Here is a 60,988-nt window from a genome sequence, read left to right as displayed (position 1 = left end):
GGGCACATGCCTGGATTGTGGGACAGCTCCCCAGTAGGAGATGTTGGAGAGGCAACCACACATTGATGCTTCTCTCCCTCTCTTCCCCTCTCCCTTCTCCTCTGTGTAAAAATAAATAAAATGTTAAAAAAATAATGATAAAGAGTATATATAGTAAATACATAACCCAGTAACATAGCCATTTATTTTCTATGCAAACAGATGGGTCAGACACAGCCCAAGGGGCCATTTGCGAAGTGGTTTACTAATTCAGGCTCCTTGACGGTTCTTTATTTTCCCCCAAAAGTTTTATTATGAATTATTTTAAACCAACAGGAAAGTTGAAAGACTATTATAGGACACACCTATATGCTCTACACCTAGACTCCACCGTTAACATTCTGTCATCCTTGTTTATCATGGAATCTAACCATCCCTCTCCCAGGTCATAAATTCTCTCCATAATTAAGGGGGAGGGGTTAGCAAGCTCCAGGCAGCTTACCAGTGGTGATTCCAAAGGATGCCACTTGCACACATCTTAAACCTCAGCATTCCAGGCAAACTGGGGTGTTTTCTCCCTAGTCTGATTTTAGGGACACGGGAGGCGGAATCCGGGCTCCGGAGCGCCGGCGCCCCCCGGCGGCTGCACCGCTTGCCGCAGCCTAGCTGGCCGACGGTCCGCCTCTTCTCCCGCGGGCGGGCAGGAGGGCGGGGCGCGGCGGGCGACAAGAAGCCGCACCTGGGCTGGGCGGTGCGGTGGCCGCAGCCCAGAGAGCGGAAGCCGGTGGCCAGGCGGAGAGCCCCGAGCGCGGGCGCGGGACCGCTACGTGCGTGGGGAGCGCGGGGCTGCGCTCGGGTGCGCTCCTGGGTGCTCGCCACCGCCGCTGCTGCGCCTTTGAGTCAGCAAACTCGGCTGCCCGCGGGCCCTCGCCTGCCTCCCTGCCCGGAGCTGCCGCGCGTAAGTGACAGCAGAGGTGCCGGCCGGGCCTCCCCGCGCCGCAGGGTGGGGACCACAGCCGGGGGGCGAGTCGCCTGTCCTTGCCTTTCCAGAGGCGTGGGGCTCTTCCCGGTGCGCCCAGGTGCTGCTCGCCGCGGTCTGGGAAGAGGTTTGGGTCCTCTGGGTTAGGAGCGGGGGAAGTGTCTCCTCTCCATCTGAGGTGTGCAGGGGAGGAAGACATGGTCGTTTGCCAGGGGAGGGCACGGAACGCATTGATCCAGGGCTTCGCGGCTAAAAAGAGGAGAGGATGGGATTGAAGTGGAATCCTGGATGCCAGAAAAAGTGCTGTGGCACCTTACACCAGGCCGGGTTTGGGTGTTTGTTTGTTGTTTCAGATTCATGAAAGGGTAGCTTTGGGTTTAGACACTGGGAGGGGTAGCAGGGTATTTTTTCGTGGAATTGTGGGATTGAGAGAAAATCCACGTTGACCGAGAACCAGGTTTGGTGCCAGCGGAGAGCAACAGCCTGTTTTTCAGTTCTGATGCATCATGCTTGGGTTAAGATTATCCACGGGTAATTGAGGGGAATGGTCACGGGACTCAGAGCAACATGTCCTGCTTGCAAGGGTGAAAAAAATTCAACTGAGTACATTTTAAAGATCTTATTGACTTTACTCACCGATTCATGAATGAGGCAGCATTCCATATAGCAGATAGGAGGGAGCTCCCAGGGGCTGTACAAAATGGAAGACTTTTGGAGGCAGAAGGGAGCGGACGTGGAAGTTATAGTTGCAAAAATCGGATTGGTTGTGAGAAGGTCACCTTCCTTAGGGGAAGGGAAGGGTCTGTCAAGCAGATTTCCTCACTAGTACTGACCAGGTAATTCCAGACGGACTGATTTAAGATTCTACTCCTGGTAGCGGCTGAAACTATAATTACATTTGGTGTTGTCGCCCTGGCCAGTGGCTCACTTGGTTGGAGTGTCAACTCAGACACCAAAAGGTTTTGGGTTTGATCCCTGTTCAGGGCACATATCTAGGTTGTGGGCCTGATATCTGGCCGGGTATGGGAGGCAATGGGTCGATGTTTCTTACATCAGTTTCCCCCTCCTCCCCCGCCTCTCTCTCTAAAATCAATAAAAACATATCCTTGGGTGAGGATTACAAAAATAAAAACGTAAATTAGGTGTGGTCTTAGTTTGGTGATGTGGGGATTAGTATAAGTGACCCCATTTTGGGCCTGTTCTCTCTTTTTAAACACAATGAAAGGCTTTTATTTCGGCAAGACACGTTTACATGTAAGAATAATGGAATTAGACATTTAGAGCAGGTAGGAGGCTTTCATGTGATCTCATTCAAACCATTCATTTTGGGGACGGGGTAATTAAGGCCCCGGCTGGGGAGTCCTGCAGCCAGATGGGGGTAGAAATAGGCCTAGATTCCTGTGGGCTGCCGACTCCTGTTTTGGGGTTCTCCACACGTTTTGGGGGTGTGAGGTGGGTGTAGGCCTGGGAGGTACAAACTCCCTTTATTCCCCTGGGCCAGAGGGGGTGATGTGGAAGCCACTAGGGACAACTGACTTCACCCATTGACTGAGCTTAGCCGGGGCGTCTCAGTCCGGGAATAAGAGGTGAGGTGAGGTGCTCCCACTGCTTCTGCCACTGCTTCCAAGGACGCCTATTCCTGTGGCTTTTTTAAATTTTTTAAGGCATGGGGCTGCTTTGAATAAAGATATAAAAATAAAGTATATCCAGAAGTAAATATATGATGATATGAAGTAACATAGTTAGCATTGACTTGTCTTCAGGGGGATCATGCTGTTTCTTCTGCCCTTCTATTTCATGTTCGTTTCTGAGCTTAGTGTTTCCCTGAGGTGAGGAAACTGGTGTCGGAAGAGTGGGGACCCGTCCAGGGGACGTGCTCCCCATCAGGGCTCTCTCTCTCTTTCGCTTTTTATTGAATTTATTGGGGTGGTCACCAGGGCTTCCTTGACCAGCACACCCCGCTTATCTCCCCACTGCGCCGGGCTGTGGTGTGGACTCCTCTTGTTTTACTTATGCGAAGTCGTCCTGGACCTTGGTATCCAAAGAATAGAGTTAGAAATAAACACCGTTCTTTTTCGAATAAAAGCGTATGAATTAAGACTAATGTTTGTGGTCTAAAGCAGCAGTTGGACATGATTTTGGAGCACTCTTGATATCTCTCCTCAGCCTTCACTTATTTCTACTTTCATTTTGAAGGGTTCACTTGGTTAGTTAGGTAAGCCGTTTTGGGAAGTGGCTTGTTTTTCTCATTTGCGCTGTGGTTTAACAACCCCTCGTGAAGGGCAAGGTCCGGCCTGTGCAGTCTTTCATCTCTAAGAGTGGCCAAATAAGTGAAAATGCCAATTAAGGGCAATGCCCTTTGGCGTTGGGCCCAAGTCATGGTTGGCCGCCCTGGAGAATGCTCCGGAGTTCCCACTGTTTTCACCGACCTCTTTGTTCCTCTGAGTCACCCAGTAGGTGATACTCACCTTTTTCTCGAAGCCCTGTTCAAATGGGCCTTTGTGTTGGTCGTGGTTACAACTTCTGGTTTCAGACTCAGCAGGGCTGAAATATTGGCACAGTCAGTTGCTAGCTGAGGGGCTATCAGCAGGGCACTTAACCTAAGTCTGATTTATCTCTTATCCAGAAATAACTTTAGGTCACGATAATCCTCGTCCCCCAGGACAGTTAATAACAATAGCTGCAATGTATTGAACACTTGTGGTACGCTAGGCATTGTGAAGAGTTTTTAAGTGGCAGGCTCATTGACCCTCACAAGAAACTTACGAAGCAGCTCCTGTTTAAACTGGGGAAACTAAGGCATCATGACGTTTGACTCCCCTCAACTCTTCAGCTCACAGTTTTAACCACCCAGCAAATGTGTTCCAGATTTCTCTAAAAGCTCATACTTACTTAGGGCTTCATGTGTGCCTGGCCCCGTTTCAATTACCCTATGTATATTAACAATACTTGAGATAAGTACTATTTTTAGCCTGCCTGCCTTTATTTTACAGGTGAAAAAACTGAGGCACAGAGCCTAAGTCAGACAAGCAGTAAATGACGGAGCCAAGGTTGAAACTGGGCAGTCTGGTCTTGGAGAGGGTACCCTCGGCCATTGCCCCATGAATATCGGCAAGGGGCTCAGCCCAGCCTCAGTCAAGGGCAACTCTTAATTGGCATTTTCACTTATTTTTCCTTAGTCACCGGTCCCTCCTCCCAGTCTCTGCAGAAAAGATGCTTTTAGTTCTGTAAATGATTCAACTTTGTGTATGAACATGTGATTCTGTATACATTTCTGCTGTATTCTCTGTTATGTTAAAAACCTTGTGGTAGGCCCTGTTGATCTTCACTCTGGAAATACAGAGACAGGCTTTAGGGAGTCTGTGAACCCCCTGAAAGATGTACGTTTTCACTACCCATGCGTAAAGGAGCATTATTCTGGGGTAGAGAAGCCACAGCTTACTCTAGATTCTTAAGGGGTCACCCATGGTAGAAAGAAAGGTTAGTAATGGCTATTCCATTCTAATAACCTCATTTTTTAAGTGAGGCAACTGAGGCGTAATAGAGAGGCAGAATAACTTAATCTGAACTATGCAGCCAGTTAGAAATCGAACAGGGACTACAACTCAGGTCGCTGGCCCTCCGGGGTCTCATGTTCTTTCCATCACACCCCAATACTTCCCTTGGGGATAAGGGGTGCCAGGTGAATCAATTAGGAAATGCCAGAAGACTCCTGGTCCTCTCGCTGGGCCGCCGCACTGTGTGAGAGACCAGTACAGAGGAGGCGCCCATCCAAGTACAACATCCTTTGGCATGGCATCCGGTTGGCGGAACCACTCTACTATGACTTAGGACGAGAATCCACAGCTCTGAAGGATACAAGCAGGGAGGTTAAAAATTGTCTGGGCAGAAGATGGGGAACATGCATTGGTTGGGGCACAAGGAGGCCCTTCAGGCCTCTTGGTAGAATTGTGGTGTTTGGGAAGTTTTTGGCGAGACATTTTTTAATTCAAACGAAATACTTTTTGGTTAGACTAATAACATCCGGTGTTGGTGAGGGTGTGGGAAAATAGATTGTCACCGTATATTTTGTGTGGAGTGTACGTTGGTACAGCATTTTTAAAAGGCACTTTGGCAGTGTTTAGAACACTAAAAATTGTGCATCCTCTCTGAGGCATCGTTCCCATTCCTAGGACTTTATTGCTCAGAAATACTTACCTACCTGAATAAAGTAGGAAGTTGCTATAAATGAGCTGAGATGGAGAATGCCCATTATATATTGAACTAATGAAAGCAACTTGCAGAACAGTAACTATAGTATGATCTAATTTTAAAAAATAAATAATAGATGCCAATTTTTAAAAAACATATTTAAAAATTTACTTACTTTTAGGGAGAGGGGAAAGGAGGGAGAAAGAGTGGGAGAGAAACATCAATTCATTGCCTCTCACATTCCCCCAACTGGGGACCTGGCCCGCAACCCAGGTTTGTGCCCTCACCAGGACTCAAACCAGCAACCTGTTGGTGCTTAGGCCTCCGCTCAGTTCACTGAGCCACACCAGCCAGGATGATAGATGCCTATTTCTTCAAACTTTTCAATTTTGAAATAAATGTAAACTTATAGAAAAGCTACCAAAATAACAAACCTCTTATTTTAAAGAATAGTGGGTATGTAGTTCTAGAAAATGCAATACTTAAGGATACCTGTGATAAAAAAATGACCTAAATGACTTACAACGACAAAATGCCTGGATGGGGGTGTCTCTCCTGTGTGGAAGACCCGGTCCTCCAGGTTTCCAGGTGGGTAGTCCCAGCTGCCTTTCCTGCTGCATTTTCCCCAAGATTTGCCCCAGCCTCCACGCCTGCAGGCAGGAGTGTGATATAGCAAGGAAATTGCTCAATCCAGAGGTCAATTTACTCTAGATTATGTGGTTGTTAAGGGTTTCAAAAATTAGCATTCACTTCTCCCAATTTAGTTTTATTTTCTCCATGCAGTGCAAAACTAGTTCTGCTACCCTTCCACTGGTGTTTTCTCAGCATTTTCCCTCCCTCCAGTAAATGTCTAACCTGGGCTTTCTGACTTTGACAGTGAAGATCTTATATAATCTACCCGTGCTGTTAGAAACATACACTATAGCCCTGGCCAGTGTGGCTCAGTTGGTTGGGTGTTATCCTGCAAACTGAAAGGTTGCCAGTTCAATTCCCTGTCAGGGCACCTGCTGGGATTACAGGTTCAGTCCCCCAGTGCGGTGCAGGAGGCAACCGATTGATGTTTCTCTCTTACATTGATGTTTCTCACACTCTTTCTCTCTCCCTTCCCCCCCTCTCTAGAATCAATACAAGAAAAACAAGTTAAAAAAACATATATTCTCTTGCACTAAAAAAATATGGCTCAGTCACCTTCCCTTTCCCCTGTCCCTTCCCCCAGGGCTGTCCCTTTGCCTTCCTCTCTCCTCAGCTCCAAGGGACCTTCTTCTGCCTCTGTAACTTGTTTGCAGAGCCTACACAGCTCAGCTGGCTTGCTCCTACCACTTCTGTAACTTTCTAAATAAGCTTTCTCTTAAAATTTGAAGAACAAATACATCTCATTACTAGCAGAACTCACAATGAACTACGTTAGTAGATGTCCTTGATTTTTTTTTTTCCTCCCCAGGCAGCCTGGATACTTTAGGACAGTAAGAAAGGGGAGTCTGGAACCCCTTTCCGATTAAGAGTGGTCCCCTCCATTAGGGTGCCCTGGGTTCCCGGAGGTGGAAGAACAGAAAAGGGGTGAGGGAGATGAAGGGGGACACCCAAGGACAAGACCGACTGCACCCAGGACCAGTCCTGAGTCCAGGTGTGTGATGAAGCTTCCCAACTCGTTTCCGGGAACGTCTTATACGTTTGGCACAACGGCATGTTTTGGGAAAGAGATGGGGACCGACACCTCTGCAGGACTCCCCACGCACGGCACGCTGCCCTGGGCGCTTGGACTGACACCATGTCATTGGATCCTGCGAAACAGGAATCAGTGCAGCCATTTCTGCTGTCTAGACATAGTTCACGATGTGAACCCGCACTTTTTTCCCCAGGGCCTTGTTTTAAGATACTCACCACTGTGTTAGCTTTTAGAGCCAAGATGGTGTTCTCTCTGATAAAATGCTTAAGGGGAAAAGTTTTAAGTCATGTTAAGTACCTTATTAACTCTAGGATTCTGAGGGCCCCACTTCTGAGCCTCAAACCTATGCCATGAGGATTATAATGGCTGTAAATGTGGGGTTGGGTTATCATAAATTTGTTCACTTACATGACAGGCAACCAGGGCTTTTCCCTGGTTACTTACAAAAAACCATGCGGTAGGTGGGAAACTTCAGAGAATTTTAGCTCTGAGATCAGTGGCACAAAGTTATTTTCTTTTTCTGTGTCCCAACCCCCTTGCCCATTTCCCAGCTCGGGAGTGCCTTTTCCTCCTTTGTGCCTCTTTCTGCTTCCCTGGTTCCACTAAGGCCCCCGCAGCGTTTGGCCAAAGTTCCCCGGGGCATCAGAGAAAATGTGGGAAGTCACAAGTCAGGCCTCGTGGGGCTAGAACTCTGGACAGCTGTCGTCAGTGTGACGTGGCCTGGAGAGCCACCTCCTTTGCGTGCAGGAGACAGGTCCTGCCTGTGCCGGCTCCCGCAGGGACAGTGCGAGCTGCTTCTTCGACAGCTCCCCCGAGGGGAGCCCCACGTTAGCACCACCCTTTGCATTCAGATGGCCTCCCTGTCTCACGTTGCCTCTGCAGGCAGCCTCCGTGTCACAGCCTGGCACAGCTTCTCTCTGAAGCACAGCACAACTCCAGTTCATCGGTCCACGCAGTCCAGCGGGGCCCTCGTGGGATCGCTTACTCATCTTGCTGTGGGCATGCCCTTACCCTTGTTTTCACCAGCACGTCCAGAGGACACCTGGGCTTCCGGGGCTCCCTGCTCCCCAGTTCCCGTGGCCACTTTTGCTGCACGCCCACAAAGCTAGGCCCGGAGCCCTGAGCCCCTCAAGCCCAGTGTTGCCATCTCTGGGCAGAATCTGTTTCTGATAGTCTCAGAAATGAGACAGATGGAGAGAGAGAGAGCTAGAACCCTAAAGGAAGGGGGATGGGAGTAACATTTTGATTTGGATTCTCCTCAGCTAAAATCAGCTACTGGGAGTTCAAATGCATTGTTGGTGGCGGGCTGCTAAGGACTTTGAGAAGGTTTATTGCTTTTGTTCCCCCCTCCCCCCAAGATTTACAGTGTTCTTGCCAACGCATCCCTTTGTGCTTTGGCTGTTGCTGGTTACCAGGAAGAGAGACCCCTCTAAAGTTAGCACTGACAATGGGGGCCTGTTGTAAGGATGACACAGCCACCCCAGAGGCTACAGTGTGGACTGCAGAGCCCGAAGTTGCCCTCCCCCTCCTCTCCCAGGGGCAGCAAGGTCTCTAGGCCCCTCCTCTGTGCCTCCGTGGGATTTCTCAGGGTTTTTCCCCCCGAGAGGGAATTCCTCTCTATGTAGGCGTATGTTTGGTGTGTTTGGGGAAGGGACTGAGTTCAGGGTCTTCCTATACTGACACCTTGGGCCTGCATTTGGCTCAAAATGGCTTGCCTGGCCCCGATGCCATTCAAGTGCTCACCCAACTGCGCTGATCCAGTCTGTCAGGGCTCCCCTCCTCCCGACACCGGACTCCTCGGCTTTCCTCCGCTTCTCTGGCTGCCTCGCTCTGTCCCTTCCCCAGCCTCTGCCTCCCCTCTCCTCCACCCACTCCAATCGACAGCTCCTCGGGTCCGGTCCGCGGTCCTCTTGCATTTCTCTACACTGTCTAACTAGATCTGTAGTTTTCAAACATTTTTTTTTATCTTCCACTTTTTTTTTGCATTTTGGGGTTTTATTTTTTTTTAAAGATTTCATTTATTTATTTTTAGAGAGGGAAGGGAGGGAGAAAGAGAGAGAGAGAGAAACATCAATGTGCAGTTGCTGGGGGCTGTGGCCTGCAACCCAGGCATGTGCCCTGACTGGAAATCGAACCTGCACTGCTTTGGTTCGCAGCCTGCGCTCAATCCACTGAGCTACACCAGCCAGGGTGTTTTCAAACATTTTTGTGCATAAGAACTCTTGGGGCATCTTGTTAAAGCAGATTACTGGACCTCACTTCCTAGATACTCTGACAGGTCTAGGATGAGACCTGGGAACCTGCATCTTAATTACCAGGTGATCCAGATGCAGTAACCAACACTGGACTTGCTGGTGTTCTTCGTTTCTCTGACTTTAAACACTAATTTCTTGCTGCAGATGTCCGGTTGTTTCATGAGCCCCAGGTTTATACATTTCACATTGAATTTGACCTTGGCTCCTTGAATGTGTCACAGATGGCTTACATTTACGGGCCCAACACTGTTGATCATCTCCTATCTGGTTTTGTGGGGTAACACTTGGACAATTTGAGGTCCTCTTGGAGAAAAAAACCCACAGCATTGTGAATGCAAAATGAGGTACAGGACCACTGAGGCAGTCCATGCACATGCAGGCTCAGAAACTTGAACTTCTGTAGCTTCTTGGTGAGTCCTCCGCTGCTCTCCACTCCCAACACAGTCTCCTCCGACCTTCCCCATCAGAATAAATTCTTACTGCCATCCGCTCATTTGTCCAGGCCGGGAACATAGGCACCATTTCTCATCTTCACCCCACACGTGAGCCATCTCAAGGTCCTGGCTGATTGCCCCGGTCTGTCTATCCACCCCCTCATGTCCGTAGCTCAAGCTGCTGTCACGTGCTTTCACATTAGCTTCTGATCCAGTCTCTCTCATTCCATCTTGTTCCCTCCCCTCCAATCCAATTACCCGAAGGCAGCCGGAGTAATCTTTTAAAGCTCACAGGCTGTTTCTGTTTCATCTTGGTGTCAGCCCTGACACACTGATGGAAAAATGTACCCTGCCGCATGCTTTGCTGGTTCAGCAGAGTTTCCTAAGTTAGTGGAGATGTCATCTTGTGGGGCTCTTGACCTTCTACTGTGTCTCGTGAGTCTTCTGGGTCCCTCTCTCTGCCTCTCAATCTCCCCCACTCCCCTCCTCACTTTCCCATGAGCTCCAGTCTTCCCTCCAGGGCTATGGCTATTCCCAGTTCCCCTCTCAAACTTACAGACCCAGGAGGGTTCAAAGTGCAGAGCAGAACAAGGGCCTTTGTATGTAGGAAACTTATACTCCTTAGAAATTACTATAAATACAAACACATGCAAAAGAGTTTGCTATTACGTGATGATTACCTTCTCCTTTCTTACTGACATAGCAGCCCTTCTTACTGTAGAGCGGCGTTCGGAAGGCCTTGGAGAAGGTGGTTGTGCCTGCAGCACCCCGGGTCCCGGCCTGGGTTGGAGGGTGGTGTCACCATAGCGCTGGGCTCTGGTGTCTCGGAGCAGGAGACTGGAGCCTTTCCATCAGCTGTCTGTGATGCTCAGGCCCTGAGACCTGGGCTCCTTCTGCTCAAATGCCCGTGGAAATGCAGGAAATTGATTTAATGATTTACAAGGAAGTGTAGACCGGATGCTGGCTTTTCCTATCAGCTCATTTTCCTGATGGTTGGGCAACACTGAGAAACCGTGACCTCCATCTGGAGAATTTTGCTAAACTGAGTCTGTACATAACATATGTCAAATGCCCTTGGATTACAGTCAGTACTTCAGGCAAGTAGTTTAAGGAATAATCCTGTTGGCATTTACCTCCTTTTAAAAGGACTTTCCTAATGTCTTACCTTAGCCTTTTTGGGTCAAGGCCAGGCAGTGAACACCCTTGGGTAAATGATTTACTGCAGGGGAAAGGCCAAGGCGTGTGCCTCCCATGTGTGGGCTGAGTTTCAGAGCATCAAGATTCAAGACATTCTGCTCCTGCAAGTATTACAGTCCTGTCTGACAAAACAGATACTTGAAGAGAAAAAAAAAAAAATATTTAAAAAGGAGTAAGTGCTCTGTGATCCCGAGGAAGAGCCTTCAGCAGTTTCCCCCTCGGGGCTCTTGGGAAAGTCTAGAACAGATAAGGGATAGTGACCTCAGTGACAGTGAGCTCCAGGCACACGCCTCCATATTCGCTCATTTGATCATTGCAGCAGATCCATGGAGTAGGCAGTTATACTCTTTTTACCGATGGGGACACTGAGGCACAGAGCCTCAGTTAAGTAATTTCCCTTGGTGAAGGGCAGAATAAAAATTCAATTTAGGCTGTTCAGCAAGAAAAAACTGTACTGTTTTTCCCATTCACTGCGTTCCTCCTGCTCATTCTAAAAACTGAAAATGATACTCAAAACGGAAATCTCTCTTCTCCCTTGACCCCCAGGTCACTTGCCAGTTCTCCCGTATCTGGACTGATGTCACTGCGGGCAGATTTCACTTGACCAGTGGGTCACCATTCCTGGTGTTGGCTGTTCTTACAAGCAACTGAAATCACCTCCCCAGCAGCAGCTCTTGCACGACCGAGGCCACGAGCTTCGTGGGAGGCTGTTCTTTCCAGTGTGTTGCAATGCCCTTCTTTTTTGAAAGAGCGTTTATCACTCAGTTTCAAAGAGGAACATTTCATGCTGACTCTGGCTTCTGATTTGCATGCCTGTACCCTTTTCTCACCTCAGCCTCACACTGTTCTCCAGATGCCTGCAGACCAGGTCCGGGTCCGCGTGGATGTCTGACCCCATCCCAGCTTGTTCGCATTCTTTCCCTCCTACCTCTAAAAACTGACCCTTTCCGACTTCTTCCTTCCGCAGTGACTCCAGTCTCCTGCCAGCCACCCGCCCGTGCGTCATCCTGGACTTCCTTTTCACCCCTGTGTTCTGCGCCCATGTTTTTCTACATATATATTTAATTTTTTAAAGATTTTTTTTATAGGATAGCAACAACTTTTCTTTTTTAAAAAAGATTTCATTTAAGCCCTGGCTGGCATAGCTCAGTGGATTGAGCGTGGGCTGCGAACCAAAGTGTCACAGGTTCGATTCCCAGTCAGGGTACATACCTGGGTTGCAGGCCATGACCCCCAGCAACCGCACATTGATGTTTCTCTCTCTCTCTCTCTATCTCCCTCCCTTCCCTCTCTAAAAATAAATGAGTAAAATTTAAAAAAAGATATTTAAAAAAAGATTTCATTTATTTATTTTTGGACAGAGGGGAAGGGAGGGAGAAAGAGAGGAGAGAAACATCGATGTGCCAGAGAAACATCAATTGGTTGCCTCTTATAAGTCCCTAACTGAGGACCTAGCCCATAACCCAGGCATGTGCCCTGACAGGGAATCGAACAGGCAACCTTTCGGTTTGTAGGCCGGCTCTCAGTCCACTGAGCCACACCAGCCAGGGCTATATTTGTTGTTTTTTAGAGCAGTTTTAGGTTCACAGCAAAATTGAGGGAAAGTACAGGGAGGGAAGATCTTTTTTTTAAAAAAAAGTTTTTGTATATAGAAAACTGCCTGGATGCATTTTGTAAACTTTTAGATTACATTTATGGGGGTGACATTGGTTAATAAAATTATGTAGATTTCAGGTGTACAGTTCTATAATACATCATCTGTGTATTGTATTGTGTGTTCACCCAAGTCAAGCCTCCTTCTGTCACCATGTGTCCCCCTTCTGCCCTCTTCTGTTCCCCTCACCGGGGGGAGATCTTATGTACCGCCTGCCTCCCCTCCCCCGTCCTTGCCATCGGAGTGGCACATATGTCATTACACCTGGTGAACTTACATCGACACATCATTATCACCCAAAGCCCACACTTTCCGTCACGGTTCACTCGTTGGGTTGTACACTCCACGTCTTGACAAGTGTATGACACGCGCCCACCACTGTAATGCCAGTCAGGATAGTTTCGCTGTCCCCCCAGTCCTCTGTGCTCTGTTTCTTGTTATTTCCCAGTGCGCCTTTCCATCCCCCTCCCCCCTTGAGTCCGTGATCTCTTCTGCTGGCTGGTGCATTCCAGCAGCTCCCTGACGGGGCCTGTGGCCTGTGATTTCTGTCACTTCATCCTCCCCCCGTGACTCCACCAGAGGAGTCATTGCTGTCGCGTCAGGCGTCCACTTACTGTGGCCCTGCCTTCCAACAGGACAGAAGCTCGAGTTCCTCCTCTCTCCCTCAGGGACTTCCCCATCCTGCAGTGCCCACCAGAGTCCTTTACCTCCTCGTCATACTCTGCCAACACAGGCCCTCTACTCCCGGGGGCTTGGACCCCTCAGTCTCCTAAAAGTGGCAATGCCTCTCAGTCACCCCAGGCTGGTCCTCTTTTCTTTGCTTGTCCTAACACGTGCTTCAAGGCCTCATCAAGCCGCCTCCCCTTCCGTGAAGCCCTTCCCTTGCCATTCTCCTTCCTCCTGGAGCCCTGGTATCGGTGGTGTTTCCTTCGACTCATCCAGTCAGCTTTGTGTTACAAGTGACTGTGTCGTATCTTCGTCTGGACATCTTTAGGTCTTAGAACTCAGAGAGTGTTACAGTGAAAAAATACCCCTCTGCAAACAGAATGATCGGTCAGACAGTAGGTGCTCAGTGATTACTCACTGAACTGACTTGTTGTCCTCGTCTAATTACCCACTAGTTACCCTTTATAGCTAAAGACCATAAAGAGGCCTGTCACGTGAGCGAATGCACTACGCTCCTCCTGGTATCACCTGCGTTCCGAGCACGAGAAAGTCATTTCCTGATCTTTGACTCTTGGTCCCCAAGTTCATACACAGGTGGAACTCTGCCCCCACTCCCATCCCAGAGACATTCGAGATATCAGTAACTCAATTCATTGGCTGGTGTTCTCCACTAGTTGCTATCTTGCAAGCATACGTTTCAAAGGAGGCAGCTTGGATGCCGTGTTAGATGTGTGGTTGTTAAGAGCGAGGGCTTTCTCCAGTTGAGCCGCCTGGGCTCAGATTATGGCTCACATACCAGCTGCGTGACCTTGGGCGCTGTTTCCGTGTTTGTACAATTGGGGTAATAGCACTTGGCTTGGGGGGTTCTTTTGAGGAGTAGGTGAGCTCATTGATATTATAGGCTTTTCACCATGTCTGGCAGGTAGTTAACAATCAGTTCTTTTTAGTCTGATTGCTATTTTCAATTATTAAAGGCATAAGTTTAACACTATTCCTCAATCTCATCCTCCGCAGTGCAGTGGAGCTAGGTCAGGAGGAAGGATAGAAACAATAGAGAAAGACATGCAGCCTTCAAGACATTCCATTCTGGGTTCTTACTGGCTACACGCTTTCTTCTTTCACAGGAAGGTGGTTAACCATGAGTGGGAGGTGGCGGGCCGACAGGGCAGGCAGGCGCTGGCTGTGTGCCCATCCTCCCAGCCCACGTGGCTGGGCTGCTTAGGTACTTATTTTTAGAGAGAGGGGAAGGGAGAAAGAGAGGGAGAGAAACATCAGTGTGTGGTTGCCTCTCACATGACCCCTACTGGGGACCTGGTTGGCAACCCAGGCGTGTGTCCTGACTGGGAATCCAACCAGCAACCCTTTGTTTCGCAGGCTGGTGCTCAATCCACTGAGCCACACCAGCCAGGGCTGGGCTGCTTAGATACTTGATGGTGATGCAGAAGTGGAGAAAATTAACCGGGACAAATTCAATCAAATTTAATCAACCCAGTATGTACCGAGCACCTACTGTATGCCAGGCACTCTGCAAAGCGCTATGGTTATAAAGTATGAATGATTTGGACAAGGCCCCTGCCCTCATGGGACTTTGAGAGGACAACAAGAAAATAGATTAGCAAATGAAATACTACAAACTGTGATTAATTCTAAAGAGAAAATAAGAGGGTAGGTAGAGTTTTATTGGGAGAATTTGCTTTAGTGGGTGGTCAGCGAAGGCCTCTCTAAGGAGGTGGCATTTAAACCAAGACCTGGCTCTGGCCAGGTGACTTAGTTGGAACGTTGTCCCATACACCAAAGGTCGTGGGTTCGATTCTCAGTCAGGGCACATACCTAGGTGGCCATTTCGATCCCCAGTTGGGCATGCACTGAAGGCACCCGATGCATGTTTCTCTCTCACATCAATGTTTCTCTGCATCTCTCTCTCTCTCAAATCAATAAACAGATAAACATGCCCTGGGGTGAGGATTAAAACACAACAAGTATAAGCCTAGACCTGCAGGACGGGAAGGAGCCCCCTTGGTGGGCTGGGTGGCGAAGGTGGGAGGAAGGCCAGAGGGAACAAGAGGCACGACAGGCGCGAGGTGGGAGTTCCGGCACGAACCCGGGCAGGGCGGCTGGACGCTGTGAGTGTGCGGGAGAGTAGGGACAGAGGAGTGTGCAAACACGGGCCCTGGAACAGTGGCTTCCAAAACCTTTCCTAGCATCAGCAATCTTGAGGGGGCATGCGACAGGTTCCCACAGCGGGACTGCTGGGGGGCGGGGGCCGGTGAAGGCCGGGCTGCGTGTGGTAGTTTGGAAACAGCCCTCCTGATGTGGCTCTCCCTCGCCCTCCCCGCCCCACAGTGAGGAGCACTGCTGCTCGGGGCGCATCTATTCAGAAGCCCCGAGATCTGGGGACATCACATCTCTACTTATTTCATCTTTCAGTTACAGTTCACCTCCGATGCCATTTGTACTTGCTGCAGGTGTACAGCAGAGTGGCCAGACAGTCATCCCCTTTACAAAGTCATCCCCCCAATATGCCAAGTGCTCGGCTGGCACTGTACGCGGTTATTGCAACATTATTGACTCTCTTCCCGGTGCTGCGCTTTGTACATCTCTTTTCAATCCCATTCTGCCAGGTGAAACGGGCACACCGGCGGAACACGGAGTGCTGCCCGGGGCTGAGAACGCTGGCATGGCGTTGAGGATGAGTCACTGCGCAATGGGACCACTGTGTGACCCACTTAAGTAAATACTGTTTTTCTTGAATAAGAGTTATTATTCATATTCTTTTGAAGTTACTTACAAATGACTTTGGAGGTGTCCTTTAACATTTTAACGCATGTGGATGTCATCCTTTTGTTCTGAGAGGCAGCGTGGGGAGAGGAGAGAACAACTTTTGGCATGTGGGCGTCCTCGGTGTGAGTCTGGACTGCGCCGTGTGGCTTTGGGTGGTCACTTAGCCCCTCTGGGGGTTGGCGTCCTGTTCTGTAACGTAAAGCGAGTAAGTCCTGCCCTGCCTGCCGCACACACTGTCGTGAGGCAGTGCTTGATTAACTGCCAAGCACCAGAAGGTGAGCGTTTACTTAAAGAATTAGATTTTGTTTGCATACATTACGGCCCATGTGCATATTATGGCCGGGATGTAATTCACGGCCATAGAAGAGAACGGTTCACTGCTCGTAGATGCTTGGCCTCTAAAATAATCCACAGGAAAATATTTTTATAACTTTGCAGTAGGAAGGGGTGCAAAGGTTTTGCTCAGTATGGTGCAAAACCTAGAAGCCGTAAGGAAAAGATTGATAAAATTTGTTACCTAAAAACCTTTGTCATAGCAAAAGTCCTGAAAGTAAAACAAAAGAGAAACTACGAACTGGAAAAATGTATTTGCACTTCGAGTTCTATATTAAGGATGAATTTCCCTAATACACAAAGAGCTACAAGTCAATAAGGAAAAGAATATAACTCTACAGGAAAATGGTCGAAGGCTATGAACACACTAGCCACATGAAATAAATTCATGAAACACATGAAAAATGCTGGGCTGCACCCATTTTTAAAATATCAAGTAAATCACACTGAAATATGCCACGTCTCACCTACCTGGGAGTGGCAAAGAGAAGAGCTTTTGAACACCTTCCGTGTGAGGAAGGATGTGGGCAAACAGAACTCACACGCGCCTGCGTGGTGGATGTGTGTTAGTTCCCTGCAGAGGGCACCTTGCCAGTATCTGTCGGAGCTAATAATTCACATGGTCTTGCTTGACTCGGAAATACCACTTAGAGAAGTTTATCTTCGGACAAATTCACAGGCACCCACTGAGCACTGTTTATGATAGCGAGGGGGTGTCTGTCAGTGGGGGCTGGTGGAATTCTGCTTCTCTGCGCAGTGGAATAGTACGTACCCACAAGAAGAGAGCAAGAACACTGCGGGTGGCTGGGGAGCAGGCTCTGCTGGTAAGAAGGAGGCATGGAAAGGACTGGGTGGGATGCTCTTATTTACAGAAAAGGAGGGAGCAAATAATAAGCAGGTCTTGTGCTTGCATGTGCATGGAGTATCTCTGGAAGGATAAAAATGACTAGGAGGCAGGGGAAAGAGGGAGTTTTATTTTATACCCTTTTGTACTATTTTACTTTGAAATAGGTGTTACATTTTAAAAATTAATAAAAATAAAATACAAAGTGAATTTTGTTTGATCCCCAGATTATCAGACATCTTTTTTTTAAGATTTGATTTATTTTGTAGAGAGAGGGGAAGGGAGGGAAAAGAAGAGAGAGATAAACATTGCTGTGCAAGAGAAGCATCCATTGGTTGCCTCTTGCACACCCCCAGCCAGGGACCTCTCCCACAACCCAGGCATATGTCCTGACTGGGAATCGAACCGGTGACCTTTCAGTTTGCGGTCCAGCACTCAACCCACTGAGTCACACCAGTTAGGGCTAGACATCTTTATGTGTCCACCATACAGTATCATTGTCACAATGCGGGACTATTAACAGGGGAGATAGTCTCCTTCAAGCCCTGGGTCAGTTTGGAGACACAAGACTAATGTACATGACAGTCAGAGGCCAGGGGAGGGAACGTGTAATCAAGTATTCAGGGGCTGGTGTAGCTGAACTATGATGTGGATTCAGTCCCATACTTGCCAGGGGCCCACCGTGTTCAAGGCTTATGTACAAAGATTGTGGCAGGTAGAATAATGGCCCCCAAAGGTGTCCACATGCCGATCCCTGAACCTGTGGATGTATTTTGTTACACGGCAAAAGGGACTTTGCAGATGTGGTTCAGCGCCTTGAGATGGAGAGGTTATCTTGGGAGAGATTATCCTAACCCTAGCCCTAATCTAATCACACGGGTTGTTAAAAGCAGAGAACCTTTCCTGGCTGCGGTCAGAGGCAGATGTGACCACAGAAGAAGGGTCGGAGAGAGGATAGGTTGCTGGCTCTGAAGATGGAGAAGGAGATTGATGCATTCCTCAAGCCAAGGAACGCAGGCAGCCTCTGGGACCCGGATGAGGCCAGGGGGCATTCCTCCCTGAGAGCCTGCAGAAGGGACCCAGCCCTGCAGGTGCCGTGGTCGTGGCCTAGAGAGATCTGTGTTGGATTTCTGACCTCCAGACCTGTAAGATACTAAATCTGTGTTGTTTTAAGCCACTAAATGGATGGCAATTTGTGACAGCAGCCGCAGGAGATGAATACAAAGATGATGTGGGAGTAACGTCGAAGCCTTGTTCTCAGGGGCTTTCTAGTCTAGGAGGGGAAGGACCACGAGAACCCAGCCAGTCCTCACGCCACACGGATGTGGGAAATGGCACGGACGTTTGCAAGGAGCTGTCCACAAGGGGGTCCGGGCAGGCTTGGGGCGGAGGCGGCAGTCCGGGTTGTGCTGGGAGGAGGACGCTGGAGCTGACGGTGGGCTTGAGTCTTGGCGCAGCCTTTTACTACACAGGGGGCCTTGAGAAGGTCACTTGATCTCTGGGTGCCTCGGTCTGGGATCTGTAATGTGGGGTTACTAATAACGCCTCCTCGGCGGCTCTCGTGCAGAGTAAAGGGGTTGCTGTGTGTAAGGTACTGGGAGTAGCGTGTGGCCGTACTAAGGGCTGTGGAAGCATTTGTGGTTGATATTTTGCCCTAAAGAATGGGTAAGGCAGAGGTAGGCAGAGAGAGGTGGAGCATCTGGGGACAGCAGGGCCGCGGCTGGGGACAGGAAGAGGAGAGCTGCCGGTCACTTGAGGTGAGGGAAGGCTGGGACAGAAAGTAATGCTGTGTGGGAGCGTGGAGGCAGACGAGGTGGCCTTGGAAGCTGGACTGGGGTGTGTCCTCTCAGTGCCCTAGCGGGATGACAGTGAGGCTGGCTGGTACGGGCGCGGGTCGGGTTTCCCTAAGCGGGGAGGCAGGTTCAGTTTCTGAGCCTGACTCCAGAATCTTCTTCCCACTCACCTTGTCTGCTCTATCTCCTCACCCTGAACGACTCACCTCTAACCCAGGTGATCCCTCCCCACGCCCCCTCTGTGTTCCTCACGCGGCTCTGCAGGTGGATTTAGGGGCCACCTCCTAGAACCTTCTCGGTACTGGGTCACCAGGCCTCGGTGTCCCTAGAGAGAGAACTCTAGTGCCTACAGTGGGCTCCCATGTGTGCACACTCATAACTACCTGCTCCTTCAAAGCCAGCTTTCTGCCTCTTCTGTGTCCCTGTAGAATGAGGAGCAGAAACCTCAATTGTGCGGCCTGGTAGGTCCCCACCGGCTGATGGCCAGGCCCGGGGCTGAGCCTGGCTTAGCCCTGTGGTCTTTCGGAAGCCAGCTTCCTCCTGGCCTGGCCGTTTGTGGTTTGCAGCCTCCCAGCCCATAGAGCTGGTTCCTGAGTGAAGGAGCCGCCAGCATCTTCAGGGTTCTTGGAGGCAATGGTCCTGAGATGAGGGCTCTTGAAGCAGAAATGGGGATCTGGGTTGTCCAACCAACGGCCTCTTCCTTGTGTGTTTTCCTCTGCCTTTTGGAAACCCCTCTTCCCTCACAGCTGCTCAGACTCCTCCTGCTGACGCTGTGGTACCCGGGACCTCTCAGGGGTCTGTCCCTGAAACTGGGGACCCTCAGCCAGGACGTCTTCCTCCTTTAGTAGCTTTGTGCTCCTGGCTCGTTACATTTTCCTGCCCCTCCCCTTACTTCTGCTTTTACCCCCTAAAACCTTAGACGATAGAGTGTCAGTCTGCCAGGGCCTCTTTAATGCTGCATTGTGGACTAAGTGGGATGGTGCAAAGGGACAGGAAGGTGATAACAAGTGGCTTTATTGTTGTCCGGAGAGGAAGTGCCCTGGACTGTTTGTGTCCGGGCAGGTCATCACATCACATCACTGTCCCTTCTTAACTGGGAAACAGAGACCGTAATCCTTTGCCCCCCTCAGAGAGTGTTGTGAATAGGGTATCTTTCAGTCATTCACCCATCCGTCCATTATAATTCATTGAGTACCTACGTAGAGGCAGGTACTGTGTCAAGCAACCAATCAAAATTAGTGATAAAACAGGCTGTGCCTGCCCTGCCCTTGTGGAGACAGTTAACAAACAGGACACGAAAGCCTATGTGATGACATCTTATGGGGACAAGGTCATGCCTGTGATAGGGCCAAGTTGTGATTTTAAGTTCACCAGGACAGAGGCCACCCCATGACCAGCGGCCTGGGCTCGGAGTCCCCTTGGTTCTGGGCGGTGGGTGGGGAAACTTCTGAGATCACTTTGTTTTTCCTTCTTCCCCTTTGTCTCGTCGGGGAGGTCCTCTTTCCTCTTCCAGAGCTCACACAGCTGGCATCCGGGTGGCTCCTGCACATGTGCCCCGTCTTTTCCATCAGTGCCTTCTTGGAACGAGATCAGGGGGAGTCACCGTCCAGACAGGTGAGCGTGGCGGTGCCCAGGTGTGCTCCCTGGACACGGGGCTGCTTCCCAGGGCTGTGCTCAGGAGCGGGGAGAGGAACTGGGCTTCTGCAGCAGATGACAGAAGCTTTGGTCTCTGTCAACTTCAATGTCATTGTCGGGAGGAGTAGCTGGACGTGTGGGACCATTGTGATGAAGCAGTTTGAATTGCTTAATGGGATTTCCAAGGAAACTCAAAATGCCAGCAGTCATACGTCGATCTGGCTATGGACTTACTTCATTCAAAGTGTTGGCCACACATAATTCTTAACTTTTTCATGTTAGACTCGTGCAGGGGCCCTGAGATCATGATGGCAGCTTAATGCCCCTTCCTCTCCCTTTGCCGTTTGATAGCCAAGGACACAGACACTCGGCAAAGCCCTACCCTTGGGTGGTAGGTGCGTTGGGAGCAGGGCTCTATTTTCTCCCTGTATATGCCATGCGGCACCTCTCAGGGAAGGGCCAGGCATTTACATTAAAAAACATACACGTGGGGGGAGGATGAAGAGGATAAAGGGGGTCAAATAAGTGGAGAGAGAAGGAGACTAGACTTTGGGTGGTGAGCACACAATGCAAATATACAGGTGATGTGTTAATAGAACTGTACACTTGCAAAACTTATTTAATGCTATTAACCAATGTGACCGCAATACAGTTAATTACAACAAGATACAGGAAGCACACATAGGAACCAGAATGTAGAAGTTAAGCGGTAAAAGGAGGAAGGGCTGTGTGTGTGTGTGTGTGTGTGTGTGTGGAAGAGGCATGCAGGGGTGTCTAGGTTTGCAGCATTTTAGGGATCCTAGAGTTTCTCTCTTAGTCCTTTTTGTAGAGCTAACTTGGGAACCACTGAACAGACACCCGGCCATTTAAAAAATTATTTTATTGTAGTAGAACAATTAGCATGAGACCTGTCTGTCCTCTTAACCACTTTCTAAGTGTGCAGCGCAGTGGGAACTCTAGGACCAGTGGTGTACGGCAGACCTCTAGAATTTATTCATCAGGTAGATACTTGATCTGGTAGAACCTGTAAACCGAATTCTTGCCTCCCCATGGCTGTTGTTTCGCTCACCCAGGGCACGTCTCTGTGGTTAAGAGGCTGCCTCACCGGGCTTTTCCCAATTGCTTTGCCAGCCAGGGAGGACCTGCTGTGTTCGTTCTCTCTGAAAACAATAGTCAAAGGAATCATTTACCTGTAAAGGCTGCATGTTAAAAAGGGTTAAATAGTTTAGGCCTTACATAGTTTAGGGCTCAGCCAGTCCAGTGTGCCTGTTCGTTTTGCTCCTGAATATTCGTGTAGCAAAACCCCTCCTCCAGCTCTTTTCCACCGTCTCTCTCCTCCTCAAGCTCACTGCTCGCTTGTGGCTCGAAAATAAAAAGTATTGTGAAATCGAATTTGCCGTCAGACTGACAGTCAACTCCTGAGCCCTTGAGAACCGGAATTGTTGACAGGTGGCAAATGTAATTTTCTTTTTTAAAGAAGTTATTCTTTTTTTTTTTGTCTTGTTGGTTTTCTTGGTTTTCTCCTGGTCTTGAGACAGGGGAGTGCGGATGAAATGAGCTGCTTTGACCTGGAAGAGTTACATGGAAGGGCAGGGCGGAGAAGCCAGGGCCCCATGAACATGGATGCTAATGTGGGGCATTTGCTGGCCCTGGGCTGAGTGTCCCTGAGGCACAGTGGGAGGAAGCGTTAGAAAAGGAGACGTCAGAGGAAGGCTGGGTCAGGGCCCCACAGGGGCCGGAGAGCCCCAGGGGATGGATGGTGCCTGCGGGGCCTTCAGCTTGGCAGACAGTGTGGTTTGCAGGATGAGGGACCCTCGGGCCGTGAATGGAACAGGTCACCTTCAGGGTTTCAGGTAGTACTTCTTAAAAACACTTTTATTGAGATATCTACTTATTGTAGAGTGTACCCAATTAAAGTGTCCAGTATATTCACAGATATGTGCAGCCATCACCGCAGTCAGTTTTAGGATCTTTTCATGACCTCATTTCATTGCCCTTTAGCTGTCACTCTGCTATACCCCTAACCTCTACCCCTCCTCCCACCCCACCCAAGCCCAAGCATCTACTTTCTGTCTTCACAATAGAGTTCCCTATTCTGGACTTTCATGTGAATGGAGCTTTACAATACATGGACTAAGTTGTAGCATGCATCAGTACTTTATTTCCTCTTATTGTCGAATAATATTCCACTGTATGGATATCCCACGTTTTATCCATTCATTCGTTGATGGACATTTGGGTGAGTTCCACCTTTTGGCTGCTATGAATAATGCCGATATTTACATACTAGTTTCTGTGTGGACACACGTTTTCATTTCTCTTGGGTGTATACCTACGAGTGGAGTTTCTGGGTCAAATGATAAATCTATGTTTAATTGTTGGAGAAACTGCCGGACTGTTTTCTAAAGGGGCTGCACCATTTTATATTTCCACCCGCAGTGTTTGGGTTCCAGTTTCTCCGTATCCTTGCCAACACTTGTTACTATCTGACTGTTTGATTCTAGCCAGCCTAGTGGGTATGAAATGGTACCTCACTGTGGTTTGGATTTGCTTTCCTCTGATGACTAGCGATGTTGAACATGTTTTCATGTGCCATTTATAAATTTTCCTTGGAGAAATGTCTATTCAGGATCCCATTTTTGAATTGAGTTAGTAGTCTTTTTATTATTATCATCATCATTATTATTATCATCTTTCTAGCTTGATTGAGGTATTATGGACAAAATGTACAGCGTGATGATTTGATATATGCATACATTGTAAAAGGATTCCCCCATCAAATTAACACATCCATTACCTCACTTATTTCCATTTTTCTTTGTTTTTGGTGAGAACATTTAAGTTCTACTTGCTTAGAAAATTTCAATTTATAGTACAGTGTTATTAACTATAGTTACCATGTTATACATTAGATCACAGCTGGCAAACACAAGGCCTGAGGGCCAAATCTGGCCCTCCACCTGGTTTTATCTGGCCCGGCACCTTGTTGCTACCCAGTGGCTCCTTGCCCTTAGTTAAGGAGTAATTACATTTATACAGTCCTAAAATTACATTCAGCCCTTTGAAGGCAATTGCGAGGCTGATGTGGCCCCCAGTAAAAATGAGTTTGACACCCCTGCATTAGAGCCTTAACTCTTTATTATTGAGTTATAAGAGTTTTTAAATTTATTATTATTTTTTAAAGATTACTTATTTATTTTTAGAGAGGGGAAAGGAGAGAGAAAGAAAGGGAGAGAAACGTCAGTGTGTGGTTGCTTCTCACGTGCCCCTCTATGGGGACTGGCTCCACAACCCAGACACACGCCCAGACTGTTAATCGAATCAGTGACCCTTTGATTCGCAGGCTGGTAGTCAATCCACTGAGCCACACTAGCCAGGACCCAGTTTTTTATACATTCCTGATACAAGTTCCTTATCAGATATATGATTTCCAGTCATCTTCTCCCTTCTGTGCATTAACTTCTCGCATTCTTGATGGTGTTCTTCGAAACATAAAAGCTTTTAATTTTCATAAAGTCTAATTTATCTGTTTTTCTTTTCTTGCTTATGCTTTTGGTATTATGTCTAAGAATTGCGTGCTAAATACAAGGTCATGGAGATTTACCTGTGTTTTCCTCTAAGAGCTCCACAGTTTCTGTTCTCATGGTTAGGTGCTTGATCTACTTGAGTTAATTTTTATATAGGGCACAAGGTAGGGGTCCAACTTCATTCTTTTGCGTGTGGCTACCCACTCATCCCAGCACCACTTGTTGAAAAGACTGCTCTTTTCCCATTGGGTGGTTCTGGCACCCGCGCTGAAAATCAGTCGGCCACGGAGGTGCGCGTTTACTCCTGGACTCTCAATTCTGTTCCTTCGATCTACGTGTTCCCTCGTGCCAGTCCCACGCTGTTCTGAGTATCGCTGCTTTGTAGAAAGCTTTGAAATCAAGAAGTGGGAGTCCCACTTTGTTCTTCTTTTTCAGAATTGGTTTGGCTCTTTTGGCTTGCTTGCAGGAAGATACCAACTTTAGAATTAGCGTGCCAATCCGTACAAAGCAGTCAGCTGGAAATCCTGACAGGGGTTGCGTTGAGTCTGCAGACCCGTTTGGGGAGAGTTGCCATCTCAACGAAGTGAAGTCTTCTGATCCGTGAACATGGGATGTTTTCCCATTTACTTAGAGCTTTAGTTTCTTTCCACAATGTTTTGTGGTTAGCAGAGTGTATGTTTTGCACTTCTTTTGTTAAATTGAATCCTAGGCATTCTTTCCATGCCATCCTTCAGGTAGCCTTTTGATGGGAAGCCATGGTAGTGCTTCTGCAAAGTCCTCTTATCAGGGGGACAGGTCGAGTGAGCAGAGAGTGGAAAAACCATCTACGGTTGTTGGCGGGCAAGGGGAGCAGGGCATTTCCTGCTGGTGTGCAGCAGGCAGGCCGTGCTCTTGGCTCTTTCACGATCCTGTGTCAGTCACTGAGGGAGACATCAGCCCACCAGGTCCTCCATATGTGCCAGTGTCAGCGGCTTCCCCTCTCTCCCCTTCTAATCACAACTCCCAGTGGTGGTGGGCCTGGGGCAGGGGAGTGAGCAGCCGAAGGTAGGCAGCGAATGCAATTCGATGGAACTGATTTACAGTGGTGTTTAAATTAGTCATATCCTTCCCCTAACTTCTGAGATTTGTCTGCTTTTCTAAAAGAGGAAAATGAGCAGCTCGGATGAATCACCAATCTGGAGAACTTCAGTAGCATAAAAAAGGAAGGAGACCATTTGGGAAAGAGTGGAAACTAGATTTGGATTTGAATTGGGAAGTTAGGGTTGTGTTGAGGAGACAGGATGTCACAGGTAGGAAGTTCAGTATTACCTGTCTGGCTGGTCTAGTGGTTACTCTTCTCACTCACATCTGCTTTTCATGGCTTGTTTCCTCAATGCTGTTTATTCTGTCGTGTTTCGCCCCCCGCCCATGGCTCTCCACAGTGTGTGTATGAAGGGAGGTGGAGGTCAGATTTAGCCTATAGGTGCCTATAGATGTCGGGAATATCTGTAAGTCTAAGGTAGCACTTCTAAGTGCCACCAAAATAGCTGTGAGGTTGCAATGCTCTGGTATTTTTTTTCTTGTTTTGAACCCTATATTTGGCCTAACAATTGTATTCTTGGCCAGAAATGGAACTCATTGTAGAGATTACGTTGTAGAGATTAGCAAGTTTCATTGTTTTATGTGCTATGAACCAGTATTTTCTTAGGCTACTAAACCTCTTCAACATATATATTTTTGATAAGTGGAAAACTTACATGGAAATTTTATTGTCTTTCCAAATTTAACTGAATTTCAGCGCCCTGCTTGTTTTTCCATTTTGGTCTGCCTTTTTAAAGCTCTGAGACCAGACCGAGGGAGAGCCACCTGGCCTGGGTGGCAGATGGCTCTGCGCGTCCTGCTGGTGCCCGAGGTGCAGGGCTGCCCACTTCCGTCAAGTGTCCATGTATGGGCAGCTCTCTTTTCTTTTCGGTTGAGTTCTTTTGATTGTACACATTGGGATCTCCCTCAGGTTTCCTCAAGTAAAGGGGTTCTTATGGTAAGGACACCGTGCATGGGGACCCAGGAGACACTGGACCCTTGAGCCACTGGAACACTAAGAACTCTGGGCACTGGCTCCCGGCAGCCCTGCAGACAGCAGCAGCTGGAGCTGGCTCCCACTCCTGCTGTTCCGGTGGTCAGTGTCTTTAATATCTCTCGAGGACTTCTATCTACATCATGGCTTCTGTTTAAGTGTAAGCTCTGGTTCCTTCAGAATGCCAGCTGGGACATCATTCTCTGTCCAGTTTCTCTCACATCGCCTCCTAGGCTCAGGTTTCCGAGACTGCTGTGTCTCACGGTGTTTCTTAGTCCAAACACGTGGGGGGAAGCCAGTGCCCAGCCCTTCCTCCTTTCTGTGCCAGGCCTTGCCTTAGGCACCAGGCTGACCAGTGGATTGGCTTTCCCAAAGTCCAGTGCCCATCACTGATGCTGTTACCTGTGTCTGTGGACGGTGATATAAAGCCAAGTTAGCTGTAGAGCTGCCCTTCCAGCAGGACCCTTGCCAAGAGCCTCCCCATCAGAAGGGATTTGGGAGGGCCGTGCCCCTCCCCCTAGACCCACCCGAGACCCGCACAATAGGGTGCAAAAGACCCAGGCAGTACTGAGAGCTGGTCCAGGAAAAACTAGTGCTAAGTTCAATTTTGAATTTAAAGTAACTGCTGATGGCATATCCTTATGCGATGACAGTAATAAGTCAGTGTTTTTTTTTTTTTACTTCAATAGAAAAATTGTTCAACGTTGTAGGAGGAAATGAAACAAACACAGAAAGTGAAATTAACTTAGCTACTTGTTTTTTTGGAGGAAAGAACAATAAAAGTAATTGAGCACTTCAAATGTTACTTTCTTATAAGAAGTATGTGGTTTGCTGACTGGTAGTAAACAGAAATAACAATGCATTGTAAGCTTTTGGAAAAATTAGAAAAGAAAGAAGTAAAAGCCAGTCAGAATCCCACCGCTCAGAAATGACTACTGTTAACTTGTCATGTGTAGGCTCTGATTCTTAAGTAAATAAGAAATAAAACATACTTAAAAAATCACTTCATACTTCTTGAACAGTCCCTACAATTTAATATTCTTCTATAACATAATTTGCTAACAGATATTCTATTATGTAGCTCTATCATAATTCATTTTTTCTTTTTAATTTAATTTAATTTAATTTTTTTTATCTTCAGAGAGGGGAAGGGAGGGAGAAAGAAGGGGTGAGAAACACCAACATGTGGCTATCTCCCGTGTGTCCCCCACTGGGGACCTGGCCTGCAGCCCAGGCATGAGTCCTGACTGGGAATCGAACCAGTGACCCCTTGGTTCGCAGGCCGGCACTCAATCCACCAAGCCACATCAGCCAGGGCCTTTTTTTTCTCATCTACTACTTATGGACACTTAGGTTTCCATTTTATTTGATTAAGAAAAAAACCTTTGTATATGTCTGACTGATTTTTTAGGTTGAATTCCCAGCATGGAGTAATTGTGTCAAAGTCAAAAATTAAAAAATGCTTTTTAAAACATGTGTCCAAATTGTCTTTCAGAAATACTGAAAGAGCTCACATTCCTACCAGCAGCATTCAGTCCCATTTCTTGTGATCCTTGAGCAGTGTCTTATTTTTATTTGCACTTGTGTTAAATATCTAAAATAGCCCTGGCTCGTGTAGCTCAGTAGACCGAGTGCCGGCCTGTGAACCAAAGGGCTGCTGGTTCGATTCCCAGTCGGGGCACATGCATAGGTTGCAGGCCCGGTCCCAGGTAGGGGGCGTGCAGGAAGCAACTACACATTGATGCTTTTCTCCTTCTCTTTCTCCTTCCCTTCCCCTCTCTCTAAAAATAAATAAATAAAATCTTTTTAAAAAGTTTAAAATAGATATTAACCTTTTCTCAAGAACTTTATTTGTAATTGTGGTAGTAAACATAAAATTTACCACCTTGCCCATTTTAACTGTATAGTTTAATAGTATCAAGTATTACAGATTTCCAGATTTTTCATTTGACAAAATCGAAACTCTGTACCCATTAAATAAGAATTCTCCACTTTCCCCTCCCTACAGCCCCTGGCAACCACCATTCTACTTTCTGTGTCTGTGAATTGGACTAGAAACCTCCTATAAGTCATATAATCACAAAGATTTGGCTATCGTGTCTGGCTTATTTCACTTAGCACATTATCCTCAAGGTTCAGCCTGTTGCAGATGTATCAGAATTTCCTCCCTTTCAGAGGCTGAGTCGTATTCCCCGGCATATACGCACCACACTGCTTGTCCCCTCGTTGGTCTGTGGACACTTGTGTTGCCTCCCATCTTGGCTGTTATGAATGGTAGTGCTGTGAACACAGGTGTGCTAGTATCTCTTTGAGATCCTGCTTTTAATGAATTCTTTTGGATACATCCCCAGAAGTGGGATTACTGGATTATACGGTAATTCTACTTTTAATTTTTTGAGGACCTTTCCACAGCAGCTGCACCATTTTACACTTCCACCAGTGCTGCAAGGGTGCAAAGATTCCAGTTTCTCCATGTCCTGTTTTCTCTTTTTTTAATAAAAGCCATCCTAATGCATGTGAGGTGATGACTCATTGTGGATTTGATTTGTGTTTCCCTAATGATTAGTGACTTTGAGTATCTTTGCATATACTTTTTGGCCATTTGCATATGTGTTTGGAGAAATGTTGGTTCAAGTCCTTTGCCCATGTTTAAATCAGGTTGTTTCTGTTTTTGAGTTGTTGAGTTTGGCCTTTATTGTTTTTGTTTTGGGAGTTGGTAATCTTTGTTTATGGATAGCCTTGGCTCGTTTTTCTATAGGAATACTCTTTGGTGTGGATTTGTAAGACATTTGTCCCCCTTTGGGCCATGTCATCTGTTATCTGAACAGCGGGGTAGTTTAAGTGCCATGGGAATGGCCTGTTCCTGGAGAGGCTGGGTCGCTGCGGAACTGCCAGGACTGATCTTGCTGGTGGCTCTCTCTCTCTCCCTCTCCCCCTCTCTCTCTCTCTCTCTCTCTCTCTCTCTCTCTCTCTCTCTCTCTCTCGGACACCTTCCACTTCCCTCTGTCTCGCTGCCAGCCGGCACCCCCATGCCCCTCCGGGCCTCCCTGCTCCCCGCACCCATAGCCTCCTCTGAGTCACCGAGGCCGCCACTGCAGCCTGACTCTGCCTGGCCTTCCAGGTCGAGAGCCTGTCATCACCCAGCTTCCGTGGACGTGCCGTGTCCCAAACTCCCCAGGCCCCGTGTGGACCATTAGACGTTGGCCTTGGTCCCGCTGGCGGCAGATAGGAGGGAGGGAACGGCAGAGGTTTACCTGCGAGAGACTGAGGGGGGCCAGGCTCTCTCGGGGGATGTGGGTGGGAAGGCACGAGGGGCTTATCTGCTTCAGGTCCCATGTCACCCAGTGCTGGTATCTTTTTTTTCAGGTTGATCTCGTCCTGTGCTGAAGATGTTTCCAGAACAACAGAAAGAGGTATGTCGTCACAAATCCAGACGTAAATAGTAATAGTCCATGCATTTTGACTGCTGCAGGTTGGTTCTTCATTCCCTGACCATAAATCTGTGGCGGAGAGAGTCAGGATGCGGTAGGGTCTCCTGCAGGAGGGCTAATGAACCAACAGAACACCCACAGTGCCGTTCCCCAGCCGTGGTGCGCCCTTGGCCCTTATCTTTTGGTTCCAGTGACTGGGCTGTTTCTCAGCACACTCCCTCACACTGCTTATAAAAGTATCTTTTTCCATGACTCAGAATTCTCCCAAACCCCGCCCCCCCCCCCATTCAGTTTCTCTCTGTCCTACTTTCTTGGTTTTCTACTCGGTTGCCCCACTACCCACACATCTGGTAACCACCCAGGGCAACCGTCTGCCATTACTTTCGGTTTTGTCCTGCTTGTCGCCTCTTGGATCTCGTGGCTTGGTGTCCCATAAGCAGGGAAGCTGTCCCTTCCCAAACCCGGCCTGACCTCCCAGGCCTCCAGTCCCAGCTTCCCGAGCTCCCGTCTGACTGGGAAGAGAGTGGGACCGCCACCGCATCCACCCTTGCTGAGTGGCTGTCACTCAGAAGTACCTGTTTGTCCCGCCTGCCACCTGTTGTACCACACATGTCGTCACTAGGTGAGCCTAATGAAACCGAACAGTTGTATGTGGGCCTTTTTAGGGAGCATGCGTACTCTTGCTCTCTCTCTCTCTCTCTCTCTCACACACACACACACACACACACACAGACACACAGACACACAACCACAGGGTCCTTAGTTCACCTTGTCCAAATTTAAAGCACTAAACAATCCATTTCAGCCTTGGCTGAGTATCTTAGTTGGTTAGAGTGTTGTCTCAGTACACCAAGGTTGCAGGTTTGATCCCCAGTCAAGGCACATATAAGAATCAACCAATGAATGCATTGATAAGTGGAACAACAAATTGAGTTTCCCTTTCTCTCCAGTCGATAAAACAACAACGACAAAAGCAATCCATTTCAGAGAAGCACTCCACAGATTTCTTTGCCAGCGCTCACGTCAGCCCAGCCTGCGGTTCAGGTTCTCTTCAGTTGTCCAGCCCTCTTCACCCTTTAATTTCAGGCTGGCCTCCCCCACTTCCAAAGGCAGCATTTTTGTTTGTTTGTTTTTTTAACTTTTGAAACTTGGGCATACCTTATGTACAGTAAAGTGCATAAAATGCCCTGATCTTATGTGTACATCTCAGTGGATTTTTCTTACATTTATGTAACCATCACTTGGATCAAGGTATAGATGCTTTTAGCACCCCAGAAGGTACCTGGCGCCCCTTTCTGTCAGCCCCCTGCTTCCCTCCTGCCGGCACACTCCAGAGGTAGCCGCACACGGTACCAAGACCCAGCATTTTCCCCTGTCCCTCTGGTAGGCAATGTTGGGGCCAAGCTGCTGGCTTTGGGAAGTGCGTTCCCTGTGAGGCTGGCCAAACCGCACATCCCCACCTGACTGCCCTCACTTCTGACACCATCGTAAGCTCCCGGGTTCCCCAGACATCCTCAGGTTGCTAATTCATGAGAAAGACTCACGCAACTCACTGAGAGCTATTGTACTCGTGGTTACATTTTTTTTTTTATGGGGAAAGCATACCAGTTAGGGCCAGTCAAAGGAAGAGACACAGAGGGCAAAGTTGGGGAGGAGTCCAGATGCGGAGTTTCCGGTTGTCCTCTCCTGATGGAGTCACCTCCCCAGTATCGATGTGTGACAATGTGCACAAGGGGGCTCACCAAGCCCTGGTTTCCAGAGTTTTTACTGGGGCTCCGTGTTTACAGTGTGGCTGACCTTTCGTCTCCACTCGTCCTGGGGTCAAGTTAACACCTTCAGTTTCCAGTTCCTTCAGAGGATGCAGCTGATACAGTGTGTCCCGGAGCCCCCATCACACTCACATTGTTAGACTGTCCAGGGGCCAAAGCCCAGGCCAACGAAGATGCTCCTGTCAGGCAGGACATCGCAGGCACCTGGAGGGCACCTGCCTGGGGCTGAGGGCAGAGGCCAGACCTCCCCTGGGCGAAGTGACTTCTTCACTACCTACCTGCCGGGGCCTGACCACCGGGCAGGCTGTGCTTAGGAGCCTCCCGCTGGTCTCCAGCACTATCGCAAAGGCGCATTTTAAAAGCTGTTCTCTTCGGGGAAAGCCACCAATGAAATCCATGAAGACTTTTTTTCCAATTAGAAGAAGTTTTTTTTGTTTTTTGTTTTTTTTTTGGCTGGGTTGGTTTAATCACTTGATTTTTATTATGAACTCATGTCAACGAATAAAAACTAGACACCAATTTTAACCAATTACATAAAGGAAGCATTTTCCTGACCTTGCAAAAGTCCTTTATTATAAATAACTATGCGATACTATAGCATGAAGAAATTTTAAACTAGAGAGGTTTTCAACTGAAAAGGAAAAAAAAAATACTGTAGGGAGACAGAGGCGTAACATTCGGGACTTGGCTTGAACCTCTCAGCTGGAGATAACCCTGTCAGGCTCGGTTCCGGATGTGCTGTAATGGGCTGCTCACCACCGATCAGCCTGGTTTCCACACGTGGCCACAGGGATCTGGCTTCTAGCGCATCGCTCTTAGGACAAAGTCAAAACTCCTCCCTGAGGTTTCTAAGGCCCTTTACGCTCTGGGCCTGCTCCCCCCTCCAGGCTCCCCTTCTGCCCCTCGGCCCACCCCGGCAAGCTTCACACTCTTCACTGTGGAACTTATTTCTGAGTCTTTTTTTTTTTTTTAAGATTTTATTTATTTATTTTTAGAGAGGGAAAGGAGGGAGAAAGAGAGGGAGAGAGAGAAACATCAATGTGCAGTTGCTGGGGGTCATGGCCTGCAACCCAGGCATGTGCCCTGACAGGGAATCGAACCTGCGACACTTTAGTTCTCAGCCCGCGCTCAATCCACTGAGCTACGCCAGCCAGGGCTATTTCTGAGTCTTGACTGCCCTACACTCTGGGCCCCTGGGCTTTCACAGGTGTTTTCCCACTGCCTGGAGCAATCTTTCCTCCCCCAGCCTCCACACCCCGTTGTCTCACTCCCCTTTACCCTCAGGCCTCAGTTTAGAAGTCCAGAAGAGGCCTTTCCAAAGCCTCCTTGGTCAAAGGTGTTTTTATCTCACTGCCTACCCTAGCGGCTCCTTGTCCTCATCGCCAGTTCGAAGTGGGGGAGGTGGTAGCCGAGGCTTTAATATTGTTTAGTGGGAAATAACTCAGGTCGCACCTAACCAAATGGGGAAGGGCTGAATGCAATAGCACCGATTATTCTAGAATCCAGACCGAGGGGTGGTGTGTGTGTAAGCTCATGCACCCACAGCAGACAGCACTAATTAATCACGAGGGTGGCACTTGAATTGAAAGCTATTTACCATCCTGGTTCAAGATTCAAATAGCCCGGGAGTGACAGCTCTGGTCTGCCTAACTGGTAGTGCCAGCCTAGAAGTTTGGTGCTTTTTTTTTTTTTTTGCTTTTTTTTTTTAAGATTTGGAGGGTGTGGAACCCAATGCAGCCTCTCTTGTTAAAATAGCTTTATGACTGTAATAAATCTAGAGAAAGGAGACCAGGGAGTGCAAGTCTCTCTTGTTAGTTAAACATGTTCCATTTGCACATGGGCTTGAATTCCCAGGGGAGCAGTATCCGAGCTGATGGATCTTCCCCATAAAAATGGCCTTGGCACTGGGCCATTGTAAAATTAAAATGAATTCAGATTCATTCATGCATGCAACTTTAATTTACAATTAAAATATTATGGTTACATATTTTAATAAGAATAATTAGGTGGACCCAACTGAATCAACCCTTCTGTTTAATGAGACAGAACCCCGAATCCTAATGAAAAGGCAGGTGTCTGTGACAGGGAGCCCGTCTCGGGTGGTGTCTTTTGTGGAGTCAGGCATTTCTGTTCTTTGTGTGTGCTGATGTCCAGCAGGCGCGGGTTGGTTTTTCTGCGTTACTGAAGACCCTTGCTTCCGGCCACGTCGGGCTCATCCCTGGTGACGTGGGAATAGGCAGTTTCCTCCTGCTGGACAGTGCTTCATGGCGTCTGACATTCTGGCCCCTCCAAGGCACGGGTTTGCTCCCCTGCCCAGGGCTCACTTGGTGTAAATGGGTCGCTGCTCCCTCTGTGGTGGCACTGGAAGGGCGTGTGCATCTCACGTGTGTGTAGGGGTCTATTTCCTCTGCTCTCCCGGGTCACAGTGCTGGAACTCTACCTTTAGAGAGTGTACTTGCTTCACTCTGAGTGCGATGGCAGCTGCCAGTTATCGGTACCTTGGTGACAATACATTCATCAGCTCTGTGATAGGGATGTCCTGACTGGAGCAGACACACGTGGGCCACGAGAGTTTCAGGCACCAGGAGGACCCCGCTACCAGGGAGGAGCCAGGGCCCTACAGGGACAGATGGGAGGGATGTGCTTCCGTTTTGCATGTGTCGGATCTAAGGTTAACATGTACATCCTTGAGGTACGGTATGCTGCCTGACGCTAACGTTTGAGGCTTGCTCTGGGGGAGCATGGTTTGATAGTGGGAAACTGATTGGACACGCACTTGGCTGGACCAGTGAATATCATTAAAGAATATCCCATAAGCCGGGTGTCTTCTATCTGGTGTCCTGTGACACTGGGGACTTTGAAGGGAAGTGACAAGACAAACACTGTCCCACTCCCTGAAACTAAATTTATTTAGTGTCTTTCTTCCTCCTTTGCTCCGGGCTGATCAGATGTGATATAATAACAGGGAAACTGGGATTGAGATATATGGGAATTCTCTACTACCTTCACATTTTTTAAAGGTTATAGACATACAGCTATTAATTTTTAAAAAAGATTTTATTTATTTATTTTTAGAGAGGGGAAGGGAGGGACACGTAGGCATGTAGTTGCCTCTTGCATGCCCCCTACTGGAGATCTGGTCCACAACCCAGGCATGTGCCCTGACTGGGAATCGAACCTGCGACTCTTTGGTTTTGAAGGCAGGCACTCAGTCCATTAAGCCACACCAGCCAGGGCTATCTTCACAATTTTTCTGTGTATCTGAAACACTTCTAAAATAAACTTTGTTTTAAATCAAATAACACTGAATCATATATAAATATAAATGTTTCTAAAAGAATATGCAGTGAATAAAGGAAGGTACAAAATGGTATTTATAGCATACTCCCATTTGTGTTAAAATTATATATATATATGCCAATTATATATACATAAAGTGTAAAATATATATAAAAAGTCCTGAGTAGGTGAAATTTTATGTGTAAATATATCTTTAATCACATACAATTGTTTTTTTTTATAACAATGAAAAAAATCTGTGAAAGGTAGGCAAGTATTAGAATATCATGCGAATGGTGTCAATAATGTTAAACAAATGGTTAACATTTTCAGATCCATATTCCTGACTTACTTTCACTTTCAAATGCCACTTTGGTTCCTTTTTCTAAAGCTGTCTGCTGGGGATCCTCTCCCTCCCTCTCTTCCTCCCTTCCTTTCTTTTACTTTTTCTTTTGCTTTTTCATTACGAAATTTCAAAAATACACGAAGTAGAGAGACTAACATAATGAACCCTTATGTACCGAAGGTTACAACGATTAACACATTATTAACTTGTGACCATGCCATTGCCCAACCCCACCCATTTCCTCCCACCCCGACACGGTGCATGATTTTGAAACAAATTCTAGACATTCTGGAGTTTCATCTGTAAGCATTTCAGTATGCATGTCTAACAGTGGACCCTTCTCAGAAACAAACCACATTATCACACCTTAAATAATGAACATTAGTTCCTTCACACCATCAAATGTTCAGGCAGCCTTCAAGTTTCCCTGATTATGTTGAAGAAAAAAAAATTATGTGTTTGCTCGTTCTAATCACGATCCAAATAAGGACCACATTGTGTCTGGTTAGTATACTGCTTTTACAGTCACCGATTCTGCCTTTTTTCCCTTTTGCAATTTGTGTGTTAAATAAACCACATCTTTTGTCCTGTAGAGGTTTTCACATTCAGGATTTTACTGATTGGGTCCTGGTGGTGCAGTGTAACACAGGTTGGCAGTTATTTCTTGTTGCAAAAGATGAATTTTTCCATTGCACTTTTCCTAATGCATTATGTGAGACCAAGAAGTAACTCCTTAACTTTGGGCATCACTGGAGTAAAGAAACTTGCAACGTCATGAAGTCCTGTTAAAGCCAGGTCTACCTGAATGTTACCCACGGTTGTTTAACCTGAAGTAATAAAAGCGTTCTTAAAAACCATCATCCAGACCTGCAAGGGCATGGCGTTAAACACACTCCAAGCTCTAAAGTGGAAGTAGCATCCTTGTGGTATGTCTTTTAGGTTGTCATAAGTATTACTAGGGAATAAAGGAAGAGAATATTGGGGAATAAAGACATTCCTTCTGCCTTTCAAACTTGCTATTTGTAAGCCCTGGCTGGTGTAGCTCAGTGGATTGAGCACGGGCTGCGAACTAAAGTGTCGCAGGTTTGATTCCCAGTCAGGGCACATGCCTGGGTTGCAGGCCATGACCCCCAGCAACCGCACATTGATGTTTCTCTCTCTCTCTCTCCCTCTCTCTCTTTCTCCTTCTCTCTCTCTCTCTCCCCCTCTCTCTCTCTCTCCCTCTCTCTCTTTCTCTCTCCCTCTCCCTTCCCTCTCTGAAAATAAATAAATAAAATTGTAAAAACTAAAAACAGAAAATAAAAAAAAACTAACCACAAACTTGATATTTGTAAAGAATGTAGTGTGTAAAATGGCTAAATTTTAGTTCTGAGATTGTTGTGTGGAAGTCTCGAATAGAATTCTGGTGGGTAAGACATTAAGTTCTGTAAGTATTAGCTGTGTAGCACAGAGTTGTATTCCATACATTTTAATTGTATCAATGAATGAATGAATGAATGAGTGAGTACGTGAATCTCCAGTACATACATAAACATGTAAAACACTACTTCGGAATAGGAAAAATCAGGTCCCGAGAAAGTGAGCACAAAAAGAAACAAGTTTTCACTTTTGTGACAGAAAATTCTCAAGGCTATGAGAAATTAATCCTCACTAATACCTAGAAATTCTGCTTTATTAGCTTTTGTCTCTTCTTTTTTTGTCATCTGAGTATTTTTATACTTAGCACAGTTATGTTTGCTTGTACTACAAAGATTAAAGCGAGACCACAGTGGAAATTTTAAATTTCTGATACCCCCATCAGAATGGCTAAAATAAAGCACAGTGATAACCCCACTGGAAGCCGGGAGAGGTGTGTAATGACACACCACTGTGGGGTTAATTTGCATTTCCCTAACGGCTACTGACGTCGAACATCTTTTCGTGTGCCTGCTTGCCATCTGTCTGTCTTCCTTGGTGACATGTCTCTTCGTGTGTTTCGCCTATTTTCTGATTGGATTCTTTGCTTTTTTTAAGTGTTGAGTTTTATGTATTTTTATATATTGTAAATACAAGTCTTTGGAGGGATATGCAATTTGCAAATATTTTCCGCCGGTCTGTGCTTTGTCTTTTCAACTTCTTCATGGAGGTCTTTGGCAGAGCAAAGGCTTCTAGTTTTGGGGAGTCCAGTTTTTCACTTTTTTCTTATACTGATTGTCCTGGTGGTATCAAGGCCAAGACTTTCACTCTAAGATCCATTTTGTATGAGTTTTTCGGTGAGGGGCAAGGTGTAGGTTGAGGCTCCTCGTTTAGCCTGCGGATGTCCAGGTCTACAGGTGCTTGTTGAAAAGACGATCCCTTCTCCACCGAACTAGTTTCACACCTTGGTCAAAAATCAGTTGGGCATATTTGTGTAGGCTTCAGCAACAGGGATTCTTCTCACTTCATTCTGTTTCAAAATTGTTCTGGCTCTTCTAGGGTCTTTCCTATCCCATGTAATGTCACCATATGCTTATCTGTGTCTTCAAAAAATACTGCTGAGGTTTTTACAGAACTTGTATTAAACCTACAGATCAGTTTGGGGAGAATTTGTCTATTATGTTGAGTCTTTTTAAAAAAAGATTTTATTTAATTATTTTTAGAGAGAGAGGAAAGGAGGGAGAAAGAGGGAGGGAAACATCGATTGGTTGTCTCTTGCATGCCCCCAAACCGGGACCTGGCCTGCAACCTAGGCATGTACCTTGACTGGGATTCGAACTGGTGACCTTTTAGCTTGCAGGACAGTGCCCAACCCACTGAACCACACCACTCAGGGCTGGTGAGTCTTTTAACATGTGAACACAGTATAGATATGATACAGTACTTATATAGATGTATACAAAGAAGTATATGCTTCTTTGATGTCTTTCAACAGCATTCTTATAACTTTCAGCCCATAGAAGCTGTACACCCTTTTTTTAAAAAATCTTCTTTGTAATCATATTAGTTCTCAAACATTTTGTGAGCACCATCTATGTGCTAGTACTGTGCTTGGTGCTAGAAATATAAGGATGAAATACAAAGCCTATGGTACAGAGTTTCAGAAGCGCATGTTATTTCAACTGGTATTTTAGCTAATAGCAAAGAAGATAATGTTTCCCTCTCCAAAATAATGCAGTTACAGGGAAATTTGAAATGACAGAGATTTATATTATTGCTTAAAGAGCCACTAGATAGAACGTTTGAGAGCCCAGGCTTTGGAGCACGGAGGACCTGAGGTTGGAACCTAGCTCAGCCTATTGGCCATTTGACTTTGGGCAGTCGCCTAAGCTTTAGAAGCCTTATTTTTCTTACCTGTAAAATGGGACGATGATATTACTGACCTCTCAGGACCGTTGTAAAGAAAAAAGGAACACGTGTGTAAAGCACTTGTCACAGTGCCTGGCGTGCATCAGTGTCCTGTACAATACCGTCATTTTTATTGTTAATTTCATCTCCTATCAGGGCTAAGAAGGAAAAAAAAACCCCACAACGTAGGTGGGTAAGTGGATAAAGGCCGAACTTGGGGTGGGGGCGGGGAGAGGTCGTGTATTAAAACCAAAGAGTGATTATGAGAAGTGAATACAGGGGTTAGATTTTCCAGGAGCCGAGTGGTCTCTCTCCAGAAGCTCGTTTTCACACGCAGCATAGCAGGGATCAGTTCGTTTAAATTTTTAATTTTAATCTGCTTGGCTTCTCCCTTCATGCTAGATATCGTCATTAGGCCCAAGAAGTCATTAAAGTGTTTAATAAGGTTATTAAATTGAGTAACTGCTGCTGCTGAAGCAATTTTCATAGGAAATCCATACGATTCTAGGTACGGAACTCCGCGCTGTCCTCTGTGGCTGACAGGCTGCCGGCGTGCCCTTGAAGAATGGGGGCAGCGTCGTGAGGGATGTGTCTAATTAAGAGATCATCGGTGAACCTTGGCTTCCTGGGCGTACTGTTTGTGGCTGGAAGCGTGGTGGAACTCCACTAATTTCTACTAATTGCAGGGGGCGGGGAGGGGAGGCCCGCCTGAATCATAGAATATTTTAAAATAAGTGTACTTTTATTACTTTCAAGTACATATTTTAAGTCCAAAGAGGCAAACAAATTGTTGTCTGGCGCAGGCCTTCGGGGGCCCAAGTTATTGAAGCTATCAGAATGATTTTCAATTATTTCTATGTAAATAGGTGCTTCTGGAGTTCTTCAGGGTGCTCGAAAACAGTTACTTCTCCCAGATCTTCAACATTGCTCCTGCCGCCACGAGCTGTTAATTGGCACACCCTCAGTGCGAGGGGTTTGTTAAATTAAGATAAACTTTAGACCAACTATCACTAATTCATGGAGCCCAGGAACCCAAGTGGATGAGGCTTTTATTTCCACTAAAGTTTGATCTTGTCCCCCCTCCACCCCTGCAGGCAATTCATTCATTCATTCCTGCAGGCATTTATTTATTCATTAAGCGACATTAATAGAACACATTGGATGTGCCAGGCATTCAGGTCAGACACGACAGCCTAAGCCACTGTCCAGGAGCTTAGCATCTGGTAGAGGCGAGCTATGGGCAGTTACTGTACAGCGAGGTGTTGAGGTGTCGTGAGCAGGGTGGGCGCCTGGAGTCTGCCCAGAGGCATTGGGGGCTCAGAGGAGGGTCACACTTGTAAACAGACTGCATGAATCTGAGGATTTCCAGAGACTGAGTTGCATTTTGAAAAATGAGTTCGAGTTAGCAGAAAATAAAAGAAAGAAGACAACAAAGAAGAAAAAAGGAGACAGCAGGGTGGGGACAGCTGTCCAGGTGGAGAGAACAGCTTGTTCAAAAAAGGCATGCGGGTGTGAAGTTGTGGGTTGGGTGTGAGGACGTGAGCCTAGCCTTTGGAGATAAGCAGAGTGAAAGCCATGAAAGGCTCTCTTGTGCTAGCTTAGGAGTTTGAACTTGATCTTGAAGGTTAGGGGGCAGGTTTTGAAGGATTTCTAGCAGGTTAATCATCAGATGTGTGCTTTGGAGTCATTCTTGTCTTAGCATGGGGGATGGATTGGATACAGGTCCGGAGATCATTTAGCAGCCCTTGCAGTAATGCCGGGCAAGCAGTCCTTGAACCAAAGCAGTAGCAGAGGGAACAGGGTGTGGGTGGGTTCAAAGGAGGGGGGACCTGGAGGACTTGGGGAGGTGATTTAAAGAGAGAGGTCTGGGTTTCCAGCCGGGTTTGCTGGGGATGAGATGGGGAGCAGGGTAATGTGGGAAGGGTGGGACTTCCAGGTCGGGCAATCTAAGCAAGAGGCTGGATGTGTGGTGCGTGGCTTGGACTGGGCTGCGGGTGGAATCATCAGCTCATGCTGGGTGCCGGAACCCATGTTTGGGTAAGGTTACCCTGGCATTACAACAGGGTGTGAGGAATAGCAGCCTGGAGGGGGGAGGATGGGGGCTCTTGGGGCCACAGCAACATTTAAGAGAACGAGGAGGAAGAAAAAAAATTTGCCATGCACAGGAGAAGACTGATTCTCAGCACTCTATCCATGTTAAAGATTTTTGGGATTGAAAAAGTACTTGGAGTCTTAGCATCACAGTTAACTTTGAGTGTGTGAAGATTATACTTAATACATAGTACTAACGGTAGGGTCTGAGAATTCCATCCCAGTGAGACGGAGAAAAGGGATTCTTCACAAATTTGTCACTATGCTGCCCATTCCTTTTACAAATATTCCGAAGGGCTTGCCCTGAGTAAGTGTTGTGAAGTCTTTAAGGTCATTCCGCCTTTCGCTGAAAAATCAGTTTTAGAGTGTTTGCTACTGGGTCCTTGATGATTTTTACTTTAAAAAACATAGAGCCCTGACTGGTGTGGCTCCGTTGGTTGGCTGTCGTCCTGCAAATCGAAAGGTTGCCGGTTTGATTCCTGGTCAGGGCCCTTGCCTGCGTTGCAGGTTTGGTTACTGGTCAGGGCGCATACGAGAAGCAGCCTATCGATGTTTCTCTCCCTTTCTTTCTCCCTCCCTTCCCCCCTCTCTAAATCAATCAATCAATCAATCAATCAACCTCTTAAAGAACATATACATTTGGTTAACCTTTTCTTAATTGCTGATTGCCAGTGTTTGTATGAAGACCTCTGTGCTTTGGGTGTGTGTTTCTCTTTGTATGTAGTAATACTTTACATAGAAAAGGGTAATAATACTTTATATTCACGTAGCACCTAATGAAAAATTTCCTGGTGTCTTCACCAGTATTTTATAATTTGATTCTCATACTAAACAGCGGAGATAGGTTGGACGGGCATTATTCCCATTTTCCAGATGTGGAAACAGAGGCTCAGTGAATAAGTTCATAAACTAGAAGTAGGTGACGGAGTTTTCCCCTAGCCTTGTGACCATAATTTCAGTGTTCTTTCCACGAAGAGAGACATGTTACTCAAAGTGTGTGTGTGTTAACAACTGAACAATAGCAGAGAACTAGGGGGGGAAAGCCCTGATTTTTTCCAGAACAATTTGTCATCATTTATCACTGGTTAATAATATGTTGAGTGTTTAGGAATGTGCAGAGCTGTGGATTTTATAGCTTAAGTTCAGAAACATGATTTTGAAATCACAACTTTATAGCGAATTGACAAATGTGTTTTTCTATCTGTTGCTTTTGTTTCATCTGTGCACAGGCCCACCTATTTCAGTAACCGTGCATGTCTTCCGTTAGCAGGGGACACCGAGTTGTTGGAAACATTTCATTTCCCTTTTGGTATACTTGGTACTTCCGCCTCCCCAGCGGAAAATCGGAGCTGCCGGGACCCTGTGCGGGAGTGTGGCTCTCATGGGACTTGATGACTGGGAGCCCCTCTGGCCCAGCGCAGGGCTGGACCACCTCGTCAGCTGCTGGCAGCTTGCTGCCTGGCCTGGAGCGTGGGCCGACCTTGTCGTCAGGCCCCGTGCCCAGGGCCCTGACTACCTTTTGGGGCCCAAGAAAATGTTTCCATTTTTTTAGATTTTATTTATTTATTTTTAGACAGAGGGGAAGAGAGGGAGAGAAACATCAATGTGTGGTTGCCCCTCGCACACCCCCCAAACTGGGGACCTAGTCCACAACCCAGGCATGTGCCCTGACTGGGAATCGAACCAGCGACCCTTTGCTTCGCAGTCTGGCACTCAGTCCACTGAGCCACACCAGCCAGGGCTGTTTTCATTTTTTTAATCAGAAAAATAAAATGATCTTTTAGGTCAAGGAAAAGGTTTTACTGTATAATAGCAATATATTCGTCTTTGTGCCAGGAAAGTCGTAAGGTCTGATTTGGAATATTGTGCTTTGGAGAAGGGCCCGTGAGGGCGAAAGCACCCCGGGGCCGTGAAAGCAAGCAGCCCCGAGCGTGCGCGGTGTTTGGAGGGACGGCTGCTCTGGACCCTGGTCTTCTCTCCTAATCCTAACCTGTTTGTCCTCCTGTCCCCTGACTCACTGATGACTGATCCATTCCTCCTAAGAGCCGTGGATGTGTGAAAAGCGCCTCAGGAAGATGAGTTACCCGCACAGACACACACAGACCGGAGACGAGGGGAAAGGCGCACTGACCGGCGGCGCGCTGCCTGGGTTTCGTTTCCGTTTCCATTTCTGGGCAGCATGTTCTTTGCCTCTGACCCAATCGCACTCTACAGAATGAGGGGCTATGACAAATACTTCATTTTAGCAATTGTTTTTAGAGTGCCTCTTACAATTTAGAACGTGCTTTTGAGAAGTAATGGCCAAAACATTGAGTATCACTATATTGTTACCTTATTTTTATTGCCTGTCTTCTAAATGACATTAAAAATACATAATGAGTACAAGCTGGGTAGCTAAGTTGGTTAGAGCATCATCTCAATATGCCAAGGTTGTAGGTTCGATCCCTGGTCAGGGCACATATGAGAATCAACCAATGAATGCATACATAAGCGGAACAACAAATCTCTCTTCCTCCCTCCCTCTCTAAAATCAATAAAAATATTAAAAAGTACACAAATAAAGTTTTTAGAAAGAAGACTCTTTGGAACATTAACTTACAATCCTTACCTACTGAGGGCAAGCTGTGGGGCAGAGTTCTCAAAGGCAAGAACAAAGCTCATGTCTTAGAAGGTGAGACCTGATAGGTGGCAAAAATTATTTTCAGGGAGTGTGGACTAGTTTTCTCCTTTTAAAAATCCTCTGTACTCCCCTGGCCAGGTGGCTCCGTTGGTTGGTTATGCCAAGGTTGTGGGTTCGATCCCCGGCAAGAGGCAGCCAAGGAATGCATATATAAGTGAAACAACAAATCAATGTGTTTTTCTCTCTCTCTAAAGTCAATAAAAAATAATAAAATTAAAAAAAATACTCTGTACTGAAAATTCTCATTTCACCATCTGCATGGTAGCATGGAGGTGCTCTGTCCTGAAAACCCCACCATCTCCCTGTGGCTTCCGCTCCAGGGCATTGTAGCTGGCCTCTCGCAAGTGCTGAAGCAAAGCAGTAAGAAGCGGCTGAAATTTCAGCCTGGAAGCCCCTCTTTTTTAACCAAAAAGTTAAAATATTGAAAATTAGATTCAATGAACAAATTTATAATCCCCAAGTGAATAAATTATACTTTAAAATTTATCAAGCCAAACAATGCATTTTTTTTGTTATACATGCTATCATGTTTATTTTAAAGATTTTACTTATTTACTTTTAGAGAGAGGGGAAGGGAGAGAGGAAGAGAGGGACAGAAACATTGACGTACGGGACATCGATCGGTTGCCTCTCGCACACCCCCAACTGGGGACCTGGCCTGCGCCCTGACCGGGGGTTGAACCCTGGCGACCTTTCAGTTCTCAGGCTGGTGGTCAGTCCAGTGAGCCACAGCAGCAGGGCCACGTTGTCATACTTTTAAATGGAGCTTTCCCTCCTGATGCTGGGGGCACACACAGAGTCCTCGTGCATGGTCATGGCTCGCCTTTCACATGACCTCTGCTGCTTTTTCTCATTTGTGCTGTCGGGAGTGAGTGATGGGTGAGGCAGGGCCTACAGTTTAAATTTAGAACGATTAAGAAAATAAGAAATGACCACTTTTAAAATTTGAGAAAAACATGAACCTATTTTTCATGATTAAAATATACTTTCTTACTACCCTCTTGTTACACGTAAAACTCTCCAGAAGCGCAACAAGCTTGGCTTTGCATTATTTTTTAAAAATTCCATTTTGTGGCAAAAGTGTTTTTTTTTTTTCCCGGGGGCGGGGGGACTTCCTATGGAGCCCAATTCATTCACTTCTTGTTTTTTTAAAGAACCATGACTGCATTGGCTAGAGTTCATTTCCGTTTTGTTCTAGTGCAGCTATTTCTCTCATCTGTTGCCAGTCCCTACTCGAAGCCCTGAAACACAGCTCTTTGTTTATGATGCCCTTACAGGAGTTCGTGAGTGTCTGGGTTCGAGACCCTAGGATTCAGAAGGAGGACTTCTGGCATTCCTACATCGACTACGAGATATGCATTCATGTAAGTATGCAATCAGTCGTCCATGGGAATCGTAGGAAGTTTTAGTAGGCCTGTTTGATGGGATAGGATGATATACTTCCAGCTGAAATTTGTGAAGTGATCTTAATTCAAAGAACCGAGTTTTAATGATCACAGCTAATGCTTGTATCTTGAAGTTGTAAGATGGCCCCTAAAGTTGAAAATTTCTTATTTGAATTCCTTATTGCACCTGTGTTAATATTAATATTTTAATGTGTAGTGCCTTCATGAAAATGCAAATACATATAAAATTCATGGTTAAAGAATATTTATACCTCATTAATAGTATTTATGATCTGTTATAGCACATTTCCAGCAAATAAATATATTGCTCGGTGTCTTCTGTTTTGAGAGGATGTAGAGTTCTCTGGAGAAGAGATGGGTAGTGTTTTATAGGTAGAATAAGAAAGTAGGAACTGTTGAATGACAACAAAAAATTTTTAAAAATTAAAAATAAAAAAAATTAGAAAAAGGAAGTAATAACTGAATATGTGTAACTTTTTTGCCCTAATCTAGCTTATGAGTAATTAACACAAGTAAATAACTAGAAATAATGTTCTTTAATTGGAAAGAATGCTCTGTCATAATCTTGTGAACAGTGTCATGTGGTACGTGGCCTTCTGTGATCATCTTGAACAGGGTCAGCAAACTTTTTCTGTGAAGGACCAGGTAGTAGCCCTGACCGGCGTTGTCCTGAAAAGCAAAGGGTCCCTTGTTTGATTCCTGGGCAGGGCATGTGCTGGGTTGCAGGCCTGGTCCCCGGTTGGGGTGCATGGGAGAGGCAACTGATCAATGTTTCTCTCCCTCTTTTCCTCCCTCCCTTCCCCTCTCTCTAAAAATAAATCTTTAAAGGGCCAGGTAGTAAATAAATGTCTTCAGATCTGTGGGCTCCACAGTCTTCCTCCACACCACTCCATTCTGCTCTTGTAGGGTGAAAGCAGCCACGAACAAGACATAAATGAATGAGTGTGGTTGTGTTCCAATAAAACTTTATTTGTGGAGACGAGTGGCAAGGTGGATCTGCCCCACATGTTAGAACTTAATGGCCCTGATCATGAATGGAGTCACTTTCCCCACCTGGTTTAGTCTAGACTTTTCTTGGGAACACAGCAACAGGCCCAGGCTTTCTCGTGACTACACAGCACGAGTGAGGTGATACGCAGCTACCTTTAGTTTTCCCATGATAAGTAGCTAGGTTGGTAGATTGAATATGCCATCGTTAACTAGCCATAAAACATAAAACTTTTCTTTATTTTCCTTCCACCACTCTCCAACTTCGAAAATAAACAAACTGAAGACTCAGAAGTGCTTCTTGGTGATTGGGTTGAAGGCCATTGCCAGGGTATACTTTGTATTTTGATTTTGTTTTGCTTCTACTCATAAAGTCCCGCCAGATATAAATTTTGTGTGGAAATTTTAACACAAATATATATGATTATGCCTTTGAAAATGAAATTAAATTTTTTTTAAAGATTTTATTTATTTATTTATTTTTAGAGAGGGAAGGGAGGGAGAAAGAGAGAGAGAGAGAGAGAAACATCAATGTACGGTTGCTGGGGGCCGTGGCCTGCAACCCACGCATGTGCCCTAACTGGGAATCGAACCTGAGATGCTTTGGTTCGCAGCCCGAGCTCAATCCACTGAGCTACACCAGCCAGGGAAATTAAATTCTTTAGTGGCCTTTTAGCTTCCTCTAAAAAATGCATAGGTCCTTATCACATGCTTTATGGTAGGCATGGAATTTGATTATCCTCTGGGCGCTAATGAAAGCATAGGTTTTTTTCTGCTACATAAGTCACATGACATGAATCCAGAAATGTCCATCCATCTCAAACCAGAAATGGTGGATTCCACAAATATTATTTGGTGGTGGCCTGGTGTTTCTCAGACATGCAAATAAGTTGACAATGAATACAGCTTGTCTTGACAGATAGCAGAAACAAGCAATCCCTTTGCTTGAGGAACTTGATAAATCAGTGGTCTCAGCGTAGTCTGATCCTGAAGCAGCTCCCGCCTGCTGTACAGTCAAGAATCGGTGGGGGGATTGGAGAGTCCCACTCAGCCTCCCTTCGATGCCGTAACCACAGAGCTTTGCAGGTGGAGAAGCCCTTGTTTAACCCATTTAAATTGATCTCAGGGGAAATGATATCAGGCAACTCTGAAGTCTTATTTACTTGGAATTTTAAACTAGTGGACTGTGGAGGTGGGCAGTCTGTCATCTATACTCCCCGAACTTGCTTTGCAAAGGGAGGACTTACAGGTAGGTGGACCTTTGTCTGGTGCAGGTGCCAGTGGGATCTGTAGTTATCGGAGCCCACGTGGTCCTAAACAGAGAAGCGAAATGAAACCGACCCAGTGTGAACAGGAGACCATGACGGGGTCCCCACAGTGGCCTGATGCCCTCTGGGGAGGGAGCTCTGAGAAGGCTCCTGCCTGCCCAGGCCTCGTTAGGGCACTAATTCAGGTGTAAACTGCCTGCTCTCCTAGTCCCCAAGGGTCACCTTAGCGTGAGGCGCTGGGGTGCTTTGAAACCCGCAGGCAGGCGGAGGGGTGTTGTACCACAAACGCCACCCAGCACCTTGGATGGGATTGAGAGCAATCGCTGCTGTGGGGGCTGGTCTCTTAACTTAACCTCTCTGCATCCGAGGCTTTCTGGGAAACACCAGGAACTCGGTCATACGTTTCCTGGGGACAGTCGAAGGACTAATCACATTTCCTAAGGAAAACAACTGCTGGGCGCTTATTAAATGGTAGAAGATGGCAAAAATGTTCTCATTTGGTAATTAAAGATTAGGAAATAGACATTTGAAATAAATATAAAGAATTGAGGATCTTCTTACAGAAATCAGTAGACAAATATTTGTTCCTCTCTTGTGTTACCCACACGAGAAGAAACACACGCATTTGCCAGTCCAGTGTTTACCCAAGGGAGAAGCATTGTCATTTTGCTGGGGATGGGGATCTGTAGGTGGCTTTTTCCACATCTGCCTTAGGGCAGCTGGAAGGAAACCAACATCTAGTAACTAATAGTAATGTTAATAGGGGACGTTTGCCAACTGCTTGCTGTCAGTGCTCACACGCCCTGTGAAATGGCATGCACCGTTTCATCCGTGTTACCAACCCGGAAACTGGAGTGTAACTGACTTGCCCCCTAGCAGAGCCAGGGCTGGAATTTGGGCCGCCCACGAGGATGTCTGTCCTTGTGCATCGGACCCCTTGCTCACTCAGGTCCCGTCTGGCAGAGAAGGGAAATGCCGTACTCTGGTTTCAAACTGATTTCAGGATTCCGGGTGTCTGTAGCGATGGCCATCTCAAGGACATGATGGCTTCTGTGATGTCCCGTCAAGGACCAGGAGAAGGTGTTTGTAGTTCCCAAAGGCTTTTCCAGCTACACGGACAGAGGGAAGGTGCTAACATGCAGTGGACGACCCTGAGTGCAGTTGGGTCATTCATGCCTCAGGCTTTAATTTCTCTGATTCTCCTTTGGAGCGGTGCTGGTAGGTGACCGGGAGCTACTTCGGAGCTCAGGGAGGGACTGGCCGGCCTCAGGTCAACACTGCTCATTTGTGGTTTGAGTGCAAATGTATTTTTGGATTTAAAAATCCCATTTAAACAAAATTTTTGGGGGGCGGTTTATATAGTGAGTTATACAAGTAAGAAAAAAGCATTTTCCCCTCAAGTGAGGCTGATGTTTTCCTTTTTTCTGAACAGACCAATAGCATGTGTTTTACGATGAAAACGTCTTGTGTGCGGAGAAGATACAGAGAATTTGTGTGGCTGAGGCAGAGGCTCCAAAGCAACGCACTGCTGGTGTAAGTGGCGTGAAGAGTCCTTATGTGGAGGAGACTTTATTATTATATTCAGGATTTAGAAATTCAATATGCATAATAAGAAGGATTTTATAAATTATGAAGGATTTAATAGACATTCTTGCTGATTGCAATTATAGTTTTAGTTAGTTTTGTGGCTCTGGCATCTGAATTCAAAATTTATCACTTGAATTCCACTAGCTTTTCGGGAATTAACCATGAAAGTCCTCAAAAATGTTTAAAAATAGGATTTTCTTTAAGTTAATATTCTCTTGTCCTTATTATTCAGCTATAATGTAATGTATAATCACTGTGTGATCATTATCATGCATACTTTGCTTTTACTTTGAGAGATTTCTGGAATTAAACCACCTTTGTTTGAGGATTATAATTTTTTTTTTTTCCTTTCTTATAAGGCAACTGCCAGAACTTCCATCTAAAAACCTGTTTTTCAATATGAACAATCGCCAGCATGTGGACCAACGGCGTCAGGGTTTGGAAGATTTCCTCAGAAAGTAAGTGTGCAGAAACTCCTGTGGCCCCACAGGAAATGCGAGAAAAGTGGTTTGCAAGACTCGGGTGTCCAGATCGGGTGGGGAGAACCGTACCATTTCTGAAATGCTAATGGTCTTCTCCTGAGCCTAGTTCAGTCGTTCATTTCCTGTATTAGAGCTCCATCTTGCGGCTCACATCTGATGGTGCATAGTCCAGACCAAATCTTCCCGCAAGAAAACAATGAACTAATTGAGGCTGATAATAAATACGTGGTCCCTTAAGCCGTAAAGCAGAGCCAAATCACTTGGAAGTTTAGCTGACAAAACTAAAATTTGCCAGGAGACAGATGTACCTTATTAAAAAGGCACTTCCTAAAAACCATCGTTATTTACAGCAGTTAGGATTGACAGATGAAAATCAGCTCTGCAGTGGGCTGCTAATACCCTTCTGGCTCCTCTAAATGAATAGTTTAACTCTACTCTTTGGAGGGCATATTTATAAGGGAGTATTTATTGGTTGTTTGATAGTCTCCGTGGGTTATTGACTCTGGATTACTTGGTGATGGGAAGTGCTATGATTAAGGAGACTTAAATTCACACTACTGTAATTTTTTTTTTCTTCAATCTGGAATGCTGGAATACCCATCCCATGGGAGAGCACATGGGTTTGCACACACACGCTGAGGCCAGATTGCCTGGGTTCAAATCCTGGCTCAGCTACTTAGGAGCTGGGTGCTTGGGCAAGTCTTTTACTCCCTCTTTGCCTGTGTTCTTCCCTCTGTAAATGGAGTTAATAATAGTACCTGCTGTATACAATTGTTGAGAGGATTGAGTGGATTAATGAATGTAAAGCACTCACAACAGTCTGGCATGTAATAGGTGGTATCTGAGTAGTGGCCATTATTTGCTTGATGCAGGTAGAAATGAAATAGCTTTGAGCCAAGTTTTCTAACTTCCTATTGAGTCATGTGACTGACTGCTGGTTCCGTGGCAGAGCCCAGCCTCCTGGGACTGTCTTTTTCTACTGGCCTCAGGATTTGAAGTAATCTTTCGAGTTCACTACACGGTACCTTAGAGCTAGCCTGATATAATACGAGGGGGGAAACCAAACTCCCCAGAATTTATTTATAAAACGTTGTGTATTTATTCTTACATGTTTAAATGCCAGTCACCTTCAAAGTACTCTCCATATGACACAATACACCTATGGAGATGTTATTTCACTGCTCAGGACAGGTTTTGATGCATCAATTTTGATACTTTTTAGTGCTTCTCCCTTTTTTCCTTTCACCTCTTCCCTATCGGCAAACTGTTTTCCTTTGAGGACATTTTTTCATCTGGGGAAACAAAGAGTCCCTTGGGGCAATGTTGGGTGAATGGGAGGGTGGACATGGGGGAGGGTCATGCTGTTTTTGGTCGAAAACTGAACACTCAGCATGGTGTGGGCAGGTGCACTTGTAAATCACCCATCATGAAATGGGCAAACAAGTTGAAGGAGTCATCAAAAAAAATTCACTGAATGTGAACGCAGCCTCTCACAACAACGCCAGTTGGTACACTGGTGCAGATGGGTTCCTAGAACACTCTTCTTGTGGGGGAAGCCTGTACTGCAAAGGGCCCGCCCTTGAGAGGATAATTCCTGTTTTTTTTGGGGGGGTGCCCCCCTTGCATACTGCCTTCTCGCCATGTGGCTCACTCATAAAGAGTTCGGTTATTAAGTATGCACATGGATATTAGTATTTATTTCTGTTAGGTTGTTAGACTGCCTTTCCTTTGAAGGGGTCATGGAGACATATAGAAACACCCAAGTTTATAGACTGAGGGAGGCCTGGAAAAGAATAAGAAGCCAGAGAAATAAAAATGACATGAGACTACAGAACCGAGTACCTGAGCCAAGTCCTGGGAAAACATCCCAGAGGGAGTCTTTTGAGTACCACATGCTTGACAGAACAAAGATCCGGTTGAATTTTTCTGCCCTTTTTCTGGGGATGGCTCCCATCTTCCTTGTTGTCTGTATGAGACCCAGATGGCTGATGGCTTCTCCCTTAGGACGTGGTCCCTGCAAGTTCGCAGAGTGGCCTGTCACTCCCACTGCTGCTCGGGGAAGTTGCACACTGGCCCCTGAGAGTGAAGTTTGGGCTGAGGGGTCCCCATCAGCACTGGGGAGCTGCTTGTCTTGTTTAGAGAGGCCTCCTTCTGTAAGGTCAACAGATGGCATGTGTCTCTATATTTGTGTTGCTAGTTAATCACAGGGCATGTGGGTTTTCTTTTTTTTTAAACCAGGAATCACTTCATTGTATTTTTTTAGAAAAGATTTTATTTCTGTATTTCTAGAGAGAGGGGAAGGGAGGGAGAAAGAGAGAGAGAGAAGCATCAATGTGTGGTTGCCTCTCATGCACCCCCTACTGGGGACCTGGCCCGAAACCCAGGCATGTGCCCTGACTGGGAAGCCAACCAGCGACCCTTTGCTTTGCAGTCCAGCACTGAATCCACTGAGCCACACCGGCCAGGGCCACTTCATTGTTTTGGGCATGACCTTTCCTTTCACAGTTGATCCTACCGAATTAATGACTTCAGTGAGTGTCATTCAGCGGCAGTGGGGTTCTGCTCGCACTCAGTTATTTTTGCATCCTGTGTCACTGGGCTGCTTGCTGATGGAATTCAAGGCAGACGCCACAGTGAAAAGTGCCTTGGGCCAGGAGCTCGAGGGGCCGGGCTCCAGGTCTCTCATGACTCTTGGCTCCCGAAGGTTTTCTGGCTGCATGACCATGGGAAAGTCACTGAATTCATTTGAGCCTTAGTTTGCTAGAGAGAGTGCAATAATGTTACCCATGCATTGCTGACCTCACTGGGTGGCTGTGTCATTGAAGCGATGCAATGCAGGGCGGGGGGGACCATTTATTAGGTGACTCCTTTGGCCCGGGCTGGGTATTGGGTATACAGGACTGCACAGAATGGACACAAACCCTTGTCCTTTTGTAGCTTCCAGTCTAGTGGGGGAGCACTAAATATGTATCGAGGATGGCCAGATTCATTAACATTGGATCTGGATTACCAGCCAGAAGTCAAGTCACAGAACAGACACCAAGTTCTCTTGTGACGTTCGGTCGGCTGTGCTGTGTGAACAGGTGTCTCTGAGCCGGTGGTGCTTCTCTGTGGTTTGACCCTGAGGGAAGCACGCAGCCTAGCACCACGCAGCCGGAGCCAGGCCCGACCTCAATGACCCTCCCCACCTTCCTGTGGTCCTCAGATTCCGAGGCCTGGCTCTCCTGTTCTTTGCCTGGTTTGTGTAGAAGGGACAACCTTCCGTGTCTTCGGCGCCCCTGGTGTCTCTCAGCCCGAGTGCACTTTGGGAAACGGGATGCGATGTCCAGCGTGGCCATCTGGGCACCGTGTCCTGTCCCTGGTTCAACACCCTCTGAGATCTCATCAGTCACCTTTTAAGTAAGGCCACCACCCATAGCCTGTACCTTCTTTGTTTGTAGAGCACTGTAGGAACTTGAAAGGGCAGACACCACGGCATTAAATATGAACTACACTTGGGTGACAGATTTTTTGCATGTGTTAAAAAATCTGGTCTTTATGTACAGTTTGAAGTTATGAACCAAGGGCACTGAATATGTTCAAACACTTCAAAACCAAAATTCTGCTAATGCTGGGCATATGTGTGTGCATAACAGGTTTTTTTTTCATTTTAAGGTCATCTGTGAAATAATATATGTTTAATAGCAAGGTACATATCCAGGCCAATCTTCGTAGAGGAATTAGAAAGTTGTTTCTTTCATGAGGTGCACAAAACATAATTTATACCATGTACTGAACACTTGCTATAGTGTAGCTTTTTACACATGTCATCTCAGTACCGACAGTGAGAGTAGGAGTTGGGTATGAGTTCAAGTTTATAGACAAGGAAGTCATAGGAGAGGCGGAGGCACTATATTAATCCCAGGAAGTGGCAGGTTTGCAATGAGCAGAACTCTTGAGTGCAAGTTAAATTTGGTCAGTATGATTGGGAGATATTTCAAATATATTCATTTCCCCTCAATTTTGGTTATAATCTCCCTTTTGGATTTTTCTTCCTTGTATAATTATAAATTGTAAGTCACTTCTCGTAGCTACGGAAAAAGAAAGTTATAGGCTGGAATGATAAACTCTGTTAATAGACCCTAACTGTGAAAATGGCCTTCCTACTACATTTTCACGTTTGACTGATAATCATGAACGGGAGCCAGCTCTCCTGCACGGAACTCATCCCATTAATACGACTCGGTGTCCCTTACAAAGTGGGCTTTTGTGTTACAGTTTTGTATTCCTTCAGAACTGAAGGGATGTTACAGTTTTTCACAAAAGGGTGCCCTAGAAACAATACAGATTCCCTCTCTCTCTCTCTCTCTCTCTCTCTCTCTCTCTCTCTCTCTCTCTCACACACACACACACACACACACACACACACAGTTTTTGTGTCTTTGTGTTCAATAGAGGGCGCCACAGCACAGTTCATGAATGTCTTCAGGGAAGATTTGTAGGCTGTGTGTTTTCTCACCGTTGAGAGATAAACAGGCTGAGCTAAATTTGTTTTGCTTACATCAGACGGCTAACCTTCCACATTTGGGATGCAAATGTGTATATGTGCCATGATATTGGGTTCAGCAGACCCAGGGCGTCCTTAGTAGGGATTAAATGTTTTTGCATAGCTCTATATTGTTCTTAACTGAGCCAATATATAACACACCTAATAAAATCACGTTGAGGAAAACCAGATTTTTGACTGTATCCAATTCAAGGGAAAACAGGTTTTGCTTTGTCTAGTTTAAAGTTGTTACGGAGAAAAGAATAACTTTGGCCTCATGTTTTAAATCGCTTTTCACAGATTCCTTTAAAATTCTACAGGCTATGTTTTTGGTTCCTTTTATAAAGGCTTGAAAATTGTACACAGTTACTTTTATGGAGGCTTATAATGATGACATTTTATTGACTGTTTTACAAAGTGCTTTTTATATTCAGTTGGAAGTTGATTTACTGCTATTAGATTTGTTTGTGGAAATTGTGGCACAAGTACAACGGGGGTAAAAAGGTTTAATATGGCGATACAAATGCAAACGACACTCTCCAATGCGTATTAAACCAGATATAACTTTACATGAAATAGCTAGGCTCACTGAAGCAGGTGGGAAATCCCTCTCAACATTTTGTATTTTTTAATTTTGGCATGAAATATCTGAGTAAAAATAAAAATCATAAACACATTCATGATTATTTTTGCTTATTTAAAACTCATACCCATGGAGCATGGCGGCATAAATTTAGCCAGCCAGACTGAAAGAATCGGAAAACCCAGAAGTGTGCGTGGCAAATGTACCGCTTTTGAACTTGTGGCCGGCATGAGTGGCCAGAGGTTCCCACGCCCCGCCACGTCTTTCTCCCGCTTCAAAACAGAGAGCTGGGTGTGCCCGGCTCCCTCTTGCTTTTCACCTGTGTGTCCTCCAGATGGCAGTATTACGCAGAAAAGAAAACACTGGGAAATGAGTCTAATGTACAGTAAAATTGGAAATTGAATTATAGCTCAAGAAAAAAGACAGTAGCCTTGAGGTCCCGATCAACCTGGGCTCTGATCACTTTTGTTTGCTGTACCCATGTGTTAGGTTACCAGCAAGTTAATAACAGCGCGTGAGCAGTTCAAGGCTCAGTAGAATTGCTTTAGACATGAAATAAAGCTAAAATGAATTTGTGTCCAATATCATTGGCATTAGTGCTCATTACTTTTGTGGTGTAATGCCTTGAACCATCTAAAATCAATTTTAAAGATTACCCATTATTTTATAAAGAAAATAAAACACATTTCCACCAGAAACAAAGCAGTAAGCATGATCCTGTGAACAGTCGCTTGTCCCGCAGCTGGCAGGAAGCCCTCTGTTCAAACTTCATAGCGCATGCGAGTTAATATTAATGGGTCATGGCTGTATAAATCTCCTCTGGATGGGAAGTGTTTAAAACAAGAGTGGTAAACATTGGTAAATGTAGAAAATAAATCTCGAAGAGTAGGAAGAGAGAGGACTTTGCTACTTTACTACTTGTTTTTGGTAAAATACTCTTTATCACGTGATTCAGATCATCTTCTGGGGGAACCCAGGGCAGGTGACAGGGAGGCACGGGGAGGATTTAGCTCCTTGCTTGAGACTTTGCCTTTTAAAATGCACAAAGAATTGACTTTTTCTTTCTGTAGGCCACGAAAGAGTATTTTCTTAAAACTACATTTGTAAGCCTATGGCAGCCAAGGGCACAGCAAGATTTTAGTGTGGACACTGTGCTTTCTTAGCCGTTTGCCATCTTGAAAAAAATAAATCAGTTTCATTTTGAAGGGAAGCAAATATTTTAATGACCTTGGATTTTAAGTAAATTAAATATGAGTGGCCAGAAGAGATGTACTTTCCTGGTTACTTGTTTAAAAATGTGGGGTAGAAAGTCAGGCCCATTCAGTCTTAAATATGTAACCTATTTTTCACAGCTCTCTCTATAAAAAAATCCCATGTTGGGCAAAACTGCACTTGGGTTTTAGTGTTTTAGTTTTGTATCCTACAGCTGGGTTTAGTATCTTGTCAGTATGTCATTATTAATAGAGACAAGATTAGCATACTTAGAAGTCTTTGCTAAAAAGATAAAAGCAGTTTTTATTTACATAGAAGGCTGAACTTTGTCAGAAAAAACACATTCACTGATAATATGAATTTGAGCATGTGTAGATTTTGCTACAGTTCCATTTTGATTCCTCCCTGCAGTCTGAGGCACTAGTTGAAATCTGTACACGGAGGATGTTGGAGAAATTTGTAGTCAATCTTAGGTGTTCAAAAAAAAAAAAGCCACCTCTCACCTGAGCCCCTGTAAACTTGTACGAGCATAGCTGTAAGGTCTTTTTTTTTTCCTCCTATAAAGAGATGACTTTTTAACAGAACTTTTAATAGTAGTTGAAAGTTTTGATGTTTCCTGACAGCCCAGCCCATGAAGATCACGGAATCGACATGCTGGTTGGCAGTAAATTTTTTTTTGTTAAGTAGAATAAATTTCTATGACTACACAAGCAAAATATTTCCATAATTAATCCACATGGCCACAACAGATGGTTAAATTGAAGAAATGTCCTTGAAGTTATTCTTTTAACAGATGTTCTTCACTATTAGCTTCATGTTTTTACTCACCTAAATTTCCAAATAATTGAATAAAAGTTAACATATGCTTTCATCCCTGTAATAGGCAGAGTCCATAACGGGTGCAGAGTTTGCCACAGTTGAGAAACGGCTTCGGCGGCACGTTGCTGATGCCTCTCTCTCCCCTGCCCTGTAGTTAGTTGTCCATCCCTGCCCACTGATGATTTCTCCTTTCCCCCCTTATATAGGGTCCTACACAACGCGCTCCTGCTCTCCGACAGCAGACTTCACCTCTTCTTGCAAAGCCACCTGAATGCAGAAGACATCGAGGCGTGCGTCTCTGGGCAGACCAAATACTCTGTAGAGGAAGCCATTCACAAGTTTGCCTTGATGAACAGGCGCTTCCCTGAAGAAGAGGAAGAAGGAAAAAAAGAAAACGATATAGATTATGATTCAGAAAGGTATTTCCTGGCATTTCGATGTAACGTGTGTGTATTTCTGCCACACATACTACTCCCAGGCCTGTGTAGAGAGGGCTCCGCACACGTCCCTTTTTTGTTGATGTTATACTAAGATAATGAAAAAATTAATTGACTGAGATTTTATTGAGTTGTGACAGCTCATCATAGTAGTCTTCACACACACCTCCACACCGAATTAATGAATGCAGCAGAAATTCAATTATCTGCATTCTGATTATGTGACTTTCATTTAGTCAGACTTGAATTATTCGCGTTTAAATTATCTAGCTAAAAAAATATCCAACTGCACTCCAAATGGCTAATTAAAAGTCCAAATTTCCTGTCTCTCTTTGTGACTGGAGATAATTAAAGTTCTCCTCTGTTACTCAGGCTTTGAGTGTGTTGTGAAAACCAATTTCCTCTTTTTATTATTTTCCCCCTCTCTTCTTTTCCAGTTCATCCTCCGGGTTTGGACACAGTAGCGACGACAGCAGTTCACGGGGGTGTAAAATGAGCACCGCTCCGCAGGAACCCTGAGCAAGAATTCTAACGTGACCATCTTAGGAAACTCAAATTATGTCCAGTCATAGAGAAGAAAGCCCGCTGATGATATATTCTTACCTAAAGCTCACTGTCATGATATAAGGTATTTAAATTCTTCAAGACGTTGGGTTGTTTATTAGTGCTGTTTTTATGTTGTCTTACTTTGGCTGAGCTTCCGTAGAAAGCGAAAAGCCTGTGATTGCAACACTCTGTTTTATAGGCACACATTATTGGTAACACAAGATCCTGCCCTCAAATGAAATGATTTATATGTTCCAAAAAAAAAACCCGAGTTGGTTTTATGGAATTTGAAAAGACAGGGAAATAGATAGCATTTAAAAGCCAGATAGAAGAGTCCTTCTTGTATCAGGGAGGCAGTGTGACCGTGAACACAGCATGCGTGAGCTTACCCACGAGGAAGGCTGGCAGGCTGGACCAGACCGCCTCATCCAGACATGTGGTGATGCTTGGTGGGCACCTCCCCGGTGCTGGGAGACTCTTTGCTTTTGGATGTTGGACCAAAATGTTTTAAGAGCATTTAACCTTTCCAGTATTCTGCTTCACACTTAGATGGGGAAGGTATCTTATGAATAAAAACATAATAAAGGAATGTTTACACGTCAGACAAAACAGAAATCCTGCCGGTAATTTTGCTGATATTTGCAATACGTAGATTCAGAAATAGTTTCATTGTCCAACATCAGCTTTAACACATGGTTTCTGGAAACAAATCATTCGTTTTCATTATCATTGTGTAATTAGGATTACAGGTTAATGATTTATTTTCTGACTAAATGTGCAATTTCTCATCACTAGATAACTTTGTCAGTGGTGGTGGCTTGTTACTTATGTTTAGGTTAGAAGTAGTACCTTCTACAAATCAATACCTTTCATTTTACCCATAAGTATTCCAATACTTTAGAAAGGGATATCAACTTGTTAATTTCAGAATTAATTATTCATTTTTTAAAAAGCCTTTTCTTTTTAGGTGTCTGCCAGGGAATTGGTATAATTTAATATAATTTAATAAAAAATTTTTTTCCGTGGCCCAAAGTGATAATGTCTTAAACTACGTTGAACTTCACATTTCGGATGAAGCAGCATTTTCCTGAGATAATTATCCAAGTTTCTTCCCTGTTGAGCAGTGCCGCCTATCTCTGAAACTGACAGGAAGGTGTTTTTAGATAACTGGGGTAACTTGTTGCTATAACGAAATGTTACCTCACTTCATTTTAATTGGAAATTTAAAAGTTATTGTATCATTAAAAAGTCTTTGAAATGTCTGTAACTAAGAAGAAATAGAAACAAGTTAAATTAGAATAAGAATGATTTCTGTAGCTTTTTTTTTTTTTTTTTTTGTTCGGTGTAAAACATTATTGAACTTTTGTAAATATTCTGAGTTAATGTATTGGATCTTGTTACTTTATCATCTAACACTCACTATTTCGATGCAGGAAAAAAGAGGTTTAGCAATTTCTTTTTATCTTGCCAACATGTAAAATTTACTGTCCCATCAGTCAAGAGCGATCCGCAGCTCTTCTCGATCTGTATTTGAATTCACATCATTTCTGTTTTTCAGCAGTTTCGAAAAGCATGCAATGTATGCTACCAACTGTCATATTACTTTTAGAGGATGTAACAGCCATCAAAATGGATATTAAGTAATGCCTAATACTGTGGTATTGTCAACCTCACGAGTTCACCATTTTCACATTAAACATGAAAAAATCAACTTTAGTTTGTTGGATCACTTATTTTATGAGAGAATGCATTTCTTCTGACTTAGATGTAAATTCAGTGTGTTTTTGAGTGATTGGTAATTTTTAATGAGGTTGGGTGAAACTTGCTTTCATATTCACTCTGGCTGTACATGTTCGAGGCTCTTAGCCTGGGTTTGGTTGTTCGGATAGCTCAGCACTGTTCCAGCTGACGCCCAGCCGCTGGGATATCTAGATGAACTCCAGCCCCCAATGGCTCTCTGGCTTTGTTTAAGTCTCTTGTTTTTCTTTGGCATAGTTTTATAAAGTTCTCTTTAGGAAAAGAAAATAATTACTTATATAATTAAACTAAATAGAATAGGTATATATTTAAAACTTTTTTTTTAATGTAACTTAAATGTAAAGAATTCCAATCCTGGGTGTTGTATGATGCATGTACATCAAAACTGTATTTCCCTGGCTGAAAATGCTGAAGGTATAAGCTGATCGCCTATAAAGCAGGTTCATGTGTTGAGTTTGGGACCTGGTTTTATACAGAACCCAAAGGTGTCAACAATGAAGGTCAACAACCTGTTACATAAGGACTTCTTTTAAAGTCTCACTTGGAAGAAAGTGATTTAAATTCTGGTTGAAATGTCAAGTTTTAAAAGTGACTAAGGAAAAACAGAAATGTTTACCTTCCAATAGTTAGGTCCCTTAAGACATTAAATATCATCCAGGAGCATTTCAAGCCTAGTGCACATTTTATTGAACAATTAAATACAAACAAGTGACATGAAATTACCTTAAAATTCTTTTCTGGCTATTAACAATTTAAACACATTCATTTGGCCCAGCCACAATTACCATTATATCCAACAGTAAGCTGAATGTTGTTTTGAACAAAATACATATATTTTTTGCCTTAAGGATGCATCATTATTGAGCTACTGTGGTACAAATAAGGTTTTCTGTGTTTCAGCTGCAAAGGAACATCCCCTTGCACAAAAGGCCTGTACAATTTTAAGGCAAAAATAACAAAACAAAATCTTGCTCTGTTTCTAAATAATTTTCCTCTCAATATTTCAGTTCCTTAGGCGGTGCCCTATGAATGCAATGCAGCATCTTTGCAAGGGAGGAAACAATTTCAACACAGTTTTCTGCTTTTGTTTGGGATACAGCCCTTTTCTTACTTTATTATAACATATAAGCACATTTTCAAAGACAAAATGCTGTCTGAAATTAGGTATTGCAATTTGACATTCAAAGCATAGATACAACTTTCTTTGCAAATAAAGGTAATAAGAAATGAATACAGTGCAATAGAGTGGAGTCCAAAAATCTTAGAAGGATGCAAATAAGCAACAATTCCTTTGGAAACTGAAACATTTACAAAGGATTTTGGCTCTATTCTTTGCCATATGCGTCTCACAAAACCAGTCACCATTGTCCGTTCGAGCCAGACACAATTGCTCTTCTCTCTTGCTGGAAACTTTTCTAGATTATTGTCAGGAACAGTGCATTGGACACTAATTTATTTTAGCTGCGAAAACTCTGGTAGTTAATGACCCTTTTCTTTTTCTCCAAAATTCCAAAGACTTTCTTTTCAAAAGATAGAGAGGAAAAGAGAAAAAAATAAGATACAATTTTCTGCTGAATTTAAACTCTGGTCTAAAGACACTATGCAAATGACTTATGCTAAAGAGGAAAATACCCTTTCTCCCCCGACGAGAAGTGTAGATTCATCCAAAACCCCACACCGCTCGTCTTTGCGGCTCGAGGCACAGCGCGGGTATAAAACTTGAGGTTGTGTTTTTGCTAGTTTCTTACCTCTGGGCCTTCTTTATAGCTTTGCCCCCCACCCCACTGTCGGTGGCAACTCCCGCGGCTGCCCCCTCGGCCGCCTGTTGGCTGCGGCGCCTCTGCCGCTTGCTCGCGCGCATTCCCCGCGCCCGGTCCCGCACACGCGCGCTCCCGCCTCCTCCCGCCCCGGCTGCTCTGCGGACCCCGGCGGCAGCGACGACGACTGGGTGGCAGGTAGCGAGCCAGTCGGCCTCGGTCCGGTAACCCATGGCAACCGCCCTGGTAACCCATAGCAACTGCGCTGCGGAGAGAAAGAAAGAAAGAAAAAAAACCCGGGGTGGAGGGGGGCGGCGGGTGGTGAGTGGGAACAACAACCGCAAAAAGGCAGCAATTTACAGCACAGCCTGCAGCGCCCTCTCCCCTGCCCCACCTGCTTCAAATGTGGGCCCGCGAGGTCCCCTTCTCAGCGTCGGGATGACGACTCTGGCTGCTTGAAAGTCATAAAAAAAAAATAACACGGAGGGGCCTGGGGCGGGGGGCGGGTTTGGTGTGGGAGGGAGCTTGGAATACCGATGACCCTCCAGGCCGCCAGTTCATCGTTTGCAGGGCCCTGGCTGGGTTTGTGAGCAGGTGTGGAGCCGGGACCCCGCCGCCCGGGTGGGTTTCCAGGACTGCGTGGTCAGGGTCTGCCGTACGAGACGGGGAGACGGTGGCCCCTTTACCATACTGGGCTGGGCGGGAGGCTTTGTTCTGCAGATGCACGCCGGAGGC

The 60,988-nt window shown here is 45.7% G+C and overlaps 1 protein-coding gene across 2 annotated transcripts; it reads left to right on the top strand.

The window, feature by feature from the left end:
• The first annotated feature begins 737 nt into the window (after positions 1-737).
• Positions 738-58,449, top strand: SNX10 (sorting nexin 10). Of its 2 annotated transcripts, none has more exons than XM_028525657.2 (7): positions 738-937; positions 29,354-29,400; positions 44,164-44,250; positions 47,980-48,080; positions 48,494-48,592; positions 55,962-56,174; positions 56,630-58,449. In XM_028525657.2, exons 2-7 carry the CDS (start codon positions 29,377-29,379, stop codon positions 56,709-56,711), a joined length of 606 nt encoding a protein of 201 aa, XP_028381458.1. In that variant the 5' UTR covers positions 738-937; positions 29,354-29,376; the 3' UTR covers positions 56,712-58,449. The 2 variants fall into 2 exon arrangements, with proteins under 2 accessions (XP_028381458.1, XP_035866359.1); XM_036010466.1 differs by lacking the exon at positions 738-937 and adding an exon at positions 20,293-20,386.
• The last annotated feature ends 2,539 nt before the right edge of the window (positions 58,450-60,988 follow it).

The sequence above is a fragment of the Phyllostomus discolor genome, chromosome 10 (assembly GCF_004126475.2).
Source record: "Phyllostomus discolor isolate MPI-MPIP mPhyDis1 chromosome 10, mPhyDis1.pri.v3, whole genome shotgun sequence".
Classification (NCBI taxonomy): Eukaryota; Metazoa; Chordata; class Mammalia; order Chiroptera; family Phyllostomidae; genus Phyllostomus; species Phyllostomus discolor.
This window is presented reverse-complemented; position numbering and strand designations above follow the sequence as displayed.

Excerpts from the sequence above, each read along its gene's own strand:
- SNX10 (XM_028525657.2), top strand. The coding sequence starts at position 29,377 with ATGTTTCCAGAACAACAGAAAGAG. Across the intron at positions 44,251-47,979 it reads ACTACGAGATATGCATTCAT|ACCAATAGCATGTGTTTTAC; the intron begins GTAAGTATGCAA and ends TTTTCTGAACAG. Across the intron at positions 56,175-56,629 it reads ATAGATTATGATTCAGAAAG|TTCATCCTCCGGGTTTGGAC; the intron begins GTATTTCCTGGC and ends CTTCTTTTCCAG.